The 53,601-nt window shown below is 52.3% G+C and overlaps 2 protein-coding genes across 2 annotated transcripts; one reads left to right on the top strand and one right to left on the bottom strand.

Annotated features, from left to right (window-relative positions):
* The first annotated feature begins 24,916 nt into the window (after window positions 1–24,916).
* LOC119093267 (zinc finger CCHC domain-containing protein 24) lies at window positions 24,917–42,209 on the top strand. The gene is made up of 5 exons (XM_037216196.1): window positions 24,917–25,005; window positions 29,241–29,319; window positions 31,596–31,717; window positions 32,461–32,622; window positions 41,221–42,209. Exons 2-5 carry the CDS (start codon window positions 29,289–29,291, stop codon window positions 41,374–41,376), a joined length of 471 nt encoding a protein of 156 aa, XP_037072091.1. The 5' UTR covers window positions 24,917–25,005; window positions 29,241–29,288; the 3' UTR covers window positions 41,377–42,209.
* Window positions 42,210–43,241: 1,032 nt separating this feature from the next.
* On the bottom strand, window positions 43,242–50,062 carry LOC119094276 (2-amino-1-hydroxyethylphosphonate dioxygenase (glycine-forming)). Its single transcript, XM_037217352.1, has 4 exons — window positions 49,976–50,062; window positions 48,009–48,161; window positions 47,362–47,587; window positions 43,242–44,060 (listed from the first exon to the last, which is right to left on the bottom strand). The coding sequence occupies exons 2-4, from the start codon at window positions 48,159–48,161 to the stop codon at window positions 43,855–43,857; spliced, it is 585 nt and encodes a 194-aa protein (XP_037073247.1). The 5' UTR covers window positions 49,976–50,062; the 3' UTR covers window positions 43,242–43,854.
* Window positions 50,063–53,601: the final 3,539 nt, after the last annotated feature.

Raw genomic sequence — 53,601 nt, 5'->3', positions numbered from 1 at the left:
ATGAGATGGCACTAAAATAATGCGATGGCGGCAAAGAAGACGCGAGCCAAAGTCGTGACGAATCCTCACAGTTCAATTCAAACACCGAACGCGTGTTCAAAGAGCCCCGACTAGCTTAACTTGGGGCTGGGATGGACAAGGGACTGGAGGGAAAGGGCGGCCACAAAGTGCTGGCGTTCGTCTGTCGGTCGCGCACCGCCGCTCTAAGCGGAAGCCGATCGATAGCCGTCGGGGCCGGCGATAAACAACACAACGTCCGATACGTCGCCTTCCTGCAGCACCCGCCCACGTGACGCCTCGTGCCAGGTGCGGCGCAAGGGCACCCCAGCTCGCCACCAGCACCCGCCGCCGGCCGTGACCCCAGGGTCGGTCGGCGGGCGGCGGCGCCATTTGCGAGCCGGCGGCACCCCAGCTCGCCACTGGCACCCGCCGCCGGCCGTGACCCTGGGGTCGGCCGGCAGGCCAACGGCATCCCCAGCTCGCCACTGGCACCCGCCGCCGGCTCGTGACCCCGGGGTCGGCCGGCGGGCCAACGGCATCCCCAGCTCGCCACTGGCACCCGCCGCCGCCCCGTGACCCCGGGGTCGGCCGGCAGGCCAACGGCATCCCCAGCTCGCCACTGGCACCCGCCGCCGCCCCGTGACCCCGGGGTCGCCCGGCAGGCCAACGGCATCCCCAGCTCGCCACTGGCACCCGCCGCCGGCTCGTGACCCCGGGGTCGGCCGGCAGGCCAACGGCATCCCCCAGCTCGCCCCTGGCACCCGCCGCCGGCTCGTGACCCCGGGGTCGGCCGGCAGGCCAACGGCATCCCCAGCTCGCCACTGGCACCCGCCGCCGGCTCGTGACCCCGGGGTCGGCCGGCAGGCCAACGGCATCCCCAGCTCGCCACTGGCACCCGCCGCCGGCTCGTGACCCCGGGGTCGGCCGGCGGGCCAACGGCATCCCCAGCTCGCCACTGGCACCCGCCGCCGCCCCGTGACCCCGGGGTCGGCCGGCAGGCCAACGGCATCCCCAGCTCGCCACTGGCACCCGCCGCCGCCCCGTGACCCCGGGGTCGGCCGGCAGGCCAACGGCATCCCCAGCTCGCCACTGGCACCCGCCGCCGGCTCGTGACCCCGGGGTCGGCCGGCAGGCCAACGGCATCCCCAGCTCGCCACTGGCACCCGCCGCCGGCTCGTGACCCCGGGGTCGGCCGGCAGGCCGGCGGCACCCCCAGCTCGCCACTGGCACCCGCCGCCGCCCCGTGACCCCGGGGTCCGACGGGGAGCTGCGGCGCCGTTTGCGAGCCGGCGGGAGGCGGTGGCGGCTGTCGGGCCGATAACTTGGCTCCCCCGCCGTGAACGGCCGGCACATGCTGTACTGCGCAACGGCAGTGCCCTATCGTGCCGCCTCGACGACGTGGGAACGACCGCCCTGAGTTATGGGCGACTACTGAACCTGGTCAAAAGGCCGTCCTGCAGGCACCATGACGAACGGCGACAGCAAACGCAACAAGCAACTAATTAAACAAGGAGGGAAACTACTACAAAATAAAACATAAACAAATACAAAGACCTAGTGTTCCGGATTTGCCAGTGAAAGCTGTTCATCCATGTTCGCTTATGCCCCGCGAGGCCCGTCATGGTCGCAGCCTAGCTTCTTCAGGCTGCCAGTGCTAAGACAGCGCGACCAAACGCCGACAAGCGTTCCACCAGTCAAACTAGCCAACCGCCGCAGCGGGTACCGCGAGACCTGCCGGCGGACAGCGAGCCACCGACACGTGACCGGCCCGCCAGCCCCGGCGGACAGCGAGCCAACGACACGTGACCGGCCCGCCAGCCGTCCGCGACACCGCGTCGGCGGTCGGTCGGTTGGCTGATGGATGACAGCAGCAGTACCGCCGCGCTACCGGCGGCCGATCTAGGCCGGCGCCGTCGCCTCCGGCCCGGAGCCGTCACCGCTCCGCCGACCCGCCACAGCGGAGCCGGCGGCCGATCTCGGCCGGCCACGGCGGAGCCGGCGGCCGATCTCGGTCGATGCCTGAGGAGCAGCGGCCGGATGCCGTGCGTGCTTGGATAACTCCGATCACATAGCTCACGGTCGGCAGGGATTAAAGTCAGACAGGGACAATGCGATGACCTGGGGGTCAGCACTAGCCCGAAGGGTCAGCGCCAGCGCGGGACAGAAACGGGGCTGACCTGAGCGCATAAGGTGCGACGGGCTGGCGTGGGGTATCACGACGAACTGAGGCCAAAGCGAGCAGGAGGGAGGATACAAAACGAATAGGCCACTGACAGAGTTGCACAGGAAGGGTGAGCCGGTACGGTGCTCCGGAACCCAGCCTCCCGCAGCAAACACCGCTTGAGCCGGAACCGTGCTCCAGTGCCTCTCAAAGTTAACACCGCCCGGAGCCGGCACCGACCCCAGGCCGGGAGCAGCCAGCTGGGTTCGGAGCCGGCACTGACCCCAGGCCGAGAGCAGTTAGCTGCGCTCGGAGCCGGCACTGACCCCAGGCCGGGAGCAGTCAGCTGCGCTTACCCTGCCGTCGCCGCCTCTCCCGTCTTGGCGACGGTAAGAGGGCAGGCCGGCGGCACGTCCGCCCAGTCGGCTGTTCCGCCCAAGCGATCATCGAATCCGTGCCAGGAAGCGAAGAACTTCCGGCGTTGTGCAACAACTGGTGCTGATGGCCGACACGCGCCAAAGCTCGCGGAACTCGTCAAACTGGATGACGATGACTAGCCAGTGGCTTTGCTTCAGTTCGATTTGTGTCGTCTTGTGCAGGACGAACTGGTCAAACTAGTCACAAATGACGACTTCGTGTATTTAGAAACCGCTTACGCGTGATATGTACCCAACCATTACCAGAAAGGCATGGCCTTTTTTGATGTGCTAAGTTACACTTGCACCTCCTATTTGTAGTACATGTCGCTGTAGGAACAAAACGAATCCTTTCAAAATCAACTCTGTCCACCAACTCCTCCTGGCAGGTCGCGGCTGGAACCACATCACAAGCGATCAACAGCATCGCAAACCCCGAAGCACACCGTCTTCCTCGGAAGTACCGGCCGAGCTTCGGTGGCGCGGCGGGCCCGCCGTGTGCCGGTCCTGGACCGGACGGGCGTGCGGCGCCTCGTTAGGCTCTGGGGTGCGAAGAGCCGACCTCAGGGACGCGGCGGCCCAGCCGTGTGCCGGCCCTGGACCGGACGGGCGTGCGGCGCCTCGTTAGGCTCTGGGGTGCGAAGAGCCGACCTCAGGGGTGCGGCGGCCCAGCCGTGTGCCGGCCCTGGACCGGACGGGCGTGCGGCGCCTCGTTAGGTTCTAGCGTGCGAGGAGCCGACCTCAGGGACGCGGCGGCCAGAGCCGTGTGCCGGCTCAAAGGACAGGTGTGCGGCGTCTCGTTACGCTCCGGCGTACGAGGAACCCGACGCCAGGGGCGCGGCGGCCCCGCCGTGTGCCGGTCCTGGAGAAGCAGGCGTGCGGCGTCTCGTTAGGCTCTAGCGTGCGAGGAGCCGACCTCAGGGGCGAGGCAGCCCCGCCGTGTGCCGGCCCTGGACCGGACGGGCGTGCGGCGCCTCGTTAGGCTCTGGGGTGCGGGGAGCCCGACGCCAGGGGCGCGGCGGCCCCGCCGTGTGCCGGCCCTGGGAGCGGCAGGTGTGCGGCGTCTCGTTAGGCTCTGGGGTGCGAGGAGCCCGACGCCAGGGGCGCGGCGGCCCCGCCGTGTGCCGGCTCAGAGCAGGACACAGAACACAGAACAGGACGGCCGCCCTGACCGCGGCCGCGCTGGCGGCACCGACGGCGGAAGCTGCCGTCGATGGGAGCTAATGCTAGCCAAGGTTTGAAGATGCTTGCTCTCCCTGGCAATTAAAGCCGGGAGGAAAAAAGGTACGGCAAGATAGATGAAAGAAGGAAGGACAAGTCGGCATACGTGACCTGGAGCCGCTCGTCAGCAGCCATGTCAAGGACGGATGACGGGCAATGTCACAACGGGGTCAACAGATGCAGCAGGAATCGACGAGCAGGGAACTCTTTGCTTTGTTGACATGTGAGGAAACGTAACGAGATGGTGAGGGTTGTGAAAATCAGTCGGTTTTTCTTCGGCGTGTAGCTTTTTTTCCTCAACAGGGAGAGACGAGAGCCACACCCCTGACTGACAGGGAGACGTGAGCCACATCCCTGACTGACAGGGAGGGACGTGAACCACTCCCCTGACTGACAGGGAGAGACGAGAGCCACACCCTTCACTGACAGGGATGGACGTGAACCACACCTCTGACTAACAGGGAGGGATGTGAGCCACACCCCTCGCTGACAGGGAGGGGCCCTGAGCCACACCCCTCGCTGACAGGGAGGGGCCCTGAGCCACACCCCTCGCTGACAGGGAGGGGCCCTGAGCCACACCCCTCGCTGACAGGGAGGGGCCCTGAGCCACACCCCTCGCTGACAGGGAGGGGCCCTGAGCCACACCCCAGACTAGCTCGCTTCCCTGGCAGGTGTGAGGGACGCCGCCTCCACCGCAGACGGACCTGGGCGGTGGCGGCGGTTGGCATAGTCTCCCACGCAGGCCCTCCTACAGTCCGTCCCGCCTCCCGGGTCTGCTGTCGCACCACCTCGGCGCCCCGGTCACGGCCACAGCCACAGCCACAGCCACAGCCACAGCCACAGCCACAGCCACAGCCACAACCACAGCCACCGCACGGCCGACCGGACCGGACAGTCGCACAGTCCGGCTCGGTCGACGGCGGCGGCAGAGGCGCCGCCAGCGGGCCGTCCCGCAACGATCGGTACCGACAGCGGCGGAGGCCGTCGCAACACACCGCGATAATGGACGTCTACTGTCCACCAGCGAACATCCTGCGGTTATCCCGAGGCACTTCGCCAGTCGACTGTCTGGTGGTTGGCGTTCATCCGCGGCTATCATCTGCGCGTGCCTGGCGCCGCCCCTGCCCCCCGCTGAGTCACGGTCGGCACCGACGGCCATCGATTTCCGGAGACGCCGTCCGTCACGAGGCGGTGGCGCCGTGACGCCGCCGGCGGCGGCGGCGACTCCGCCCTCGCCTGCAGACGCCCCCTCAGATTCCACGACGGATCCAGCCGCGCGCGCTCTTGCCAACGATTCCCACGGGACCCGGGATCCGCCTTCGAGACCCGGGACCCGGGACCCGGGACCCACCCTAGGGACCCGGGACCCGGGATCTGCCTTCGAGACCCGGGACCCGGGATCTGCCCTCGGGACCCGGGACCCGGCATCTGCCCTCAAGACCCGGGACCCGGCAACTGCCCCCGGGACCCGGGATCTGCCCTCGAGACCCGGGACCCGGGATCTGCCCTCGAGACCCGGGACCCGGCATCTGCCCTCGGGACCAGGAACCCTGGATCTGCCTTCGTGACCATGGACCCTGGATCCGGCCGGCAGACCCGCGGACCGCGGCGTGGGGTTGTCGCTTGCGCGCCGGTTGCGAGCGACCTGCGGTCATCTGAGCCGTCCCCTTGACTTGTGTGTGGCACTATCAGTCGCCTTAAGTAGCCGTTCGGCTCAGCTCGCTCACACGACCCGGCCCGTCCACAGCGGCTGGCGGCCGGCGCTCAGCAGGGTCAACACTCACGCATGGATCCACTGGTGCGGCTCCAAGCCCGACCACTGTCGTGGTCTCAGCCGCCAGCCCCAGTTCCAGTCGTAGTTCCACCGCAGCCACAGCCGGTCGGCAGAACTAATGGTTCGAGACGTGATAAAGGGTCCGTCGAGAGGTGTCCAATGTGACGACAAGCAGCCTCAGTAGGCGCCAACTAATTGCCTTTTATGACGGCCACCTCGAGGGGCCGAGGAGCGGTGCCATCTCTCAGATCATCACACGGGGACGAGGAGCGGAGCCACCTCTCAGGTCATCACACGGGAACGAGGAGCGGAGTCACCCCTCAGATCATCACACGGGGCTGAGGAGCGGAGCCTCCTCTCAGATCATCACACGGGGCCGAGGAGCGGAGCCATCTCTCAGATCATCACACGGGGCTGAGGAGCGGAGCCACCTCTCCGATCATCACACGGGGCCGAGGAGCGGAGCCATCTCTCCGATCATCACACGGGGACGAGGAGCGGAGCCACCTCTCAGATCATCACACGGGGCTGAGGAGCGGAGCCATCTCTCCGATCATCACACGGGGACGAGGAGCGGAGCCACCTCTCAGATCATCACACGGGGCTGAGGAGCGGAGCCACCTCTCAGATCATCACACGGGGCTGAGGAGCGGAGCCATCTCTCCGATCATCACACGGGGACGAGGAGCGGAGCCACCTCTCAGATCATCACACGGGGCTGAGGAGCGGAGCCATCTCTCCGATCATCACACGGGGACGAGGAGCGGAGCCACCTCTCAGATCATCACACGGGGCTGAGGAGCGGAGCCATCTCTCCGATCATCACACGGGGACGAGGAGCGGAGCCACCTCTCAGATCATCACACGGGGACGAGGAGTGGAGCCACACCTCAGATCATCACACAGGGCTGAGGAGCGGAGCCATTTGTCGGATCGTCGCCGCGAGGCCACCGTTAGGCGGCTGAACTGCGGCCGGCGGCCCGGGAACGGCCGCCCGGAATCAGGCCACCTGGCGCCGCCGAGGTCCCAGCCGTCTCACGGAGCACCCGGCGGTCCCAGCCGTCTCACGGAGCACCCGGCAGTCCCAGCCGTCTCACGGAGCACCCGGCGGTCCCAGCCGTCTCACGGAGCACCCGGCGGTCCCAGCCGTCTCACGGAGCACCCGGCGGTCCCAGCCGTCTCACGGAGCATCCGGCGGTCCCAGCCGTCTCACGGAGCACCCGGCGGTCCCAGCCGTCTCACGGAGCACCCGGCGGTTCCAGCTGTCTCACGGAGCATCCGGCGGTCCCAGCCGTCTCACGGAGCACCCGGCGGTCCCAGTCGTCTCACGGAGCACCCGGCGGTCCCAGCTGTCTCGCGGAGCACCCGACAGTTCCAGCTGTCTCACGGAGCCTCCGGCGGTCCAGCTGTCTCCCGGAACGCTTGGCAGGTGAGGCTTCTTCAGGGAGTACCTGACAGCCGAGTGACCGAAACCTCCGTCGGAAAGAGAACTCAAGAACAATTCCTAATATGGGGTGCCCTCGGGATCCAGTTACCGTGAAGTTCGTGCTCCAATCCTCCGGGCCGTTTACTTCGGTCACCATTCGCCGCCAAGCACGGCGTACGCGCCTATCACGAGCTTGGCCAGAGGCGAACTTTCCTGTATGACTGGACGCTGCACACCGCTAAAAATTGTCGTGACCCGTTGCACAACATTTAACCAAAACTCCTTAATTCGTACACGGCGCCTATACTGCATTCAGCCGAACACTGCGCCCGATGTCAGGGCAGAGCGGCGGCGCAGGCGCCAGCTGAGGAGCCGAACATCGATCGGCCGAGGAGCCAAACATGGATCAGCTGACGAGCCGAACATGGATCAGCTGAGGAGCCGCACATGGATCAGCCAAGGAGGCGAACATGGATCGGCCGAGGAGCCGCACATGGATCAGTTGAGTAGTCGCACATGGATCAGCTGAGGGGCCGCACATGGATCGGCCGAGGAGCCGAACATAGATCAGCTGAGGAGTCGTACATGGATCAGCTGAAGAGGCGAACATAGATCGGCCGAGGAGCCGAACATGGATCAGCTGAGGAGTCGCACATGGATCAGCTGAGGATCCGCACATGGATCAGCCGAGGAGCCGCACATGGATCGGCCGAGCAGCCAAACATGGATCAGCTGAGGAGCCCACAATGGATCGGCTCAGGAGCCGAACATGGATCCGACCCAACTGCACGATCCTGCAGGACGTTTTTGAAGGCCAGTTTATGAACCAGCGGATGGATAGACTCTGTCTGGCTGCAGCACCCGAGCTACATGTTTGGGAAGTTACCACCAATCAATGCACGCCCGGAGGATGGGCGAGCTGTTCCGGATCAGGCCACAGCCAGCCAGTTGACGCCACCGCAGGCCGATGGTGCAGGTCCAGGATCTCCCGACGGTGAACAACACATCGAAGCGAAAAGATACATACACCAGATCAGGACCGCTTGGAGCATCGGACGAGCGCATAGAGAAAACGGATGTGCATCGCTACTCCTGCAAGATTCCTTTAGTATCCTACGGGACTTTTTGGCGAAGGCAATGTCTGTCCAGAACACATGGCTACAGTCGCGAGCGCCAAGTGAGCCATTCAGACCAGATGCGCAGGCCCACATAATCCCAGCGGGCGTACCACAGAGCCGATGGTCGAGAGAAGTCTTACAGGACAGCGAACGGAATCCTCTAGGACTTCTTGACGGCGGCCAGTAGCCGTCCATAACACCGCCGGCCGCCGTCAGTACGGGCGTCATTGTAGACCCGGGAGCCGGCCAGTCAACACCGAGTCGGCGGCGGCGGCACCCCGGCGGCGGCGGCACACAGCCGGCTGGGCCGCCCTTTGTTTACCACACACCTGCGGGCGCCGCAGCCACACATGCAATGTGACGGAAGGGAACTAACAGCAGGCGGCGGTGCACGGGGGTCTTCACAGAAGAATATGCACTGCAGTTGGCACGGTCGCACGAGCTGGTGGCTAAATGGAAGATATAAATGAATAGCTGCACCTTGTTCAAGGGTCTGTGGAATTGTAAATTTGCCACGCGACCGTCATTCAATTCAAATCATGCGTTTTATCACATTCCGAAACATAATCTGCACAACGCATGGCGCCTCAACGCTTAAGTAAACTTAAATCATAGCTCTTTGCCAAAAGAACAATGAGATGACAGCAGAAAAATCCTACACCTACACCTACACCTACACCTACACGCACACCAACGCTATATATATATATATATATATATATATATATATATATATATATATATATATATATACATATATATATATATATACATCAATCATTTGTTATCGCATTAGTTATATAAACCCAAGATACGTGACTACAAACCGCCTTGTGTCATAGCCAGCGTAAAAATAAACACATCGTCACACGGAAATCCACGAGGAGCCCTACATGGCAGACGCCCACCAAAGTGCTGCTGGATCCCTGTGTGACTTTCTCGCGGGGCCAGTAGCCGTCCATAACCCAGACCACCATTGAGGGTGGCCGGGCTGAGCTACGTCGGCGACCGTGACCCCGCCCATCCCAGTCCCGCAGCTGTACAAACGCACTGCCTGCGCCGTTCCCCGCCCAAGACACACCGCCTGAGCCGCCGTCACAAACTCCGACTGCACGCCGCCCGCCAGCCACTGGCGTCAGCAGAAACATACGCAATAAACACATCATTTTCGACAAAAGACGGAAGAAAAACACGGTTATAAAAAAGAACACAAATTCATCCTACGAAAGACCGACGCTTTGAAAAAGCACTGCTTGAAGACTCTACATGGTATCTCATTCCAGTGAATGCGAGCAATTACCCAGGGCTAATTGCTTCAATATCTTGAAATGTGGAGCATTCCCTTTACCCACCGCATGTCTGGGAAACCAGAGGTACGGTGTTCGATTCCCGCTGTGACCGCGCTTTCGGCCAGGTTGAGAGGCAGGCGATGCCATATAGCCTCAGCAGCTGAGTACGTCGTAAAGCCCCAATGAAGACGAAAGGTGGCGTGGCCTTTGAAGTTCCTACATCGTCCTACGTTCAGATAAACACCTATCCACATACGTTCTTCACAAGTGGATTATAAGGATCACGACAATCGACCTATGGAGCTGACGGCTAGGCCCACACAATGCCATGCCACAGGCCGTCAGCGTCAGTGCCGGATCAGCCTGGGGGGAAGACAAGTTGAGCAGACCTCTGAGCACTGCGGGACTGACGAAGGACAGTGAACGAAGGACAGTGAACGAAGGACAGTGAACGAAGGACAGTGAACCTTCGCAACGTTTAGGCTTTACATGGGGACTGGCCGCAATTTGATATGAATCAAGTGAAGCCAATCGTTACTGGAATCCAAACGAGGCTCACAAAAGTTTTCCGTCTCTAGGAATCAACTCAGAGACCGCGTCCTTCCCGATTTCCACTGGGCCTGTTGAAAGGACCAGCAGCTGTCCATAACCCACGGTCGCGGTCTCCATGCCGTCATTCAGGTCCGAACAGCTGACCCCTCCCCACCCACTGACGCCCACACCACACCCTGCCCTCAGCTCCCCCACAGCCTGCGCCGTCTCTGCTCAACACATACGCGCCCGCACGCACGCACGCACGCACGCACAACCTGCTAAACCATCGCAACAAATACACACCGTCACACGGCTGCAGCGGGCCCCAGACTGGGCGGGCCACGGCCGGGGGGCCCGGCGGCCGTGGCCCGCCGGCCCACATCTGCTGATGCTGCCCGATCGCGGAGAACAGCAGGGTGGTGCGGTGTGGCGGGTGGGGGAGCGGCAGGGTGGTGCGGTGTGGCGGGTGGGGGGGGGGGGAGCGGCAGGATGGTGCGGTGAGGCCGGTGGGAAGAGCCGTAGGGTGGTGCGATGAGGCCGGTGGAGAGAACGGCAGGGTGGTGCGGTGTGGCCGGTGGAGAGAACGGCAGGGTGGTGCGATGAGGCCGGTGGGGAGAGCGACAGGGTGGTGCGATGAGGCCGGTGGGAAGAGCCGTAGGGTGGTGCGATGAGGCCGGTGGAGAGAACGGCAGGGTGGTACGGTGTGGCCGGCGGAGAGAACGGCAGGGTGGTGCGGTGTGGCCGGTGGGGAGAGCCGCAGGGTGGTGCGGTGTGGCCGGCGTGGCAGCGATCACGCCACCTTTCGACGTAACTGGGCTTTACGACGCACCCAGCTGTTGGGGCTATGTGGCGTCGCCTGCCTCTCACCCTGGCAGGAAGGGCGGGCACCACAGGGAGTCAAACCCTCGTACCTCCGGCTTCCCAGACTGCAGTGCTTAAAGGAAGCGTTCCACATCTGTGTGGGGTTTTGAACTGAAAAAGCCAGCTGGAATTCCATGCATCTCACAGCCCTGCCCTCCTTAAGGCTTAAATCCATCTAGTTTCTGAGCTACACGCTCGCAGAGATGTACAGACTATGTCAGTGAGACTATTTCGAGGTCACTCAAGCATTCATGACACAACAACAACAACGCCATTCAAATCCATTCCATTACCCATGCGGCAATAAAGGCCAAAAGAATCATTGTCGAGTTGTTCATGCCTCGTGCCCGTGAGCACGATTTTCAGATATAACAACCGTCAATTGGTTCCCAATCAATGTTGTGCAAGGTACAATAACGCAACCGAACAATAATGTACTGAGGAGCATATCTCCTGAACAGAGAACTTGTGTTGTCTAGAACAGTCTTTTCCAAATAAAATAAAAGTACACTAATAGCTATAAGTGGGATTATTTCACAATATCGTATCCTGATTCATTATCTCCTAATGAAAAACATTCCCTCCACGCAGGCGCGTTGACCGACTTTCGGCAACCCCAGCAGCACCTTTCATCGAGATTAACATCATCTCAACATTTCGCGCTCAAAAGACGCCGACCCCGGTGCCTTTCTCGGCGGCCTCCACCGTTGCCGGCGGGCATGCGGCACCATCGCCTGGCTTGCGGTGGACGGAGCGCCGACCGCCGTTCTTGCGGCCCCCGGTGGTGAGGCGTCACGCCGTGCCTGTCCGTGCCGGGATCGACCGGGTCACGTGACCGCGGTCGTGAGCCGCGGCTCACGGCCGACAAGCCGCGCTCTCGGGGTCAGCGGTGACGGGTGCCGACACGCCGGGGGAGGGGGGGGGGGGGGGCAGCCGAGGCAGCCGTCACACGCCTCCGCCCGGCCAGGAGCGGGACGCTCTGGAAGCGTTTAATTACGCAGCGCACCATTTGCGGGCTTCTCCGACGCACACCTAGACGGGGATGGGATGAGGTTGGATTGAACGAGAACCGACAATGCCCACGGTAAGACACAAACCACTTTGAAAGTGGAACCGAGCTGTCAGCGGTCAACTGTTGGCAACATTTCTCAACAATTCTTACAGGCACGCCGAAAACGCATGCTTAGCACATCTCCAGACAGTCACTAAAAAGACTGCACGAGATAAATAAAAAAAACGCACGCCGCAGTGTCCGGAACCTCGCCAAGTACAGTTCCTGCTGAATAAAATTAGTGCCAATATAGCTTGCACCAAGATATGCCAAATCTGAGCCGGTCAGCTTTCGTCACAGATCTGGCAACCGATCAGCCTTGGTTATAGCTCTGATTATCAATCAACCTTTGATGCAGCTCTGGTTACCAATCAGCCTCTGTTACAGCTCCAGGAAGATTGGCTTGGATCACCCAACCTGCCTGTAGAGGCCACCATAACAATAAAATTGGCATTAGCACACCCCACCTATTTTTAAATAGTGTGATACACAAACCCTTTTCAGCTTGACTTTTGCTCATGGTCCACTTTTAAATAAAAAAATGTCATAATGGCATGTCTAAGGTAAGATAACAGCAGCCATCAGTAAGTATTAGGTCTCAGGTATACCAGCACAAAATTGAGATTAGGTGTTGTTAGATGATGGTAAAATAAGTGGTGATGACTAAAAACTCAGATTCAAATAAAAAAAGGTGGAAATTAGTGGCTTTTATATATGAGAAGAGACAGACACATTGCAATGATGAAATCCCATCATAAATGTGAAGATAATGATTGACAGCAGCATAGTTTGTAACTTTTCATAGGGGGCAGAAGCATGGCTAGATGGGGGGGGGGCAGGGCCCTGGCACCAATGAAGACAGTATTGTGTGCCGCAGCACCTACAAAAGCCCCTTCAGTTCTTGTATGGCTAATATTGGGTGCTCACAGGGTTCTTGGACAGCAAATTAGACAACCCAGGCAGTGTCACTAATGAGTGGCATATTAGGCACAATGGGTTGAAATATGTCACTTATAAAGCTGCTTTATCATTAGATCAGACAACACATGGTGTTTCACATGAAACCTTGGATGCAACAAGTTTTAGCATTTTCAGTTTTGGACTTGGCACTTTGCTTGCAGCATGGCTAGTCCAATCCATGTTTAAATTGCAGCTTATTCTGCAAACTGCATGCTGCAACAAAGTACAACTATGAACTGTTATCAATGCTGTGCCCCACATGATGAATATACCATCAATCCTGAGATAATATAGCACTGGTAATCACATTATTTTGAATATAGATATCACCAATTATAAAGTAACAAAATGTGGCAAGCAAACTTTATTTCCTACAATTATATATCTTCCCTTATTATGCCTTACCAAAAGATCTCTGATGTTTATCATGCTGAGTGGCCTATTGCCCATTTTGCCTTTGATACCAAACACCTTTTGCAGAACAACAAGGCACAATAATTATGGGGCAAATACTCAATATTTAGCATCTTAACATATCATTGCCTGAAAAACATTAAGCTATTATCTAGCAAAGGATCCTAATTTTTTTGCATATAATCACTACATACAACCATACAAACAAGGACTAAAAAGAGACTATGCAAAACCAAGCCCTCCCATGCCATTATGGTGTATTGGCTTTGACTGATGATATTCTACAGCCAGGCCAGCAGCACATGATATGCATATCACACAGAACATCGTAAGGGCAATCGAGGCCTCAAGGACAACACAGAGGACACATGCCCTAGAACAGGTAGCACATGCTAGAGCACTGACCTTTCGTACTCTAGCAGGAGATCCGTGTCGAGCAGGATGGGTATAGGCTTCCGCTAGCTGACCAGATTTCTTGGAGTAGCAGCCTCCCATTCAGCCGGCCATAGACAACAGATGTCTGGAGGTCCTGCGTATCCCATCCGTTCGCCGCACCAGCAAAGCAGTGGCTACCTGACGTCAGGAAAAGCAGACTGCTGCTGAACAGGCACCAGGCAGACCACCACACACACACACACTGAACCATACGCCGTCCCATCTAGGCCAACCAGCCCATCAAAGCGCCCATCGCCATCGCCGATGGAAGCGGAGAACAGTTAGGAATCCGCGTCAGCAGCAGTTTGACAAATGGCCCGGTGCCCCAATTGTTCTGTACATGGACGGCCAAAACCGCGAACGCAAACAAGCCGACAGACGTCAGTGGGTACAACAAATGCACCCCTCTGTCACCCACCTGATGGTGTCAACTGAGGCAAAAATAACCCTCGCTTTCTAGCACAAAGCCGATGAAAACCGCAAGCGTTCGTACGCCTCACCACTCGTTTTCCTCGAGAACACTAATACAACAAGCACTCTGGCTCGACCGAAGCGTCAGTTCCCGACAGGCGCAGGCGCGAGGATTTATCGATTTAATAGTTGTGAGAACTCTCAATAGGTGCCAGTACCACCGACTACTGGCAGTATTCTTCACAGCTCAGTGCGGGGGGGGGGGGCGTCACGTTAGCATAGATGTCCTTTGGTGAACATGTAATCATGATGTAGTTCGGGTTGACCTGGCGTTGAACCTTTAAAGCCGGCCACTAATTCAAGCTTTGCATTTGTTCCAGTACCAAGGAATCTGACAGGTCCATAAACGTAAGAAATTGGCTGGAAAAAACGCAGCTTTAGCTGTCTTTAAAAGAAAATGCCCACGCTACATATAAAAAATAGACATACCATCCACCCGGTAATATACCACCAGGTGACTGTGTTGACTAATGGGAAGATGGCGCTGAAATATGTAGTATCGGTTTTAGAACGAAGGTGCGCATGGAAAGAATACGCGAGCACAAGGCACATGCGCAACTGTTTGTAAGCAGCTGTACGTAATGCATGATTTTTTATGACAGAAATACTCACGCAAATGCTCGTATGCACAAGTGCGTGAGCAAATATATTCGCATGGCATGAAGACGGACGGAAAATGTTCGTACTTCGTTGGAACAGCAGATGATATGCTCGTGACAGATGACGTGCCCCCCCCCCCCCCCCCCCCCCGCCTGCTCTTGGGAGCTGAGCCCTCCCAATTCCGTCTATAGCGGGCCAGGTGCGATTTCAGAAGTGCATTGACCTTTTCGCCGAGGAAGAGGTGCTTGGGAGACGAAATGCCGGCGTGCTCCATATGCCAGAAGTGTCCAAAGTGCTTCAAGAACCTTCCGATTCAAGGGAAATTCTGGAAGGGTTCTTGCTCAAGCAGGATCAAAACAGAGACAAGCTGAATACCCCTGTTGAGTTCTCTGTCGGTGGTCCGGACCTGTCGCCATACTCCGCCATGCAAGAACAACCTGTGCCTCGTCGCCGACCATTCCGGCGTGTTGCTCTCGGGCCGACACAATGCCTACTGTAAACACCCCTTTTAGAGAGAGTGGTATGAGTACAACGACTCCAGTGTCTAGCCGTTCCGTGCGCACCGCGCCAACAGCAGCGAAGCATGCACACTGTTCTTCGAGTTGGCCAATTCCAGACCTCGTGCCGATCTAAACGCCATAACTAAACGGGGCTCGAGAGGGGCTATCCCAGCTGTAGTTCCACCAGATGGCTGTTTTTATAACCGCTGATTTTAGTTTTTTCACGTTTCATCGATACATCAACCACTGACGGTTCAAAAATTGTCATTGCAATGAGCGCGTTTATGACTACCGTTGTTGCCTGAAGTGCTGATATATATATATATATATATATATATATATATATATATATATATATATATATATAGTACATATATACATTTGCGAACATTTGCGTAAGTTTGTTGTTTTGGAACAATGCGTACGTAGTCTGTTCAAAAGCGCTTTTTCCACACGAACTTTCATCCTGAAGAACTTTTGTCCTGACAAGCTTTTGTCCTGGCGAAGTTTTGCAACGCGAACTTTTATCGATGCGTACGTTTTTCATGCGTATTTTTAGCCATGCTACGAAAAATCGCGTACGCACTTCCACCATGCGTAATTTGTGCCCTACGTGCATTTGCTTACGAACCATTGCATACGTATCTTATGCAGGTGTATTTTTCCGTGCGTACTTTTGTTCCAAAATTGCTATCAACAGTAGTGATATAAGGCATCTCTCATCATTTTGCTTTGCTCGGGTTCGTTTGCTCACGTGCCGGACTACTGTGAGCATGATGTACAGTATATGCCTCACGGAGCTATGACTGTGTCTCTGCGCAATAGATGTTTTGATTTCAGCAGCAAACTACTGTTTTACATTTACTGTTCAATACAGATCGATAGGAGCGCCAGCCTTCTTTTCAGGGGAGTCTGCTCTCCCTCGTACATACGTCCGTGATGTTGCGGTCACGCCAACTCTCATTAAAACAGTGTGCATTCCACCATGTTCCCATTCAAAGATTGGCATTCTGGCAGATTCTTTACACTTTCTACGCTATTTGCGAGTGCCGGTGGTGTTCTCGTCGTCCGCTTCTTTTTCGGTTGGGGTAGAGAGAAGTGTCCTCACCGTGGCTGTACCCATCGGAAAGAGTAGCCCAAACACGTCGTCGTCGAAAAAAATTGTCAACTGAATAGCACGCGCTGTCTTATTGACGGTGCCTCAATGACGCGCTGCCTTATTGACTGATATGATATATTACTGCTTCAATGACACGTGCTGTCTTATTGACGCCGCCTCAACGACACGTACTGTCTTATTGACGCTGCCTCAACGACGCGCGTTGTCTTATTGACGCTGCCTCAATGGCAAGCGCTGTCTTATTGACGCTGCCTCAGCGACACGCCCTATCTTATTGACGCTACCTCAATGACCCGCGCTGTCTCATTGGCACTGCCTCAATGACACGCGTTGTCTTATTGACGCTGCCTCAATGACCCGCGCTGTCTCATCGGCATTGCCCCAATGACACGCGTTGTCTTTGTTTTTGTGTATATAAAAACACCACTCTTAGAGAAAATATGCTGCAAGGCTACCAAATAAGGGACGTTTTCTTGCTGGGCTAGTAGGTCCACAAAATGTCAGCCTTACGCCGCATGAATAACAGCGTACGCCGCTACGGTTCCGCGACGGCGCAAACGATGACGATGAAACTAGCATTACGGAGCGCGTCAGCCAGTGACGTGGTGGTGCAGTCGTGAGAGTTCTTGAGGTCGGCTTGAGGATCGGAAGGCAACGATGCTGTGCGAAGTGAGCAAACAGCACACTGTCAACCTTCAACTACTTTTAAGTGCAGGGATCTGGTCAGATTACCACAACCGAATTCCTTCTAAAAAATCGTTTGGAGCTGGTCATAACACGCGATTTTTTCTGCTCATCGCGGTTAACAGTGGTGATGAACAGTTAGGAGAATATCAACAAGCATGCAGGGACTCCCAAATGACTCACCAAAAAGGAGACCTGCACAGACAATGGGTGCAGTTTCACAAAATTAGTTGGGGGAAAAGAGAGAGCAGGCAAAAGTAACCTTAATTATCCCCAAATTACGCCGACAAATATATTCCTCAACGGATTTCCGCCACGCTCTTCTCAAAGTTGTGCGGTGAGTGCATAAGTGTGGGGTGGGGGCTGGGGGAGGGGCGTTATAGTATTGCGCTCCGCGGCTGCACGCTGCATCTCTTTCTGTCCCGCGACGGCTGCAGGTCGGCGACCTGGCGCTGGTGAGGATCCAGCGGTACCTATGGAATGTCCTATGTTCAGCACATAGATAGGACAGTAGCATTGGCCTTATCCCTCGGAAAAACCAGGAGAATAGAGATATAGTTAAGTTATAGTCCCCAACACTAGAACACCAGCCTAGATAAAGTAAATATTAGTAAATGATTAATACTGACTATCAATAGAGATATAGTAAACCTAACTATATCTTTTATTTCCTAATTTTTCCGAGGAATAAGGCTAATAGTACTGTGTTATCGACCTGACTAATGCTCCTCGCTAATGCACTGAACAACTTACGTAATTTTGAACCGATGTTCAACACACACTAAACCTTATGTGTAAGACATTTGCGCCCGTGATTGAGTGTCTCCAGTATACACCACAACAAATAACAACGTTCGTGGTGCTTCTCGGTGCATAAAAGCTGTCTGTGGCGTAGTTCCGCCAAATAGGCTCGAGGACTGAGCATACCAAATTTACGAGACCTACCAAAAAATCGGTCGCCGACCGGAGTTTTCTACGGATTTGGCCAACTTTCTTTGCAAAATTGGGAAGGCTGGTGTTCAGGTGAGGGGCGGGGGTGGCTGAATAGGGAGCTACGTCCCAGCAACATGACGTCGCTGTTCACTGTGTGCTACTCAGTGCATATGAAGATGAAGGTACCATGAAAGACAGCAAGCAAGTAGTTAACAACAAGTGCCGGTTGTCATAACGCGGACTTACAAGGTATGGTCGATGCGACCGCCCCCCCCCCCCCCACCCCATTCTTCTGCTTTCAAACTAGGAAAGTAGAGCCTAGCTGAAGACGCCAGTAGCTTTGCTTCAGGGATATTTCAAGATTAATCATAACTTTTTTACTATCATCTCAATAATGGACCTAATTATTCCAGATCAAAAAGGTGGAACTTTCCTAAAAATCGATTTTCCTGCTGTACAATCTCATATTTACTAGACCATTCTTTGAAGTGACACAACGTCTAAAATTAGCCGATGAGCTAATTGGTTGCACGTTGTTAAGTGCATTTGGGGGAATATTTTGCATCTAGATACGACAGTAGTAATAGTCTTATTCTTCGAAGAAAACCCAGGAAAATGAGTATACAGATTCGCTGATATTTCGGCCACATGCGCTCATCGGGACGTACAGCAATAGTGAAATAAAAATTGCATGCCGATGATCCCACTCGATTTTTTTTTCTCGAAGCAACGCGCAGCAAACGCATGAACTCGCCGATATAGACTATTTACAAAGCTAAGCGCTAACTGTGTGAAAAAATATGAGAACGACACTATCTGTGTCAGGGAGTCCGTACGCCCTTTTCCTTTGAGATATAATAAACACCTGAGATGCGCCCAAAATAAAACAGTGGTGATTGTGTTGTCTTTGCGAGACGTCGAAAACAAGAACAATCGCCCCTTTCGGTGACCATTTTTGGAAAAACATGCTCAGGCTGAAATCCAGGGATGTACGGACTCTATACCCCTTTTAGAGCTCAAAGTCATCTGCAGAGCACACGACCATCGAGACAGGAAAATAAATGAAACTATTCTGATAAAAAGTCGATGTGCCGACCTTTGCGTGCCGGGGCCATCGTAGCCCATCATGCGAACGTGAAATATGCCTTGATGTGATGCGTGTTAGCTTAAATCATTTACGTGTGTTAGTGATGCCTGAGGCATGGTGCACGAGGCCTGTTTGACTGAAATCGTTTGTATGTCTAATCGACGGGTGATGTATGACGATTGTGTACTTTAAATCCCTTGAACACGCTTGAACGAAGCTTTGCATGTTCGAGCGAAGTGTGATGCGTGGTGCCTGTTCACTTGAGTACGTCTGCATGTATACGTATTTTTCGCGTATTCTAATTCTTAGTTAGATATGTACTGTATCGCAGTGACGGCTGGCAATTGCTCCTGGAGTAATCACTTAAACGTTGGTGACCTGTAGAAATGTGTCTCGCTGTAAAAAAGCAACAAAAACTCGAGGGGGTTTATTCCGCGGTCAACTTTTAATTCACTTCTGCTATTCGTTTCGATAGATACATGCCGCCAAAATACAAACGCGTCTATATGTATATATATATATATATATATATATATATGCATTCATTCTCTTAGTTTTTAAGAGGAATAAGGCTATTACTACTGCTTCATCTGTATATCGCCTTGGTTTAAGCCGTGAACTAAATCAGCTCACTGAAAAAATGCTGTTTTGAGCCATAAGCTGAATCACATTCTTGGTGAACTTCGTGAACTGAATCGTGGGCCTTATTTCTAACGATGGTGTGTCAGTGAGTCATATGGCTCAAATGACAAAGGTAGCGTCTGGAAAGAAAGAATGCCCTAGACAAATGAACCAACCATTTCAGAGTTTAAAATGAGCAGAATGCAGCATAAGCTATATGTTTGTTTTTTGCAAAGTGAGCACAATATGTTCTATCGTAATTTCTAAGCGGCAAGTACAATATTGCTGATCCTGCTTTAAAGTATACCAAATTCCAATCAGGAACCAGAGGATGTTACATGGTAGAGACATTCTACACTCCTCTATTCTATCTAAATCCGGTGACAGATTGTCTGCTACCTGAAGAATCCAAGAGCTGGTAATTTTCGTTGCGAATTGTCACAACAATGAGCTAATCCATGCCTGACCCCCCGTTCATTGTCACTTGAACTGCCGTTAACATGCTATTCATAACGCTATACGAAATGAACAGCAACAGTGGGGAGGCCGTCTTGTGTCATATGCGCATCGTATGTTGCATCTGACCTGCTAGGAATTGCATCAATGTCTGCTTCCATGAAATACGCAATTTTCTTATGAGAACTGGCCTCCAAATGTAGTAGTTTTCGAATGCGGGTAACGTGGCATGCAGTACTTAAATCTCTCCGCAGCGCGGAGACCTGTTTGACTCATATCTCATCATAGAGCTCTGAGTCAGAACAGGTTTCCGCGCTTTTCCATTGCGTACTTAAAAACGGTTGTGTTCAAGCGCCTTGCATGTTAGCGTCATTATATGATATCTTACTTTCTTTTTACCAAGCTGGAATGTCGATTACAAGGAAAATTTTCTGACTTTTTGTTTTAAAAAATAGTCTCTTCGACAGCTTCAGTACGATGAAGTTCCGTTTTGAAACGAAAACAGGGTCTGAGCTGGGATCGGCTGGAGACAAAACTCCATCTATCTAAATGGTTCCGGGGCTTAGCAGAAAAGAGATGATGAAGCGGAGCGACGCGGTGTTTTTAACACGCGCTCGGACGGGGGTCAAACTGACACCCGAAGGTTTTTCCAGAATGGTCTCCAAACGACGCAGTGCAGCCGCGCCAAATTTTGCAAAGCTGGAAGCAATTGAAAAGCGGATCGCTTGGTACTGCAAATTTAGATGTGCCTTATAAGGTCGCTGACCTACTGAGGTCAAAGTCAGGCCATGGATTCGACGAAGTCAATTTGTAGGGAATCGTTCTATCTGATGTAACAACGGAGTGTCAGACAGGACCATACGTCTCTGAGATGCTTTCTTAGGCAACGCACTAATTGAGTGAGCAAATCCCATTGACCTAAGGTCAGCTTTGAAGGTCAGGCCAATGTCAAAGCCAATATGTTTTATAACTCCACGGTTTGTTGTGTGGGGTAGTCCCTGGTGCCCATTTCGGATTTATTGATAACAGGAATCGCATTGTATATCTTTCATGCACTTCTCAGAGGTCAAAATAGATCACTGACCCAAAATGACCCAGATCAACACTTTGTTTTAAGGGACATGCTGCCCAGCGTCATCATTAACGTTTATTCGAATGCAAAACTGAAAGCGGTTGTTTATGATTTTGGTCATTAAGACCTTTGAAAGGTCAAACAACTTCACTGACCTTAAATGATCCTGGGTCCTTTTGTTTACCGAACAGGTGTTTAGGTTCTGGGGGCACTTTGGGGACTGACCAGAATATTGTCCTTGTTTGACATTATTTGAACTGAAGGTCATGACCTAGGACCTTAAAACTTTGACCTGGATAGTTCAGGTACAGGCCAACACACACTGTAAATTTGCTGCCACTAGCTCTCTTAGTTCCTGAGATCTCAGTGGAGTCAAACTGACCCCCACCCGAGGGAAGGACATCCGATCTGCCACCCGGGCGCGTGTTGATGACCTTTTAGGTGCCATTTTGTGCCCAAGGGAGATTTTCAATTTCGCTGTAGGCTTTCAAGTTTCAAATGACTGGGCCCGTGAAATCAGGAACGGATCCAGGTTTTGTCAACAGCGGGGGCGCGCAACATTGTGGACCCCCTAAGGTTTGGGCCCCTCCAAAAAATATTTGCATTCCGGCCATTAAGTTGTATGATAAACGACATCTTTAAGTATCGACAGTACTACAAAGTAATAAAACGTAGGTAGCACAAGATAAAAAAGTGTCACACATTTAATAGTCTAGGAAAATGACAAATACATATTGGGTGGCAAAACAAATTACCTTCAACAACTGTGTCAAAATTCATCGGCGCATATCCGACCGCTGCTCTAAGGCTAAGGCACCAAGGCTCCTAGGGACGGAACCTGAGCGATCATGGGTGCCGCGAGGGGCCACAAACAGGCTCCCGTCAACAAGTATAGGCTCCTTATAGCAAGTGAGAAGAGTCCAAGACCAACGTGGTGGGCCCATGAACGATCGGTAGTGCCCCGGCTGGCTAACATATGGGACCCCGGCCAGAGCACGCGGCCCTCTGAGCAAAGCAAAATCACGGAAGACCAGTGTAATGAATGAATGAATGAATGAATGAGCGATCAGGAGTGCCCAGGCAGGTTAAAAGAAAGACCCCCGGTAGGAGTGAAGGGTTCCCGCAAATGCGATCAAAGGGAAACAGCCCTAGCTCAAAGCCGAGGGTCCCTGAGCATTGCGTGGTTCGGTACCTTACCTTATATTAGCCCCAGCAATAGCACAAGGCCCTTCGAGCAAGTGGAAAGAACCCGATACCCATGTGAAGAAACCTGAGCAACTGGGTGAATCTTGGCAGATTGCGCCCCAGAAAAGGCGTATGAAGCCTTTCAGGTGCAGTGTTCTTTTGTTTGCTTGCTTTTTGCTTGCTTGATAAGAGCCCTTTCGACCAGTATTGATCATTTCGGAGCTATGGGGTGAAGGAGACTGGATGACGGTGAGGCAGGTCTACACGCGCCAGGAGGGCCAACCGCAGAACTAAGCATGCGCGAGGATCCTCTGGGAGAGGGAGCGGGGGGGGGGGGGGGGGGCGGGATGCACGCTGAGCTCCCGGTCGGGCTCCCATTCAACACTTTCTCAATCAGCGAATAATTTATGTTGTCTGTCCATGGACTTTTGACTTGCACCTTAACCTGTTCTTGTTCGTTTGTGGGCCCAAAGACGTCAAATTTTGTTGTGTTTTGTGTTTTTAAAAAAAACTGCGTCCGTTCGGGAGGTTTTGGGCCTCGACGGAGCCTCTGGGTCCTCTCGGGGCCAAAGGGGCATGGTCCCGTGCCCTCGTGTTTCCTCCCCTCTGCATCCAACGCCGGCCCAAGCAGCTTCATAGGTGGGGCACCGCCAAGAACATGGGGCTTTCCACTCCCACTCAAATAAGAAACACCCAAGACACAGCATGGAGGGCCCTGGAATGGCCCAGTGTGCCTAAGCAGGTTGACAAATGTGTGTGTGTGGGGGGGGGGGGGACTACAACCCGTAATATGGAGTGTACCCGAGCATTCCAGGTATGTGTGTGTGTGTGTGTGTGTGTGTGTACAAATATGTAAATATCAGTGCACCCAGATATCAGGTGGCCTCTGACAGGAGCGTAGGACACTAAATTCAGACACCAAGACCCAATGTTCAGCATCCCCAAACAATCCAGTGTAGCCGAGGAGGCGAACAGAGGGGGGCCCTGACAAGCACGTGGTGCCCTCCATTTAAGTAGGAAGTACCCAAGACACAATGTGAAGGGCTCCCGGACGATCAAGTGTGCTCAAACAGGTAAACAACTGGGTCCCGACAAGAGGAAATAGCTTGTTGCAAGGAAATAGCTTATCGCCTTGTTGCCGTGGTTACGTCGGTTTTTCCACAGCTGGCCAGGCTAGTCTGACTTCAAAGTGTGCCGACATAAACAGGAGTAGATTCTTGCGCAACGCCGCTTCCTCGCCCTGTCGCCTCCGTCATGGCAACTCGGGCTCATTGGAGCGACGCAAACAAGAAGGCGGGGTGCATGCAGACATGCTGGCCTCCGGCGGCCCCCCCCCCCTGCTCCAGAGGGGAGCGGAGGGCGGGGTGATTGGTCTGCCAACTGGTAGACCGGCCGACCGGACGGACGGCGCGCGCAATCCACGTGCTGACGACCAACTCAAGGGCACTAACGGTACCAAATGAAATATGCCCACGCTTTGCACGTAACGTAGGTAGTCCTTACATAGTCGGGATTACCAGCTGAGCGACAAGCAGCGTACATGCAATTGCAGCGATAATATAAGAAGAATGAAAATATGATAAATAAAATAACAAGGAATCTCAAAAACAGCCTAATGTATAAGCAGTCAGGTCGTGCAGATGCACTAAAAATTGCGCGTTAAGACGTCAGGTTGCAAAAATTGCGCGGCTTTTAAGTGGCCTTGAAATTTTGGACACTGCCGATGATGACATGGCTTTAAATTCAATATGCCTAGACGCCTCGGATGGTTTCCGGAAACTAAGGATTCGATACAAAAGGAAAAATGGTCACTTTACTCCAACAGCTTTCAGGTACGACGTCATAGGTTAGTGTTCCGATATCACCTGGGTAAGATTTTTCGTCGACGAAAACACACAACGTATGTATCGTAGCTGAGCGAAATTTCACGCCGTTATCGTTCATCTTTCTGGTGGCCTTAATTGTCGCTGAGACCATGAAAAATAAACTTCTGCCCTTATCTGCCTTTGTCCGACTGGGAAGTGGCATCAACCCTTTATCCGGAAAGGGTCAAAGACCGTCAGCCTGTGACGTCACTCGATTATCGGTCCCCGGGGACAAAGCCGCCGGCTGGTTATCGCCGCCGGCGTCAGGCGTCACCGGCTGATGACCATCTGCCGTGACTCACCTCAACAAAGAGTACAGGGGCGAGAAGAGCATCCTGCACGACCTGTGGCACCGGCCACGGCACCCAGCCCTGCCCGGAGCAGGGAGCGCGGAATCAACCGCGCTCGGCTGTGCACACACATGCAGGTGCTGATGGCGTAATCGGTGTCAACCTTTGTCGGCAGCCGAGGCCGGTGAAGCCTTCCCAGCCGGGGGTCGGACCGCACCCTCCTGACCGAAATCCCGCCCATCAAGGCTCCTCGGACCCGTCCGGTCCCGGCGCGGGGCGCTGCCAGGCCGCGCATGCCTGGGCGCGCCACTGCGCAACTGCACAGCTCATGGAGCGGGCCTCGGAGCGGGGCAAGCCAAGGGCAGACGAGCCCGACCAGGCTGCAGTGAGCACGGCCCAATCGCGCTCAACACGGGGCGAAGGTGGCGACGCCTGGCGGCAGCCGACACGCCCCGTAACAGGTAACGCTAGTTTTGGGGAGAGTGGTGCGTGTTTGGGGAGAGTGGTGCGTGTTTGGGGGCTGTCATTTGAGCGTCCGCTTTGGATGGGGTATTTGTGGTGTTGCGTGTGTGCAGTAAGCCACGTCATATGCTGCGGCTCAACTTGGTTTCCGAAATTTGTTTGTCGAACGCTTCTCTATAGGTTGATTTGGGGCGTGTGCTTAACTATTATGCCGATACTGAAGAAGCTTTTCATGTTTAACCATGGGTTTAACCATTGGATTTACTCTGGCCAGAGTTAGTTGCTGGTGAAAGTCAAAGCAAAGCTTGCGTTTACCAAATGCTTCCACTCACCATTAATGCAATGATGGAGGTAACGTGAACTAATATTCAAGGAACAAACACAAGAGAGCTTTCGCTCGTAATTTTCGTCACGCTCCCCGACCCAGATGCTGTTGCGACTTGTGGTGACTGAGCCCGCACGCGCTGTGCGAGTGCGTAATTCTGGTGCCGTGGGTAATTGTTTTCAAGACCCTTTGCACAGACCCGACCGTGGAGGGCGCTTTACCCAGACCCGACCGTGGACCGCCCTTGTCGCTTCCGTGCCATGCGACGACAAAGCCGGCCGCCATTACTCACCCATACTCCGGCTAGCGTCAGGCCGTCCTCATCGGGTTCTGGCACTTCGCCAGATGTTTACTCATTGCTGCGCGAAACAACGCCACTGTGGGTTAATCCGAAGGCCACTGCATCTTTCCCCTGGGAGTTTGCACTAGATTGACGCCACTGTTGACACCACCTAGCGCTGAATAACGTCAGAAGTATCTGCAGAGGTGTACGTGGTGATGACCTTTCTGCAGAGGCGTACGATGGGCTGTGACCTTTCTGCAGACGTAAACGGTGGGTTGCGACCTTTCTGCAGAGGTACACGGTGGGTTGCGACCTTTCGGCAGAGGTACACGGTGCGTTGCGACCTCTCTGCAGAGGTACACGGTGGGTTGCGACCTTTCTGCAGAGGTACACGGTGCGTTGCGACCTTTCTGCAGAGGTACACGGCGCGTTGCGACCTTTCTGCAGAGGTACACGGTGGGTTGCGACCTTTCCGCAGAGGTACACGGTGGGTTGTGACCTTTCTGCAGAGGTGTAGAATGGGTTGTGACCTTTCTGCAGAGGTGTACGGTGGGTTACGACCTTTCTGCAGAACTACACGGCGCGTTGCGACCTTTCTGCAGAGGAACACGGTGGGTTGCGACCTTTCTACAGAGGTACACGGTGGGTTGGACCTTTCTGCAGAGGTGTAGAGTGGGTTGTGACCTTTCTGCAGAGGTACACGGTGGATTGCGACCTTTCTGCAGAGGTACGCGGTAGGTTGTGACCTTTCTGCGCGGGTACACGGTGGGTTGCGACCTTTCTGCAGAGGTGTGCGGTAGGTTGTGACCTTCTGCAGAGGTGTGCGGTAGGCTTTGACCTTTCTGCAGAGGTACACGGTGGGTTGTGACCTTTCTGCAGAGGTGTACGATGGGTTGTGACCTTTCCATTCTCTGGGGTTGGCCCTCTTATCATCATTTATTGTACATGGCCTCCGCCTGACGCCCTTTCTGGCCAGAAGTCAGTACAATACACAACACAAACACAAGGCCAAGTGACCATGTGCCCTCCTATGTGCCCTCCTATGTGCCCTGCTATGTTGCCATGCGGTACTTTCATGTGACGACCCCGGCTTGCTCGCCGCCTGTCACAGCCTCCTGACCATGGTGTATTGGATCGTTTGGCTGGCCCGGCATGAGCGGTCGGTGAGCCACCCACTTGTTTGGACTCAGCGCACCCACCGCAACCCAGCAACAACAGCGCGCCTATCTCCCGTCCGCCGGAAGACCCGGCTTCTCTGCAGACCACCCAGCGCGCGGCCACCCGTCATGTTTCAACATGCTGCGGCTCAGTGCATCCCGAGTTGTCACAGCTTCCCCTTTTCCGTCCCCCCCCCCCCCCAACCCCGCCGGCCCCGGGAGCCTGCAGCGGCCTTCAGCCGCGCGCCGGCGGGAATCCCGCCATCCGGCCCGAGCACAGGCATAAACCTCACCCGAGCACTGGCACGTACACCCCGCCCGAGCCTGGTATAAACCCCACCCGAGCAAAGGTACAAACCCCGCCCGAGCACTAGCACAAAACCACCCCGAGCAAAGGCATGAACCCAGCCCGAGCACAGGCATAAACCTCACCCGAGCACAGGCATAAACCTCACCCGAGCAAAGGTACAAACCCCGCCCGAGCACTAGCACAAAACCAGCCCGAGTACAGGCATGAACCCAGCCCGAGTACAGGTACCAACCCCATCCGACCACAGGTACAAACCCAGCCCAAGCACTGTCATAAACCCCACCCGAGCACTGGCATAAACTCCGTCCGAGCACAGGCATAAGCCCAGCCCAAGCACAGGCAGAAACCCAGCCCGAGCACAGGCAGAAACCCCAGCCGAGCACAGGCATAAACCCCACCCGAGCACAGGCACATATCCCGCTCGAGCCTGTACAAACCCCGCCCGAGCACTGGCACATATCCCACTCGAGCCTGTACAAACCCCGCCCGAGCACAGGCACAAACCCAGCCCAAGCACAGGAACAAACCCCGCCCGAGCACAGACATAAACCCAGCCCGAGCGCAGGCACAAATCCCCTCGAACACAGGCATAAGCCCAGCCCAACCACTGGCACAAACCCAGCCCAAGCACAGGCACAAACCCAGCCCGAGCACTGGCACAAGCCCCGAGCCGGGTTGCCGTGTGAGATAAGCACGTAAGGGCATGACCAACGTTGGAGGAGAGAAGCGTGCAAAAATATTTCTTTTATATCTTGTCTTGTTATTCCGCCAAATGAAGATGCGTGGCAAAAACTGAGTTGAACTATATTTCTCGCTGAAGATCGCGTGGCTCAGGCATGCAACTTCGGACACTTAACCCAGGCAGCAATTTCGGTCAGATTCCATCCGTCGTAGCCCGTCCGGTACTGAACTTTCTTGTTAGAAAATGTTCATGGATCGGCTTCGAAAGTGAGAAACTTTGGCTGATATTTCCATTTCCTAGCCTGTTTTCAGCCGCTTCTCAATATTTTCTATGTCTGGAGTTTTCCTCTAACTGCATATGATGGTTACTCACTGAAAAGTGCGTATCCCAAAGCATATCCAACATCTCATGACAACCTTTGCCCAAACAAATTGCTGGCTGGAACGTTGTGGGACGGTCGTGACATCCACGTGACGTGGCCGGGTGTTTCGTTTTATCGTGCCTCTGCGTCGTCCCACAGAGACCATAACTAGTCGAGGTCACTTAGAACACGAATCGCGAGCTTGGTTTTCGGAATTATTCCAAGAGTCACACCTGCTTATGTCACATGCTCCAGCAAGTATTGCAAACACGGCATTTGCCAAAAGGGTGGCCTGTGTAGCTCGTTTAAAACATTGGCTGCGTCAGCGTCATCAATAAATGAACCACAGGTGTCGTGCATCAATGGCGCCAGCAATCTTGCATTGTTGGTTATTTGAGCCGTGAGGCGAGTTGACGGCGATGACTACTTCATCCCCTTCCACTTCAGCTGAGAGATATCCATCATCGCCTTCACTCGTGGTGTGAAGCTCGGATAGTGCAAATGCGTAGACTTGTTATATTAAATGTTATACTTATATGGATACGGATGTGCCACGTATATGTGCATATAGATATCCGTAAGTTAGAATGTATAAGACAACCATCCTCTTATAAGCACAGCTGGTTTTATGCTAATGCATGGAAACCTGGCTCTTATTAACTGCTAGTGAAGGCCAATTATGTCTTGATGTTACAACCCACTGTAACGATATGCTACAAACATATAAAGAGAGAGAGAGAGAGAGAGAGAGAGAGAGAGAGAGAGAGAGAGAGAGAGAGAGAGAGAGAGAGAGAGAGAGAGAGAGAGAGAGAGATAGAGAGAGAGAGAGAGAGAGAGAGAGAGAGAGAGAGAGAGAGAGAGAGAGAGAGAGATAGAGAGAGAGAGAGAGATATATATATATATATATATATATATATATATATATATATAATATATATATATATATATATATATATATCTCTCTCTCTCTCTCTCTCTCTCTCTCTCTCTCTCTCTCTATATATATATATATACTTCGATATTCATATATATATATATATATATATATATATATATATATATATATGGAGGATGGAGTTGTAGATGGCTTACATCGTGCGTCGTGTTGCCCTGCAGGAGACGATCACTGGCGCCCCTCGGAGTCACCTGGCTTCCTGCACAGCCATGGCTAGTGGCTCGCACTCAGATGCGGAAGGTGAGTTTGGACTCGACGAGGAAAATCCTGCACATAGTGAGCTATGGCGATAACCGGACATAAAGTCAAAGGCCTGGAAGTGAAAGGACAGCACGTCAAACGTGAAAAAAATCATATTTGAAAAAGTCAAAGATATATCCAAGTCACATGCAAAGCGTGCCTTTACCAAAACGAATAGCAGAGGTGAATTCCAATAACGCTACTATTCCTACTACCATTTAAGCCAAAGGGGCTAAAGGTTGCAGGAATGAGCGTCAAAAGAAAAAGGAGTGAAAGGAAGTTAAGGCCAGCGGAGGCAAGCATAATGGACAAAGTCAGCAAAACAATTCTTCATGTTTGTTGAATTTCATAACGTCATGCGTAACGTGATGCCAAGAGCCCTGATGTTTCCAACTTAGGCAGGTACCAGGATCATGCATAAGTCGGTCGAGCGTAGTCTCCCTTGCCTGTCGGCTCCTTGTCAGCAACAGTAGGGGGGGGGGGGGGGGGCGTTCGGGTATATTTACAGGGTTCATTTATGAGTTAAGAAATCCCTTGCTCAGTTATAAGCCTGCAATATACAAAAAGGCACTTGCTAAACGACGCTGTAGTGCAAATATTGGTTGGTAAGTTAGTATCCTATCATCCTTATCCTTATCTCATTATGCATCACCCTTATCTCTCGGAGAAGAACCAGAGGAATGGAAATATGGATGCACCGATATATCGGCAACATGCCTTTATCAAAACGAATAGTAGAGGTGAATTCCAATAAGGCCATTACTACTGTCTGCTCTATGTGAATAATGTTCCTCGCAAATGCGCTCAACAACGTGCAAGCACTGGTTGTTTGGATACCACTGGATGCTTCAAGCGGTGCTCCGGTTTTCAAATCAATATTTATCCATGGTCATCAATGTCTGGCTGTCAAACAGTAGATAACAGACCAGACCATACTGAAAAGAACTTCTGCTGATTTTCACGGCTTGACCGTCTGCTCTAGAATACGCCTGCCCACTAAGGTAACGCTTGAAAATGAGAGCGCATATGATTGGTGTGAAATTATCATCGTGATGTGCTTTCACCGCCCTCAGTAAACCTTTCATATGGTATTTTCTTGCCCTTCCTAGATCACAAAACCACTGGGCCAAAGGCGGTAGCCAGTTTCTCCTAAGTAAGGAAGTGCGCTAGATACAGTTTTGAGAAGTAGAGGTAGTTTGCTGTCGAAGGTTTATTTGCCTTCTTCCAACTTAACAAAGGAAAAACTTAAAAACCTCTCCCCCCAATCTGCAAGGATGCCCCCATAACTGATGCTACATGTTGGCCGAAAGCAAAGCAATTTTTGTGGCAAGGATGTTCTGAATTTGAAGGGGTCTAAGCAAGTAAGTTATGAAGCACCACATAACGAAAACGTTGCGCGTCAAGACACTTTATATCGTGCATAGAGCCATTCGAATCCCAATCTGGGACCCCTCTGCGCCCTCCGCACATTCACCAAGCTGTCAGTCAACTTGGTCCCACTGGCCAAGTGGGGGCGGGGCCTGCACCCCCTGGACGAACAACTGACCAAGAGCCCTTAGTGCATTCCTAAGCGGTACGAAGCTACGGACTAGGGTGTCTGGCCAGGATAGGTGTGTTTTGATTCACACCTTGCTATCCTTTAAACCATTTTGCTCACATCCTTTTTACCGTCTGCCTAAAAGATGTTTTGTATATTTAGACAAAACTCCATCTTTTTGCCTTTTCTGCTTTTACCCATCTACATTTTATCACTGAGCTTGTTCCTGTTTGGCGTCTTGCTTTTGAATTTTATTTCTTGGACTTTTTTCCGTTTGACTTTTATCCATTTGACTTCTTGCATTTTTGAGTTCTTGCCATTCGACATTTATCCCGTCTGGCTTCTTGCCGTTTGACGTCTTGCCATTTTTGCACAGGGTTCGACCCTTTGCCATTGGTCATTTTCTCCCCTGCCTTTTGCGTTTTCTAGTTCTTCGTTAAAGAACAAATGATGGCACCCGTTACGCTATTTTGCACATCTATCCTATGTGGGGACTCACTACTATGTGAGGACTCACTACTATGTGGGGACTCACTACGCCGAGAGAATACCCATCGGAGGACGGCTCTGCGTCTAAATTTTTGCTCACCTAACCGAAGTGTGAGTTGATGAGCCGCTCGTGCAGTGCTCGATCCGCGGCCATATTCGATGGGCGAAGTGCCGTCACACTCGCAAGTTGGCTGGTTGAGACCGCCGCTGCCGTTTGGTAAGTTCCTAATCTGACCTCCAACATCCTCAGACGGGCTGATGGTGGAATTTGCCTCCCTGCAGCTGCAGGACAAACCGGACAAGCCTCCGAAGCATTATCGATGTGGCGTGTGTCACGAGATAGGACAACATTTCATCAACTTCTGTCCACAAGTAAGCCCGGGTGTCACACGAGTGTCATCTCCTTCACTCCAGTGTCATGCGACGCAATGTGGACATCAACCCAAAGGCGAACGTGTGGCACATCCGGCGAAATTCCGAGTCAGTCACCAGCGACTCGTCCTGAGTCGTCACGGCCCGTTTGCTTCGTCCATGGCAGGCAAGTCCAGAATCAATCCACACTGGACTAGACGCATCCAGATGCGCCTAGTCCAGTCGCAGACGCATCCAGACGCGTCCAGTCCAGTGGCACAGACATCCAGATGCGTCCGGCCCAGTCTCAGACGCATCCAGACGCGTCCAGTCCGGCAGCGAACTTTGATGGGGTTGCTCATCAACCGTTTTACAACGTCAAGTGAGTGCGGCCGACGTTGTCTTTCGCCGGCGCTCGCTGCTCCGCTTTTGTTACTCTGTCTGTTATACTGGTGACGTTCCCACGCCTGCCGCGCGGTCACGTGCTCATGTATCGCCTGCGATCTGCGTGTCGCGCAAAAGAAAAGTAGTGGTAGTCCTACATAATGTTGTAAGGGGCTGAGCAGTTAGATATGAATCACCTCCCCCACAATACGCCAACAGACGGATGTTCCCCTGGATTTGGCTCGCTTTCTTCTCAAAGTTGAGAACGGAGGCTGGAGCCAAAGCGGGGCGTGGGCTGAAGCCAACGTTGTTGAGGGGGGCGAGCTGAAGTCCCCAAATGAATAACGACTACACCGCTTGTGTTTGGTCTGTGTCGCCAGGCGCTGAAGACTGGCGTGAAAACGCCGTACCAAGGCAAGCGGCGTGCGTTCGGCGAGTACCAGTGCTGCGAATGTCGCCGTCTCTGGCAGTCGAGTCGCAGCTGGGCCAACATGGCGCAGGAGTGTCAATCTTGCCGCATTCGCATCTATCCTCATCGGCAGGTGACGTCACGCGAGCCGCCACACGCGGGTCACACAGGTGATATCGCACGGAGCGACGCACACAGATCACACCGGTGGTATCACACGAAGCGGCGCACACGGGTCACACAGGTGATAACACACGAAGCGGCACATACGGGTCACGAGGGTGACATCACACCGGCTGCCAGGCAGTGAGCAGAGACAATAACCGGGAGCATACCAATTGTTACGACCGAGCCAGCTGATCAGTCATGCCAGTTGTTAGCACCGGCCATCTGACCGGTCATGACAGTTGTTTGGACCGGCCATCTGACCGGTCATGACAGTTGTTACGACCGAGCCATCTGACCGGTCATGCCAGTCGTTAGGACCGGGCCATCTGACCGGTCATGCCAGTTGTTAGGACCGTGCCAGCTGACCGGTCATGCCAGTCGTTAGGACCGGGCCATCTGACCGGTCATGCCAGTTGTTAGGACCGTGCCAGCTGACCGGTCATGCCAGTTGTTAGGACCGGCCAGCTGACCGGTCATGTCAGTTGTTAGGACCGGCCAGCTGACCGGTCATGCCAGTTGTTAGGACCGGCCAGCTGACCGGTCATGTCAGTTGTTAGGACCGGCCATCTGACCGGTCATGCCAGTTGTTAGGATCGGGCCAGCTGACCGGTCATGTCAGTTGTTAGGACCGGGCCATCTGACTGGTCATGCCAGTTGTTAGGACCGGCCAGCTGACCGGTCATGCCAGTTGTTAGGACCGGCCAGCTGACCGGTCATGCACGGCGGTGCTAAGACTCCTTCAAAGTAAGGAGGAGGTGGGATATCGGGGTCTGAACTTTTGTAATGCGAGCGTCGACTCGACCCATTGTTTTCGTTTAACGGACACCGATCCCGCTAAATCAATGTACGGCTGAGCTTTTGGCCATATTTCTAGGGGTTAAAAAGCTACCAATTTACAGGACATGATTGTCGACAAAAGTGGACTGTTTTGCGAGCTATTTGTTTGGAAAATCGCGAAGATGGAAGCTAATTACAATAGACCATTCCATTTAGACAAAACTCAAAGTTTAGCATTGGTCTATAGTTATACCCACTGACGCATGCAGCGAGCTTATAGAGAGCAGAGGTCGAAACATTGACGTTTTGCCTTATAACCAAGATGAGCATGTTCCCAAACGAAGTAACTTAAAAGGGAGTGTTTCGATATGACAAATTAAGTTCTTGTATGCCTATCGGTATGATTTAAAGGGAGCATTCCACATTTGCATGGGGTTTTGAGCTGAAAAGCCATCTTGAAGATTATTCGTTGCAGTTTACAGCCCAGCCATCTTTAGACCTAAGCCCCTGCTATTTCTGTCAGTGTCATAGGATTGCCGACTTTGGGTGTAAAGCAACACCCTATAAGGGGGAATTTTTCACTCCTTTTCTCCCTATTTTATGTGAATTTTTCACTCCTGCCCGACATTGTCTAAACGCACATGCCAAACCCATATTTCCCTTTCTGAGGTTTTCAGATGCATCCAAAACCGAGCTCATCTGAAACCACCAAGCATAAACAAGGCTCCACAGAACTTGGACACCTATGGCTATGTGCTGCCTCACCTGCATCCGAATCATGTCTATGTATGCACCGAGCAAGGGCGCCAGGTACCTCCAAGCTCAAGAACCCCAGCGACTTCAGCCGCTTGCACGCATTAATTTTGACTTGTTTACAAAATGCATCACAATCGGCAGCTGTATGCCAAGTGCAACGTTTTCACGCATCCCCAATTTGTTTGGTCTCACCACCACACCACGAAAGCAGGGCCTGGTGCGAACACCAGCAAGGCCTGGCCTGGTAGATAATTTTACTCCACGTATTTTTTTTTTCGCGAGAAAACTTGACACCTAAATTATATCACTCACAAAATGCAGGAGTGAAAAGTTCAGGAAATGTCTTCTAAATCAAATTTACAAGATGAATATCACCATTTGAGCACTCATGTTAACAGATTCTAAGTCAAATCAGCTGATTGCAAAATTTGCCAAAAAGTATCAGACTTTATATTTATGTACCTACTTTTGTTTTTCTTGGTATCATACGATTGTGATACCACTTTATTCTTCCTTCCTTTTCGATCGCCTTTAGAGGTACCATCTCTTGATTAAAATGTTGGCCAATTTCTCTGCAAGGTGCTCCAACTGCAAACTTGCACGTATTTCATACATAAATTGGATGAATTGCCTGCCGCAAAGATATGCTTGATATGCACCCAAGAGTGAATAATTCACAGGGAATGAAGGAGACAATTTGAAGCACGGAATATCTATTCATCGCCATTTTTGCCCTGAAAAGCCTTCGGTTAGTCGTTCTTTGGTTCATGGCGGTGCTAGATGATGATAAATCTAAGCCTTTTGACTGTCTAACTCACCAGGCTACCTGACAAGGTTATCCTAATGCTGCCATATAGAGCCTTGGGATAGACCTGACGCAGCTAATAGAGAAGTGTTTGATGGCGAAATTATGTCCTTTGGAGATGTTTATCATGCATACCTCTTACTTGTTTCGCATTTTAATCTCGTAGGTTGGTGGGTATGATTGATATTTATATTTGGGGATGAGTGGGATGATTCTGTCTGCCATCAGACCATGCGAGAGGTACTGACTTTTTGTTTTGAGGGAGCAAGAAGATGCCAGTAATTCTCCTGTGGACAAAGTAATTGCTTACCTTACGTGCTTTCAACACATGATTGATAACCAGAGTTAGCCATTTTCTGTTTTAATCCATCGAGTTTGATCATAGGACAAATTATGATGCCACAAGGCATGCAATTGGCCTATTTTGTTCCAAATTCTTGATTACTTGCCCCAAATTTCATGAAGTGGTCTCTCATGGCTGCTTTAACCAGATGTTTTCTATAGTTGTCATAGTTTGCTGACGGTCAAATGACTGTACTGTATATATACACTATATTTGTAACACAGGGATGCTCTAAGCTGCATAGCAATTATAATATGAGGTAAATATCAGTATGTAACGAATAGTCAGACCATTCCATTTAAAATGTGAAGCCAACATCTCAAGCTTTGTCATTAAATATGAATAGACAGGTCTAAATAGATGCCTTTATTGCAGCTGAAAAGGCAAGCAGCAAAACTGGCATGGTCATCTAATGGTTATGTTACTTTTGGAGAAGAGAGATTGTTTTGTGGAGCATTCCCGTTATTGCCCTTGACAAAGTTAACCATGACAATCAAAATAAGTTGTTCAAAGTCATTTAAAGTGTTTTGATTTGTGTGCTGTCAACTTTGTCTGATGTCAACAACCATACACAAATGAACTGAATAAAAATGCAAGTTGAAACCAGTCAAAAATTAGCTGTATCATGTTTTTATCACAAGTGCTGCTGTCAAAAGTTAGGTGAGTTGGGATGATGTTCAACATATAGGCTACTCTAAATTAGGTTATGTTGGTTAACTGCATGGCAAGTGGCAATAAGAATTGTGCATGAATCAGTAACTCGCAAGTGCTGCCGTGATACAAACAGGTTAGACAGCATGAGATGACGTAAGGCTCTTTAGGTCAGGCATAGTTAGGCTACTTTCATGGAAATAAGTATCGGTATTTTGTAAGAAATAGTGACAAAATGTTGGTTCTCCCTGATCTCATCTTAACAGAAGCCAGAGGTAAGTCTATTGTGTTTGACTTGACGATGGGCTGACGTGTAGAAGTCCAAGGTTTTTTCTGTTTGAGTGTTTTGTGCTTGTTGAATTTTCTGTTGTTATTTTGTTGTTTAATTCCTTTGCTTTCTTTTGCGTTAAAAGTGCTGTGGAAGGGAAGTGCAAACTGCAGCATCAGATTATTGGTGTTGATAATTTGTATGCTCATTACGTTGTCATGCAATTGCTACGCTTTAATGTATTCTGTTTCGCTTAAATGGCCTAAGATGTTAAAAAACAAAACAGTTTTGTCAGGTTTATGCCGTCCATGCCAACTCGAAATAGATGTCTTTGTTTGCTGAAGCAGCAGTCACTAGCTCACATGTTTCATCTTTTGTGAATTGATTTTTTAACTCCTGCATGGTCTTTTTGCGATGAAATGCTTCACTCCCACCCTAGTCCAAAAGCGATTCTAGCTCACTGATTCCTGAGCAACATGCCCGCGAAGATTTTGTGGAGACTATTTCGTGAAGACTATTTCGAGGTCACCCAGACATATATGACGCCACCACGTCACTCAAATCCCGCCATTCTATTGGTCGTGCGGCGATAAAGGCCAACAAAAATATGTTGGTTTTTCTCTGAGAAATAATACTATTATTACTTTCTTATCTTAGTAAATAACGTTCCTTGCAAACGCACTCAACAAGCCCGATGCTTTATGGCACGTGCAGACTGTATGCAGACTGCGTGGTGTGCAGTTCATACCATACTTCCATTGTCAGTACTAACACAAGGCTTCATTTGTGAGACGTATGCGAGTACAGATCGCGCGTGCGTTTCCGTTGCGTGCACTGGCGAAAGCTAACGTCTGACCAATATTATATCTAGCATCACCAGACATCATAAGCATACATATTTACCGTACGTATTAAAGACATAGGGCTGCCACGGGCGTATCTCAGCGATGCACAGTGAGTTTTATGCCATGGTCTGTTTATGCCCTGCCGTTTTATGCTGCGACCAATACTTTGCTCAGACAGCAGGCTTCCGTGTCAGAGCTATCCCGTGGCATTCAGCTTAATAGATTTCGATATTCCAGGGAGATGGATAGGCAAATTTCAAAAGGTAAACGGTGTTTCAACGCTCGCACACATTCTGTGGCAATTTCTAACCCTGCTTTTAGTAGGTCCCGGGTGATAACCTTGTTGTCAATGTCATGTTGGCTGCATTTTTGTTCTCGAAGCGTGTAATGTACTCTAGAAGAATGCACGCTCTCAAGGATTCGCCTGTTCCAGATAGCTGCACCATACCGTACGAAGTGATGGCTCACTTCACGAAATAGTTGTGTCAGATAATCCGAGAAAAAGTTTGATAAATACCTCAAATTTGAAAACCCTTGCGGGAATAAACTCTGATTTTCTTGACTTTGGCGTGCCGCAAGTCCCATGAGTTGGTATTTCAAGTTTAATACGAGCTCGGGTGGGGGGGGGGGGGAATTTGACCCCCAAAAACTTTTTCCAGAATTAATTCCGAAAGGCGCGGCGTAGCTGCGCCAAACTTTGCATGGCTGTAGGCAGTTGAATAGCGGATCTTTTGGTGTAACAAATAAGGGTACCTCTTAAGGTGGCTAGGCTACGGAGGTCAAAGTCAGGCCGTTACTGTCAGCGAAGGCCTTTTCTAGGGAATCGTTCAATTTGATGCGGCAGCGGAGAGTAAGACGAAACCATCCACGCTTGAAATAGTTCCTCAGGCAATACACCAACTGAATGCAAAATTACAACAAATTCCACTGGTCTAGGGTCAGGTATAAAGGCCAATCCTAGGTCAAAACTAACCCGCTTTTTACTCTAGATCCTGCTTTATGGGCTAGTTTTTATCCACACGGACTTCAACAAACATCTTCCATGGGCCTTTTAAATGTCAGATGATATCACTGATCTAAAATGGTTTTTCCAACATAACGTTTTTAGGAACATACCACCTGGCGTAATCCCTGACGTTTGTTTACGGGCACAGTTTGCATGTACCTCACTATTTCAGGAGAACCTGATACAGAATCAAATCCAGTCATCATGAAGTCCCTTATCCGAACCTCCTAGCCTCTTTCTCGGATGCGAGTAGCATGATGACGTCTCCCTCGCGCACCGGGCCTTGGCGCTCTGGATGATGGTGCGGCTCTTCTCGTCCACGAGCTCCACGCGCACCTGGGCGCACCAGCTCCGAGAGCCAGTGTGGCCCAGTACCTTCGTCGCACGTGCGAGCTGAACTAGCATGTCCATTCGTGACGCTTATTTTGATAGCAAAATAGCGGCAATCTCGTAGTTTCTATCGTCTTGACCTTCTGAAGGTCAAGCAAGATCGCTGACGTTAGATGAACACCACTGAGCTTCTGCTTAGCAGAGGTATTTCAGTTCACAGTGCTTGCGTGAGGAGGTCTAGGGGCACTTTGGATACCATTCTGGAGTTTTGCCTTGTTTCACTTGATTTGACCACAAGGTCATGACCTAGGAACCTTTAAGTGTGATATGATTGAGGTTTCATATCGACCAACCCAATTCGTAGATTTGATGCCTATCTTAGTTTCTTAGATATCAGGGGAGTCAAATTGACCCCCACCCTACGCGAGCGAACAACATTCAACCGGCCACTTGGGCGCGTGTTAGCAAGCTTCATGCGTTTGTTTCGATGTCGTGCGTCGCCTGTTCCCTGAAGTGACGATGAGAAGCTTACGCACGCAAATTCTGACCTGATGATGACCTGGCGTGACGTGGCGCCAGCCGTACGCCTTAACGTGCAATGACATATATCACATTGCTACCTTTGCCGCTATAGCACGCGTATTTCTGAGGGCAGCCAGGCCGGCTAAGTTTACCATCTTAACAGAAGGATCGGGTTTGGTTCTATAGAGACCGCTCTCAATTGTTAACATTCCACTCATTTGATGTAGCTAAATGCGAGCTATGTGACGCTGTTTTTGGTGTCCACTGTGCTGTTACGCCCTGTAATTTTCTAAGACACAGAGCGTGTTAAATTTTCAAGCTAAGATGATAAAAACTTCATTCGACTAGGGCTTCGCCCGTTCGTTTGACAGAACAGGAGCGCATGTCGGGTTTAAGTAAGTGTGTGCTTGACGTGAGGTAAAATCCATCTCTCCATGCGTTCGCCAACCTCTCTCATCCGTTTAAGGCCGCCTAATACCCGCGTGTCTGGACGGCAGCGCCCGTCTACGGTCGCACCCCGACCTGGGGTCGTCTCTCCAGCCCTGAAAGAGAAAGCGCTGTCGGGGTCGGCGCCGGGTGTTCCCTGGGCGGAGCCGGGCCGCGCTGCCATGCCCCCGCCTGGCCGCCGTCAGCGCCGTGCCCCGGGGCGCCGGGTGTTCCCTGGGCGGAGCCGGGCCGCGCTGCCATGCCGCCGCCTGGCCGCCGTCAGCGCCGTGCCCCGGGACGCCGAGATGGTGCCCTCGGGCGCTCTCTGACACCGCGTGGTACTTGCACGAGGTCGTTATGATGTCATCGCGTGATCTGCGACCCGACGCTCCAACCCCGGGTCCGACCGCCGTCACAAAACGGCTCTGACAAAAGAAACAACAGCTTCTGTTGCGGAGACGAAGACAAAAGAACACGAACGAGATGCAGACTCAAGTTAGATAACACTGACTTTGACTTTTGGTCGATCGTATATTATGCCTCTGCACCAAATATCCTAAAATGCACCATGCCGTGTCAATATTGGCTCAAATCGGCGATTCCTGACAGCTGCGATGGAAAATTACAGTTTGTTACACATAATTTCCAACCATTTGGTTACGAATGGCTCGAGGAAGTGGATGATGGCATTGCTGCCGTCCACATGTGATGAGTGGTATGTATGGCTCAGTATACGCAGACACAGCCATCTTTCGCAGTCCTGGAGAAGCCAGTCATTTCGCACGTCGTGTCTAACAAGTTGTCGCACGTCGCGTCTTCAAACTAACAAAGCGTAGTGATGTAATGGCTTTGATTTGACACGTAATTATGCACCGAGCGCAGGGATGAAGTTTCGCAAAAGGAGTTGGGGGAGGGGGGCTGAACAGTGAAAAATAACCCAATCTGCCCCTAAGATATGCCGACAAACGGGCTTTTCCTCTTCTCTGCTCACTCTCTTCCCAAAGTGGGGGGGGGGGGGGGGGGCTGAAGCCCCAACTGAAAAGGAAACTACGCCGCCGACCACGCGTCACCGCGCGGTGCACACGTCCCACCATCAAAGCGCCACGTTATAATGCAGTTTCCACCAGCGCGTTGATTCCATTAAACCCCGGTTTTTCCTCTTGCAGCCTTGCGGAGACAGTACAATGTTAAAAAGGCGCGGACGAGTGCATGCAACATCCCACATTTGGGGGCTTAGCTCAGCTGATTGCTCAGCTGATTGTGGACGCCGGAAGTACCCTTGATGTCGGCCAGCGTGCCAGCAGCTGTTCTGTGACAGCTGACGACCGTGACCTCGCCGAGGCTGTTTTGTGAAGGCTGACTCCTGTGACCTCAGCCAAGCCTCTTGTGACCTCAGCCTCAGCCAATCTCAGCCAAAAGTCACCCGCTCATGTGCCCATCGATCTCACCCAAAAGTCACTCTCTCATGTGCCTGTCGATCTCGGCCAAAAGTCACTCTCTCATGTGCCTGTCGATCTCACCCAAAAGTCACCCTCTCATGTGCCTGTCGATCTCAGCCAAAAGTCACTCTCTCATGTGCCTGTCGATCTCAGCCAAAAGTCACTCTCTCATGTGCCTGTCAATCTCAGCCAAAAGTCACTCTCTCATGTGCCTGTCGATCTCAGCCAAAAGTCACTCTCTCATGTGCCTGTCGATCTCGGCCAAAAGTCACTCTCTTATGTGCCCGTCAATCTCATCCAAAAGTCGCCCTTTCCCGATCACTATTCGTTTGAGTGTCGCTTTCACCTTATGAACGTACCGTTGCATTGGGTGACATGCCTTACTGATGCTGCAGACACCCTTGCACAAACCTGGCGGGCTAGACAAGATAGACCAGGACAAGAAGCACCCGGCCGAGCTGTGCGAGAAGTGCACCAAACTGGGCTACAGCTGCGTCTTGCACAACTCGAAGGAGTCGGTCGCGTCGCCTGCGGATGAGGAAGACGACTAGCCAACGGACAAGTGTTTTGGAGGGCCGCCTACCGGCGCGAATCGCAGAGATATGTGTTAGATTCAGAAGCCGGGTGACATCCTCTGACATTGTTAGTCATTCCTCCGGCGCTGTTGCTTCTGAACTAGTTTGAGATCATACCGGCGTCGTTCGTATGAGGTCAGTTTTGTATTCTGGAGTCGATCCCCTCGGATTTTTTCCGGGTGACGCAGTTAAATGAAGTGATATTTAGTAAAAGAAGAGCGTTTACTGAGAGGTTATTGTGAGCCATATAGTTGTATAGGTTCATAGAGTTTTGTGAGCCATTTGATGCCTATCATCTGAAAAGGTCTATGTAAATGAGACTTATTAAGCGAATTGTGATGATGGTTCAGTGAAGTGATATCATGAGTCTGGAAAAGTGAAACGTGAGCGTATCCACTGATTAAACCACTAACTGTGGCGAAGAGCGTCATGGCTCCTCCAACACTCGAAATGTAGACCGCGTACCCCAGCCTCGAGCCCGGACTGGACAGACTGAGCATTGAATGAGTAACGGAGGGGTAACTGTACTGAACCGTACCAATACTGATCAGCATGAGCTATCATCCAATGATGATATGAAACGTACAACCCTGTTCAAGCGCCACTTAAAAGTCCGTGTGTGCACTTAAAGACAAGTCCACTTTGTGTTGAAAACTGCACTTTGAGCTTTGGCGAACACCTGCGCCCCTCTCCATGGGGTAGCCATTGCCTCTGTCTCGCAGTGACACCGCAACGCCGTGTCTATGAAACCTCAGGATCAGCCGTCATCGCAGGGATATTTCGTGCCGCAAATACACCCTCTCTTGATGGCAATGCATTTGTATATACGCGCCATTCAAGTGATAGCTGTCTTGCTCAGTGACAGAGTCAGCAAACGCTAGCGAGGACTTCGACCCGTCTGTACGATAATCGATTTTCTCTCTCCGCCACCAAGCTTGGAGCGATTTCTGTTCCAAAGGTGGCCCTGCCTGGAATCCAGCAAAGTCTTCGACGACCCTGGTTATTGATGATATGCATGCGGTCAAGACGCATGTGGTTGTTGATAAGAGCGGCACCATGTCTATAACGCAGCAGCTGTTTCATCGCATTTAACAACACAAAATAGGGTGCCGCGGCTTTCACGGGGCTGTTGGCCTAAAGATGGTCGCAAGCAGAGCCGCGCAGCACTGCGATTTTTCACTTGAAATCTAAGGCAATGCGAACGGGTGCGTGTTTCATCCTACAAATGGCCGGTCAAAACTTGAGCAAATGCTTTGCAGAAATTTTAGCTTTCTGTATACCCTGGACAGCGATATTTGATGACTACAACGCTGGGATGGGTAGACAGGTAGACAAATTGGTAACACTTTTGGAGGGGGTCATGGGCTACGATGATCAAGACCACCCAGCAGCAGCGGTTAAATTGGGCGAAGCAAGGCGCCTAGCGACGCTGAGGGTGCCATCTGTCCGCGCGCTCCTAGCGCCACGCGCGGCCACCACCTTAACTATCCAGCCGAATAGCAGCAGCGCAGTCCGTTGAAAATGCGTCGACGATGCCACAGACACGGGGCTCGTTTCTGCTTGTTACACGCCCTTCCTGCCAGGATGGGAGGCAGGCGACGCCAGAAAGCCTCCGCAGCTGAGTACACCGTAAAGCCTCCATGTCGATGACGAACTAGCCAGCCGGTGGTCAGACATCACCCTGCAGACTGCAGCCGATGGTCAGACATCACCCGGCGGGCTTCAGCCGATGGTCAGACATCACCCTGCAGACTGCAGCCGATGGTCAGACATCACCCCGCAGATTACAGTCGATGGTCAGACATCACCCTGCAGACTACCAGCTAGCGACAACAGTTGGCTCTGCGCAAGTTTATTCACAATGTCTATTTTACACACATGTGTCACACGAGAGGTGCACTGGTGAATGTCACAAGAGAAGTGCAGTGGTGAACGTCATACGAGAAGTGCAGTGGTGAATGTCACGCGGGATGAGCTTAGCAGACACCACCACCGTGAACTTGAGTGTCGACAATTTGGGATCAGGCAAATTTTGATCGTGGTGTTGAGTGTCTCAGCGACACACGCAAGGTCGTATATGAGACAGATGTGTGTCTCTCGAAACCAAAAGTTCACGCGGGAGATTCCCCTTGTTCGTTTGGTTGTTTCTCGTTCTTGAGACAAGACATGTTGCTACCGGTAGTGATCCAGCGAGATTTCTCTGTGGGAGCACGGCTTGAACGCCGAGCACAGCTTGAACACTGAGCAGAGCTTGAGCACCGAGCAGAGCTCGCGGCTGACCTCGTTCCTCTGTTTGCACCGAAGTCAGAGCATACGGCGATCATTCCTCACTACTCTGCCTCCGGGTTCCACTAGTCAGAGCTGACAGCCGCGATTATCCGGCTTCGTGTGCGCTAACAGCTGCGGCTCTCACTAGTTCACACAGAACGTCTCCGGCGCCCCCTGTGCACCAGCTCAGTTTCGGAGGAGAACGCTGAGGCACAGGTCTTTGTAAAAGCCCAGCGGCGTTGTTTGCGCGTCGGGACGTTTGGCCGCCTCGTCCCAAGTCCGCATGCGCAGTATGGTCTGGAAGTCCGGTGAGTCCTCGAAGAGAAGGGCCTCCTCGGCGGTCATCGGGCCTCCCTGGTGAGCCAGCGTGCCCCTGCTGGCTGACGACAGCTCTGCCGAGAGCAGACGTCGTGAGAGGTCGGCGTGCAGAGGCGACGCCAGGGCCTTGTTCAGGGGAGGGGGCGGAATTCTGTGAATACGCATGACGGTGGTTTTTGTTTTTTATCAGGAGACAACTCTAGCAAAAGAAGAGAAATGCGGGTCTAAGATGGGGCACCCCTTTGGCTGCAACTGTGGAAGAGGCTGCCGAAGAGACAGCCAAAGAGACAGCCGAAGAGACAGCCGAAGAGACAGTCGACAACAGACAGTCGAAGAGGCATCCGTGACTACACACAGTCGGCACGCTGACAGATAAGGTAAGGACGGCAGCTGTACGGACGGCAGTTATCCGCAGAGTCAAGGGAAGATCACTCTCTGCAAACAGGCACGCCTCGGGACCGAGGGAGGAGGCAGCCCTGGGTGTGGCAGCAGCAACCACGCTCAGAGACGGCAGGCGGAGGCAGTTTTACCAAGTACTTACGGTCGTCACACTCAAAGGCAAAGACAAAAGGCCCTTCTGCCAACAGTCAGTCACACTCAAAGGCGCAACGCGCAAAAGTCACAAGAAAGGCGCAAGGTACACTCAGTCACACTCAAAGGCGCAAGGCACCCTCGGCAAACCATCCATCTATCAACGTTTGTCCAGATGAAGCCGGTCGATATTGAACACAACTGGGTTGGGCGAAAGGAGCAGCTGCTGCTTATCATTTGGCCCGGAACCAATGATAATGTTTGACAAAAAATGGCACACGTTAATCACATATGACACAAAGAAGCATGCATAAAGTGCTGACTAAATCGCCTCAGCAGTCGCACTCCTCGCACTCTCGTACTCTGCCCACTCTCGCAACTCCTCCTGACCATCGAACTGGTTTGGCCTGATACGCCTGACCTGACCAACTCTTCCTCCAACCGCCAGCCCCATCCCAAGACCTCTTGCACCTAACCAACATAATTGACCAAGCACATAGACAACACCATTTGCGATCAAAGGAATGAGGATAAGGCTGTTCTGCCAACAGCACTTGCGCTGAAAGAAAAGAGGAGGAGGCAGTTCTGCCAACAGCACGTGTGCTTAGAGGAAAGAGGATTTGATGTTATAGAGCGCATCGGTGACTTAAGTCACTTGGCGAGGAAGGCGGAGGAGGCGGTTCCACCGACAGCACTAGTGCTTGGAGGAAAAAGGAGGGGACAGTTCTTCCAACAGTACTTTTGCTTAGGAGAAAGAAGAGGAGGCAGGTCATGTACATGACATGTGTTCTGTTAAAACATCATTAAGTGGATGCACTGAAAGTCGTGCACGTCAAAGAGCTTGAGAACCGATGTGCCCACTTCTGCGAACTCTCTCTGCCGGTGGCCCACTGACACATTCGCCTCGCGGAGTTCGCCGGATCGTACGGAAAAGTTCAGACAGACTTGGAATCAAGCGCTGCACCGTTTTGGGCTACTTCTCTGTTGACTACTTCAGAAAGCCAGAGAGGGCGATATCAGATATGTGAAATGGAGGGCTACCCTGGACCGAACCGTCGCGGGCCTGCACTCTGCAGCTGGCCGGCGCCGTACTGACTGCACTGTTCAGCCAGCCGGCGCCGTACTGACTGCACTGTTCAGCCAGCCGGCGCCGTACTGACTGCACTGTTCAGCCGACCGGCGCCGTACTGACTGCAGTGCGCAGCCAGCCGGCGCCGTACTGACTGCAGTGCGCAGCCAGCCGGCGCCGTACTGATTGCACTGTTCAGCCAGCCTGCGCCGTACTGACTGCGCTGTTCAGCCAGCAGGCGTCGTACTGACTGCACTGTACAGCCAGCCGGCGCTGTACTGACTGCACTGTTCAGCCAGTCGGTGTCGTACTGACTGCACTGTTCAGCCAGCCGGCGCCGTACTGACTGCACTTTGCTGCCGGCCGGCACCTGTACTGGACTGCACTGTTGAGCCAGCCTGCGCCTCACTGACTGCACTTTGCGGCCGACCGGCACCGTATTGGCAAGGACTGCTGCCAGCTTCAAGCGATTTCAAAAAACCCTTTCAGCGTCCCCTTTTTCGGTGGTTTCTGGACCACCGACAAATCGCCTTCAAGCTAGATACATAGGCCAGTGCGGCATCTCCTCCCGATCCCCACGATATCTGTTTTGCAATTGTTCGCCCTTTGCGCTGCCATAGTGCAGTAAAGCTTGTCTTCAAAATGGTCTGTAATAGAGGCGAAGAGCATCTAATGATATTCTGTCAGGTCCGGGTGATTGATTCTGTGACCATAGCGTTCCTGCGTTTTGAGCGGACGGAGCAAGCGCAAGCTAAAAATGTCTCCGTTTGTCAACGTGAGTGGGACTGGAAACGATCTTTTCCTACCGTAAACATTCGCTTTGGTGCAGTAGGATTCAAGTCTCACAGTTGCAGCATGGTCACAGTCTATTAGCTATATGCTGCGTGGGTACATGTAGATCCATGCCTACATGGATATGTCTGCCCCGGCCCGTTTGGGCGTTCCAAGTTCTTCGATGGGCTGTAGCCACCCCGCGACCTTTCGTGCTGACCCTGACCTGCTCTAGCCATTCAGCTTTTCAGCGGACACTGGTTTGGGACCAGTGGTGAGTCCTTACGGACGCCTTGCCTGGCCCCAAGACGGCTGGTAAGGACTGATGACTGATGATGGTAACTGGCCATCTACCAGCTCAGGACCTTTGTCTAGGGTCTTCGCTCCTACTCACTCTGGGTTAACCTGCTGACGAAACCCTCGTTCTCTCTCGGTACCCAACGCGTACATCATTTCGAGGTGAAATTCTCCGCACATCACAGATTCGCGCACATCATTTCAAGGTGAAAGTATAACTCCGTCATTCTGACGGAGGCGGCCAAAGCAATTGGAATTCAGGGTAATATATGTCGGATAGGATAAAATTCGTTATATAAATTGCATCATATAACTAGAAGTACGCTGCAGATAGTACTAGAAGTAGTGTACTGAGAACATTAAGCATGCCAAGATAGTGTAGAACTTCACGGCGTTGGTACATGAAAACTTTGAACCAAGTACGCCACGAGAGATGGCCTTTTCTAGGTAAATGAACCAGCCAGTGGATGGGGGCAAAGCAATAAAACCGTCTTTTTGGGTGCAGGGTTCATCAAAATTGGTATGACATAGATTCGGTATGATTGGTATGATATAGATATAGATTCAGCTCACAGCTCTCTGAAAAGACCTTTAACACGTTAGCCTTATTGGCTAGTTTGAAAGATACGCCATAAAACGGTTGTCCTACCAGGGGACTTCTGTGTGTGGGGGGGGGGGGGATGGGGAGGGGCTCCGAAGAAACTTACTGTCATAATAAGCCTTGTTTTTAAAAGTGAGATAGCGTTTGGCCTGCACGTGGTTTTCCACCAGGCATGCCACTCGCTCCGGAAAACCCTGCGCACGAAGAAACTGGGCGCCGACCCTCTCATGATTGGCCACGCCGAGAATGACATCACCGGTGATCATCCGCTCGGCGCCCTCGGATTGGCCAAACAGATGGCCGATATCGTGCAGAAGCGCCGCCAGCACCACCTGAACACAGAAAGCGACACGTCAGGCGGCTGGTTGGCGCTGGATGAACTTGACTCGATTCCTTTTGTACAGACAGCGGCCGCGTTGAACAATCCAAGAGTTTTTTATTGATGCATGAATGTAGCCATTTATATGGGAAGAGGCTGGGTCTAGTGCGCCAGTAATTAGATTCGATTGGGTTTGGTTGGGTTTGGCTAGCATGGGATTGGCCTCCGGTTTGTCAGATTTACCATCGGTCGCGGAGACTTCGTAAGCGGCATCGACCAGCGCCATGATGCTAAGGGTCATCGACCAAAGCCTCACGCGGGCTTTTAATGTCCGTTCTTGCCCTCTCTCCGCCTGGCCTTCCGCCACACAGAGTGCACGTAACGAGGCCTGTTATTTTGTCGTTATGACCACTCCAACTTCGGGGGCGACGCACCTCGTCGGAGGCACCACAGCACCGGGCCGCTTCGGCCGCCTGAAGCGCGTGCTGCTCCTGGGAGACCGGTTCGCCAATGTAGTCAGCGCTGCCACCGCTCGCGAACAGGCCGAACACGGCGTCGACCGCCGCCCGTGCCGCCTCTGGAGACATCTGGCGGGCAGAGGAAAAATAATGGTAACGACACCAGCCGCCGCTCTGCCCGGCTGGCGAGAGCTGCCCAATCAGCGCAGCGGACGGGCTATGCCGAGGGTACGAGAGGCCGCAATATCACTCTGGTTTGTCCAAGTAGGCATGCAGCGTAGAAAAGTAAGTTGAGGGGGGACTGAAAAATGCAAATATGACAAACCTAAACCTGAAAATACCTAGGCCAGAAAAGACTGTTCAAATTCATAGTCTGGACTCCATACCTATATTATGCTATGAATGCAGAAGAGGAGGGGAGAGGCGATGAAGTGTACTGCTAAGGCCTAACAAGAGAGAGGGAAAGGGGAGGGGTGCTGGGGAGCGGAAAGTTGCGCTCGGGTGTGGTTGCAAATCTGATTATTTTTCAACTCGGACTCATACCGCCAGCAAGGAAGCGCAGCACACCTGTTTTTGTTTAGCGTCTCCAGTTCAATCAGGAGCCGAACGGACGTTACATTTTTGGAACATTACGCTTAACACAACAATCGAAGCAGCAAAATTAACACATTTTTGGAACATTACGTTTAACACTATAGACAATCGAACCGCAGATCGTTCGGTATTAAAAGTTCAAACGCACCTTATAAGGTCTCTGACCTACAGCAGGTCAAAGTCAGCCCATGGCTTTAGCGAAGGCAATTTCTAGGAAATCGTTCAATCTGATGCAACAACGGAGTGTTAGACAAAGCCACACATCTCTGAGTTACTTTCTTAGGCAGCACAATAATTGAATCAACAAACTCCATTGATCTAGTGTCAGGTATGAATGTCAGACTAAGGTCAAAGCCAGCCTGTTCTTTTATTCTGGGGTTTGCTGTATGGGGTAGTTTCTGGTGCTCATTTCGAACTTATTGACAACGGGATGTGCATTATGTATCTTCAAATGAACTTCTTAAAGGTCGGAATAGTTCAATGACCTAAAGCGATCCAGGTGAACACGTTGTTTTTAGGAGCATACTACCTGACACAATTTTATCGCTTATTCAATTGCAAAACTGAAAACAGTCTTGAATGATGTTGATCACCATGACCTTCACAAAGTCAAACAAGGTTACTGACCTTACATACGCACGTAGCCTTCTGCTTGGAACAGGTTTTCTAGATTCTGGGGGCACTTTGGCGACCAACCCGAAGTTTAACCTTGTTTGACCTTACTTGACCCGAAGGTCATATCTTAGGAGCCTGAAAATTTACCCTAGGTGAGTTCACGTACAGGCTAATACACCAGCATTTTAAGCATTTCAAACGTATGTTGGTCTTGCGCGTCACTTTGGATAATAAAACCGGGAATAGTTCATCTAGGTCTGAATCTCTCGCAAGAAGAGCACACAACGCGCACTTACTGCAGCCCCTGCTCACTCCAAAAATGCCGACTGCACCTGACGCACCATCGCCACAAACTGACCGCCGCCATTGTAGTCCCCTCCGGCACTGCGGTGGTCATCGCGGTAACCGCCGACGGGCAGTCCTTCTTTTCCAAGCATAGATCGGTCTTAAAAGGCCTGCCCAAACCAGAGCTCACGGCGCGTGCTTACGCTGTCAACCGGGCACATTTTGCATACATACTATAGCGCAGAACCCAGTATACAGCAATTCACGGTCCTCTTTTTAGCATCGTCAATGGTACTGTCCATTTGCCCAACGCACCGCCCGCAGTGCCGAACACAGCATAAGGCAAATCACGAAGCCATTTCGAAGAAACATCGAATCCGGGTGTTCACGTGCTCAATGGTTCACAGGCAAGACAAAAAGGCAAGGAACGGCACAGCTTCCCGCCCTACCTTCGAGCGCGTGACGCACCACAGCAGCGGCGGGGGCGCGGCTGCGCTCCCTGAGTCGGAACGGTGACGGGCGGCGCGCTCCACCGATCCGACCTGTGACGCCGGTCACGTGTCGGCGGGTGGTGACGCCCCGCGGCCGGGCGGCGGAGCGGGCTGGCAGGGGCGCGGTCTCGCCAGAGCCGGCCCTGCCTGGCGCGGCTCCGCTGGCCGGCCGGGACGGACGCCCGGCACGGGCTGGCGTCACATCGCGGGTGGGATGGGTGACCACTCGTCTTCTTTGTTGTGTGGGAGGGGTGACTACTCCTCCGTTTTTAAGTTGTGGAGAGGAGATGCGGAGCACGAATGGTGTATGTCGTAGAAATAGGCCGTGATGAAAATGGCGAGCGGTTGCTTTTTAATGTGATGATATTGATGAGAACGCATGATCACTTCCATTTCCTTCGTGGCGATCGCTGCAGCACTTGCTGCACGACAGTCTGCACTTATGGACCTTGTTAAAGTTGCCCTTGCACGTGTGAGAGAAGATAACGATGACATTTGTTGTGTGCGTGGTGTTGTATGCTTCGATGCCATCGTGATTGATGGCAAAAGAAAAGCCATGTTCGATATGTTGGGTGAAGGCCGACGTAAAATAAGGCCACATGCAAAGGCCACCTTGAGGTTCCAGGGTTTCATCTGGCTTAAGGCGTACGACAGAGTTTAAGTGATGGATATCATGAACTAGCGCAAAGCTTTAAAGATAGCATGGATACCAAGAATGTAGAGAATCGAAAGCACACAACTCGCTATATAAGTACAGACTAACAGAAACGCGACCGCAGCCAGGAAGTGCCAACTAGGTGCCTTCTTAAATATGCACACAAACAGGTCACTTTTAATCTCACTGCATTAGCCCTACTTTTATGGAGACATTAAAGTTATTCGGAAGCTTGCTCCGCAGAATTTGATTGCGTGAGCAAGGCTCGCTTACAATAAGTATATGTTGAACAGCGACACCCCACAGTCACCTGTGCACCCATGGTCTTCAAAAAGGCACAAAGAAGACTTGATAGTTCTATTTGCATTTGCAGCCGCCACTGATTGTCAACACATGCAAGAGATACAATCGATGAGATAAGAATAATCAGTAAGTCGTCGGGCTTTGAGAAATTTCACAAGGCACTGGACATTCAGATCTCGCATTGTCGCACGAGAGAAAACAAACGCCCAGGTGAGAGGGGGGGGGGGGAGGGGCAGGGGAGTTCCAGCGTCTTAGCAATGTCTACAGCTCGAGATAACACGCATGCTTCGTGTCTGTGGCGCACTCTTTCCGCAACCTACAACAAAAGGCGCCTACGACCGCTGCGATTTAGTGTGCCCTCGGGGCGTGCCTAACATCTCTTCAGATAAAGGACGAATACGCTGCAGAGCGCATCCCAGTCCAATAGCAGTGCAGCGCCAGCGTGGCCGCACGCACTGAAAAGCGTGTCTCAAACTAATCGCCGCGTACCCATGTCATCAATGCGTAGCGGATGCGTTGAAGCGTGCTCGCCTGTGCCTGGCCATCAGCATCCGGCTCTCCGCGCACTTCTGCTTCATGCTGGAACTGTGGTCTGTCCCGATCCTCTTCAAAGCCAAGAACGAGCCCTGGACATAGTAGCTGGCGTAGGGCCTATGAGTGCGTGGTGTGGGGGGGAGGGGGGGGGGGCTAGGGGGTAGGAGTGGGGGTGGGGGAAATGAGCGGGGTTGGAGGACTTTACAGTGGATATGTAGGGGGGTAGGGGTGTGCGTAGGGGGGGGGATTTACTAATAAGTGGGCTAACCAGTGAAAAATGATCAAGCCTGGCGTCCCAAAATACACCTACCACCTACGGTGAAAAAAACGCACCTACCACCTACACCTACGGTGAGGGATGGGGCGTCATAGCCCCATCCAGGGCGGGAGTGAGTTTGCACGCTGTCTGGTGTACGGAGTTGGACTCCTCTCGGCATGCGGATGTCGCCACGACAATGGTTTCTGCCAGCTTCGTTAACTCGGTCGGACTCGCTTGATTCGCTTTGTAAACCCAACAAGAACTAGAAATTATGGTCTTGACCAGCAGCGCGGTCATTCGCTGCCAGGCAAAAATTTAAAACGAGAGATCGCTCCCATCAGCAGGATGACAATTTTGGTGGGTCTCCCTAAGAATATGATGTCCTTCGGGCTCCACATGTTTTAGATCAGAGCGGGCGCCCACAGAGCCACCCGATGAGAGGCTCAGGTACACGGGTGTCGATTTGTTTCCTTTTGTGAGGGCCCTGGCTCCCCCAGTGTTTAGTTGCTCCATTGGTTGGCTTCGCCCACCGATGTTTTTGGCTGCAATACTAAAAAAAAACGTGGGCTAAAGATGATCATAACGCAAAGGCGTAGTGGCGTAGTGGCGTCTCGTACCACTCTCATAACAAAAAGTCATGGTTGCTCTCACCACAAGATACAAATAGGAACAGCTGAGCGGATAAACGACGCAGTTAAGTTCACATATCTAGGACCATAAGACAAGCAACGGTTTGTGAGGCTGAAGTGAAAAGCTCTGGAATATGGGGATGACCTAAATCCTTCATGGCTAACCCCGACCCCACAACCAAAATGCGTGCCGCCTCCCATGGCCGCCATAGAAGAGCGCCATTGGCGCCCTAAGGTGGCCTCTAAGAAGTGGCTTCACGTGCCGATCAGAAAAGACGCGTGCGCCCAGTGCCTACTGCCTGGATTCGACCCTGCGTGACTTTGTACAGCTTGAATTAAATAATTTTATTAACAATGCAAAGCGTAATTGATAAAAGAGCGTTCATTGCGTTAATTAAAATTAAGTGAGCTAAATCCGGCGAGAAGGGGGAGGGGGTAGGTTGTCGGGCCTTCGGTTCGGCCCCCCACCCCCCACCCCCGAACAACTCACAAAAATTGACACCCCTGCTCTGGGAAGTCCACCTTTTCGGAACGGGGAATTACGTGGGTAGTCTGGATAGCGATAGGGAGATGTGTGGTAATTTGCGCGGCTTCCGTTTATCGCTATCGATTTTCTATCGCTCCTGTTCTTGATGACAGTTGCCGTGTCGAAGTCTTCAGCCTACGGGGCCTTTGCAAAATCCATCACTATTCCCCTAACTGAAGTACATTGACATGCCTTGTCGGTTATTTAATCTCTTACTGTTCTCATATTAACATAATCTTCAAATCAATCTATCACAGACATTTTGCGCGCCGCCGGCTTGTGAAAAGAACACGGTCACCGCTCCCCTGGAGACATCTCTATATTTACAGCTCTCGCTGAACCGTCTCGCTCGCGCATCTGGACACGCATCTGGAGCACCCGGCGCGCCTTCACATCTGGCAGCGTCCCCGCCCCAACGTCGTCGCTTGGCTGTTCCCGCGTGGTGTTTGGAGTGGGTGGTGCTGCTTTGTGAACTGACGTAATTCTTTTGAAGTCTAATCATGAAGTCGTGCATCGCAATTTTCGCTTCAGCTGTGATGCTGTCAATGCTAGCCAAATGTGAGTATGGTTTTTTGCAGCACAATCGAAGTGGGGGGCGTCAAATAGGAGTGCTCCTGGCCTCGCAGTTGCCACGCTCCCGCCAGGTGATTTGGTTATGGGTTAAGCACACTGTCATCG

This window comes from Pollicipes pollicipes, unplaced genomic scaffold (genome assembly GCF_011947565.3).
Source record: "Pollicipes pollicipes isolate AB1234 unplaced genomic scaffold, Ppol_2.1 Scaffold_1600;HRSCAF=1878_pilon_pilon_pilon, whole genome shotgun sequence".
Taxonomy (NCBI): Eukaryota; Metazoa; Arthropoda; class Thecostraca; order Pollicipedomorpha; family Pollicipedidae; genus Pollicipes; species Pollicipes pollicipes.
Note: the sequence above shows the minus strand (reverse complement) of the source record. Positions and strands in the feature narration are given on the sequence as shown.

What these genes read in the sequence shown, in the direction of transcription:
- LOC119093267 (XM_037216196.1), top strand. Translation starts at nt 29,289, where the DNA reads ATGGCTAGTGGCTCGCACTCAGATGCGGAAG. An exon ending in TCATCAACTTCTGTCCACAA is followed by an intron (nt 31,718 to 32,460) that starts GTAAGCCCGGGT and finishes CTGTGTCGCCAG; the next exon opens with GCGCTGAAGACTGGCGTGAA. An exon ending in GCATCTATCCTCATCGGCAG is followed by an intron (nt 32,623 to 41,220) that starts GTGACGTCACGC and finishes CTGATGCTGCAG; the next exon opens with ACACCCTTGCACAAACCTGG.
- LOC119094276 (XM_037217352.1), bottom strand. Translation starts at nt 48,161, where the DNA reads ATGTCTCCAGAGGCGGCACGGGCGGCGGTCGACGCCGTGTTCGGCCTG. An exon ending in GCTGTGGTGCCTCCGACGAG is followed by an intron (nt 47,588 to 48,008) that starts GTGCGTCGCCCC and finishes TTCTGTGTTCAG; the next exon opens with GTGGTGCTGGCGGCGCTTCT. An exon ending in AAACAAGGCTTATTATGACA is followed by an intron (nt 44,061 to 47,361) that starts GTAAGTTTCTTC and finishes TGCTCTCGGCAG; the next exon opens with AGCTGTCGTCAGCCAGCAGG.